The sequence below is a fragment of the Lissotriton vulgaris genome, unplaced genomic scaffold (genome assembly GCF_964263255.1).
Source record: "Lissotriton vulgaris unplaced genomic scaffold, aLisVul1.2 SCAFFOLD_462, whole genome shotgun sequence".
NCBI classification, from domain to species: Eukaryota; Metazoa; Chordata; class Amphibia; order Caudata; family Salamandridae; genus Lissotriton; species Lissotriton vulgaris.
This window is the reverse complement of record NW_028255543.1, coordinates 87169-159095: the sequence shown is the minus strand read 5'-3', so window position 1 is coordinate 159095 and position 71927 is coordinate 87169. Positions and strand designations below refer to the sequence as shown.

Below are 71927 nucleotides of genomic sequence, written 5' to 3'. Positions count from 1 at the left end.
GTCTGCTTAACGACCCGGTCCATGGCCGCCCGCGCCATCCCCAGTCCCGAAGAACCCGAATGGCCAGAGCCCCCTCCCCCGATCGTCCAAGAAGGAGCCACCCTGGAAACCAGTTCTCCGGAGCACAGCGAAGAGGGACTCGATCGGCTCCGGGACGTTCCCGAACTGTCCCAGTGGCGTCAAGAGGGTGGCCCCACTCAGGAACAATTCCGACAGGAACAGAGAACATGTCTCTCCCTCGAGGGACTCCGGCAGCAAGCCCTCGCCCAGGCCACAGGAGACACCTCGGGGGCCCACTGGATTTATTGGGACAATGACCTGCTCTACAGTGAGCAAAAGATTGCTGAGCTAGGGGCCAGCCGGGTGCTGGTGGTCCCCCTCCGCTTCAGAGACTTCCTCCTGAGCCTGGCACACGATGTGCCTCTTGCCGTACACCTGGGGCAAGACAAAACGTACAGCTGCCTGGTGACCCATTTCTACTGGCCCAAGATGCGGAATGATGTGACCAACCACTGCCAGGCCTGCCCAACCTGCCAGGCCAGCGGGAAGAGCGGCCGAAAAATCAAAGCACCCTTGCAGCCTTTCCCCATCGTCACCACCCCGCTTGAGCGGGTGGGGATAGACATTGTGGGGCCCCTGGAGCCCCGAACAGCACAAGGACACCGGTTCATCCTGGTCCTGGTGGACCATGCCACCCGCTATCCCGAGGCCATTCCTCTCCGGACCGTGACGGCGCCCGTGGTAGGCCGAGCCCTGATGGGGATCTTCTCGCGCGTGGGCTTCCCCCGGGAAGTCGTCAGCGTCGAGGGCACGAACTTTATCTCAAAATACATGAAGTCCCTCTGGCAACAGTGCGGGGTCACCTACAAATTCACGACCCCCTATCACCCGCAAGGAAATGGACTGGTCGAGCGGTTTAACCGCACCCTCAAGGGGATGATCATGGGCCTGGAAGAACCCCCACGTCGCCAATGGGATGTGCTGCTCCCGTGCCTCCTGTTCGCCTACCGAGAAGTCCCCCAGAAGTCCCTGGGCTTCAGCCCATTCGAACTCCTGTACGGGCACCCCGTCCGGGGTCCCCTCAGCCTGGTCAAAAAAGGGTGGGAGGTGGCCCCTCAGAAGACTCCTCCGGATGTATACAAGTACCTCCTGACCCTCCGCAACCAGACCCGGCGATTCAGGGAGCTCGCCAAGGCCAACCTCGAAGCCAGTCAGGAGGACATGAAGAGATAGTATGATCAGCATGCCTCCTCTATCGAGTTTGAGCCGGGACAACAGGTCTGGGTGATGTCCCCGGTTGAGCCCTGCGCCCTACAGGACAAATGGACGGGGCCCTCCAATGTGGTAGAACGCAAGGGTCCAGTCACCTACCTGATCGACATGGAGTCCCCCGGGAACCCCCTACAGGTCCTCCACGCCAACAGACTCAAACCCCACTTCGTACGTTCAGAACTCAGCCTCCTGATGGCTACCGATAGTGGGACGGAAGAAGACTCCGAGCCCCTTCCTGACCTGCTGAGGACGCTCGAGAAGGACAGCTCCGTGGAAGGGGTCAGACTCTCCGATGCCTTATCCCCAGAGCAACGCCAAGACTGTCGAGACCTTAGTTCTGCTCCAATTCGCCGACCTGTTTTCCCTCATCCCCGGGATCACCCCCTGGTGCCTTCACGATGTGGATACCGGGGATAGTCCCCCTATTCGACACAGGGCGTACCGAGTGCCGGATCGGGTGCGGGCCTGCATCCAGAACGAAGTCTCCAAAATGCTGGCTCTGGGAGTGATCGAGCCATCTGACAGCCCCTTGGCCAGCCCGGTCGTGCTGGTCCCCAAGGCTGCCGCCCCGGGCGTCGCCCCCGAGCTCCGGTTCTGTGTGGACTACAGGGGCCTGAATGCCGTTACCAGAACCGACGCTCACCCCATCCCCCGGGCGGATGAGCTGATTGACCGCATGGGGGCCGCCCGCTACCTGAGCATCTTCGATCTAACAGCGGGCTACTGGCAGATCGGCCTCACCCCCGGGGCCCAAGAGCGATCCGCCTTCTCTACCCAGGATGGCCACTACCACTTCAAGGTGATGCCATTCAGCATGAAAAACGCTCCAGCTACCTTCCAGAGACTTGTGAACCAGGTACTGGCGGACCTTGAAGAATTCAACGCCGCCTATCTGGACGACATTGCTGTATACAGTCGCCACTGGGCAGACCACCTCCACCACCTTCGGGAGGTCCTGCACGCCCTCCGGCAGGCCGGGCTCACCATCAAAGCCAGCAAATGCCAGATCGGCCAAGGGTCCGTGACCTACCTGGGACACCAAGTGGGGAGCGGTCTGGTGGCCCCTCTCCAGCTCAAGATCGCTGCCATCCAGGCCTGGCAGCCCCCCGTCACCCAAACCGAGGTCCGAGCCTTCCTGGGGCTCACCGGGTACTACCGGCGGTTTGTAAAGGACTATGGCAGCATTGTGGGGCCCCTCACAGAACTCACATCCAAGAAAAACCCCAAAACCGTCAATTGGACGCCGGACTGTCAAGCGGCCTTTGAGAAATTGAAGGCCGCCATGTGCACCGCCCCCGTGCTCCAGGCCCCCGACTACAGCGGGAATTCATAGTGCAGACGGACGCCTCAGATCATGGCGTTGGGGCAGTCCTCTCCCAACTCAACACCGAGGGAGTTGATCAGCCAGTGGCCTTCATCAGCCGACGCCTGCTGGCCCGAGAACAGCGCTGGAGCACCATCGAGCGGGAGGCCTTCGCCGTGGTGTGGGCCCTCAAGAAGCTCCGGCCCTATCTCTTCGGTACCCACTTCCGGGTGCAAACAGACCACCGACCCCTGCAATGGCTGTTGCAGATGCGGGGAGAGAACCCAAAACTGTTGCGATGGTCCATCTCCCTGCAGGGGATGGACTTCACTGTGGAGCATCGTCCAGGCCAGGACCACGCCAACGCAGACGGCCTGTCACGCTCCTTCCGCCTCGGCGAGGAGAGTACCCAAGAGGATGGGTGACTCTCCCTGCCTTCAGCTGGGGGGGACGCATGTTGGACAGGCCTCGTGGAAGGCCCGCTCCCTCCCCGCATGACGGGGCCCGGACCCCTGCTCGCCCTGTATCCCTGGCAAGAACCCTCCCGGCAACCCACCGGGGCAAACCACGACCGGTCCACAACGGAACTCCAGCTCCCGAACACCCCAGTTTCGGCTGGCCCGGGCACCCGTCAGCACCACTGCCCCGGCCCAGCCGCCATCTTGGACACTGCACCACGAGGCCGCACGGCCTCAGCTCGACCCCAACCCTGGGCCTGGCCAGGCCCCGGCATCGAGGCACCACCATCCACCCAGGAGGTGAAGAGACCACTTGGCAGGTCAATGGGAGAAGGAGTGTCAATGGCTCCCCTCCGCCAGGTGTCGATCGCCCCCGGCCTCCCCGGGCGCTGGCTCCACCCCCCTGCTGGGTGTCTGGACTCCCTCATCCCGGACCTCCCGACCTCCAAGTGCGCGGGTCTGGACATCAAAGGAGACCAGACCTATAACTGGGGCAGCTCCAGAGCAGGAAGGCAGTTGTATCCTGGAGTCGAGAGACACCGAGACAAACTCATCCTTGGAGGCCTGCTGGCGCTGCCGCGGCACTTTCTTGTGAACCATCTTCGAAGCCTGCTGGCGCTGCCGCGGCCTTCCTCGTCGTGAACCATCTTCGTAGCCTGCTGGCGCTGCCGCGGCCCTCTTCGTTGTGAAACCATCCTCGTAGCCTGCTGGCGCTGCCGCGGCCCTCGTCACCTCCATCCATCTACGTAGCCTGCTGGCGCTGCCGCGGCCCTAATCACTCCGAACCATCTTCGTAGCCTGCTGGCGCTGCCGCGGCCCATCTGTGTGGACCCCCAAGATCGAGGATTGTGAGCTTCCCTCTTGCTGCTCCCGTACCAGACTGGTACTAAGACTGTCCCGCTACCCCCGTTCCCTACAGAGACTAGAATTGGCAGGATCCTCGTGTCCTGACCCCGCTGTATCGTTTATCACTTTGCTTCAAGATCCTTATATAAAGTGTGCAGAACTCATCCTTGTGTGGTGTCCATCTGTGGGGGGGAAGTTACTTGTCTGTACGACCGCCCGAGACGGCCCTCACCGGAGGCCTCACCCCCTGTACTCGGCCGACCCTCCGGGTCCCCGTCTAACACCAGTCAATTGTTCCACCAAAGGTTTTAGACCGGCGGGCAATGGCCAGGTTCAGGATCAGCCTGACCTGAAGGGTAGGACGACTGTAACCAGTGTCCTGACCGGTTCTTCTTCCAGAGGAACTTCTCCAGTTGGGAGAGGGCAGACCTCTGGAAGGGGGTGCAGAAGGTGGGAGAGCCCACCTCTGACCCCGGTGCAACCTGAGGGGTTAAACCCTGGGTTGGAATGGTGTGCTAGGTGTACCCCTCGCAGAGGGAGGAGGAACCCTAGAAGAAGAGGTAGGGGGAGGAGAGCCTTCCCTGAGACTCCTGGTCCGCCTGAGGTTGTAGACCTTAGGCTGGAGATCCAGTGACAATCTGGCCCTGTCTTGCAGACAGGAAGAGTGGAGAGTGGCTACTATGTACCAGGGGTTACTACCCCTCACTTCGTGAGTAGGCAGGAACCAGTGGCACCTGGGTGGCCTAGGGCTTGGTCCTGGCCGCGGACAGCTGAGGAGTACCAGTGGGGTAGCCCAGTTGGTCCTTACAGTAGCTTTAGAAGGAATCCTAGGGGTTCACCGTGGCATAGAACAGGAGGGTGTCCCGACAGTGGCGGGCCTGCATCCGTGTTCTATCGCCCCAAGCAGGGAAGTCCATCACGGTGGTTATTGTTCTCCCCTGCATTTTGGCTGGAAGGGGGTTGTGTTGGACTTGGCCCTTAGGGCGGGTTCCCCCCTAATCTTTTTGCTTTTATTTGTGACCCTGTGTTAGTGATTTTTGGGTCTCTGCGCACTTTTCCCTGGGTCCCAGAGTGAAAGCGCCTGCGTGTAGTATGGCTGGCCTGCCCTCCCATAGGAATGCATGGGGAATGTGTGTGTCCCTGGTAGTTCCTGATGCGTGGGGAGTGCAGGCTCGAATTTAGTATGTGTAAACTCGTGAGAGTGAATGCTGCGAGATGGTGTATGCGGCATGTATGTGTCTAGAAGGGAAGTGCTACTTCTGGACATTGAGATATGTGTGCAGTGAGGGTGCTGGAGCGAGATTGGCTGGAGGTGGCTGGCATGCCAGGCTCCAGGAAGTCTGGATGGGTCTGCCCGGTGGTGAGTTGGAGATTAGCATGAGTGATGTGTGGGAGGAGTGTACCTGTGTCCTGGATGGGCTGGGTTTTCCCCACACAATGCTGGCTCCACCCCCCTGGGGTGTGTCTAACGACCCTAGCCTCCCCAGTGAAGGAAAGGGGTGGTTGGGCCATCAAGAGTGCTCCAGAACCAGCTGCGACTGGTTTCTTCCCCACCCTGCACCCTTAGACAAAGGATTTACAGTATAAAAATGGGGCTGTGTCCTCATGAATGTGTTCTGCTTTTGGATCCTGCCAGAGGGGGCTGTTGCTGCTGCTGGGGCCAGGAGGACCGCCACTTGGACTGTCTCCCTGCCTGGAGACCCAGTGTGCTGGCTCTGGCCCAGCCTTGCCCACCTACCTACCTCCAGCCCCTGCTGGAGCTGGTGCTGTGCCTACAGCACTAAGAGCGCTGCTCTCTGCCCTTCAGCGCTGGGGAGCGCTGAGATTCATTGCCTAGTGCTTGAGAGCGCTTTAATTGGCCCACAGCGCTGTGAGCGCTTGATCTTTTCCCCTGGCGCTTGGGAGCGCCTTTCTCTCGCTGCTAGCGCTTCGAGCGCTGTGATTTTTCTCATCGCGCTGAGAGCGCTGCTCTCCTGTCCGTGGCGCTTGAGAGCGCTTCATTTTGCCCGTTTTGAGGATTTCATTGGAAGCCGGTGCCCACCCGGCATTGCCCCGTCCTGGGATTGTAAGTGACCACGAGGGAGCCCACTCCTCGGATCATGGGACCCCGCCTGCCTATCTGAAGCGAGCCACCGCGCTGCCCACGGCGACCCGGAAGTGTTCCGGCTGGCCGGCCAATCACAGCGCGGCCCCGGGATAAGCAACCGGAAGTCCCGCCTCGCCGCCGGGAGAGAAGCGCCCAGCAGCGAGGAGAGGCGGCGAAAAGGTACAGGCGGGGCTCCATTGCGATGAGGAGAGCCCCGCCGCCCAAGAAGAGCCCCGGACCATCTCTACAGGACCCGGTGAGTGTGGCAGTGCTGGAGGGAGGGGCGCCGGGACACATTGTCGGTGTCCGCCCCCCCCCTTTCCGGTAGCACGAGATAGCGCTAAGTTGCAGAGTGAAGCCACGAGAGGCTCTTGAGGCTGTGGCCCCTGCTCTGAGTCCCCCGTGAGGGACTCCAACAAAGCCCCCGTCAGTGTTGAGGAGCCCCGAGGCTCCTGGGGGCATTCCGTTCATCGAGCCTGAGAGGCTCGAGGCCATTCTTTTGTTCTGGAGCCCAGAGACGCTCCAACCCGGCCTCATTGTTCGTCGAGCCCCGAGTGGCTCTCCAGTTGTTCTGGGGTCCCCCGAGAGGGGCCCCCCTGCCCACATTCGTGACGAGCCCCGAGAGGCTCAGGGGCACCCCTGGTCTTCGAGCCCAGAGAGGCTCTGGCCCCCACAGTCATTTTAAGAGCCCAGAGAGGCTCTGAGAGTGCCATTTGCTTTGCGAGCCCTGAGAGGCTTGGGTGCCCATTCTTGTCTGAGAGCCTGAGAGAGGCTCAGGAGGGCCAGTTCGTTGTTCTAGAGCCCAGAGAGGCTCCAACGTTGCCCTAACTTTCCCTGCAACAGTTGCCCAGCACTTTGTGGGCAACTGCCACGTTTAGGCCCCCTGACTTTGGACACAGGGCGTCCTAGCCATAGAGAGGCCAGTTGTCGTAGGGACAGTCACAGGTGGTGACTTATGGGATTCTGGCGCATTTATGAGTGATGTGCCAATGTGAGTTTTGCGCAATTGTTATTGCTACACCTCTGAATGTGTTGATACATCATGTGTTTTGCTTCTTTCCCTTTGCTATGTGTTTATGCTTAGGTGAGTGCTTTTCCTCCCATAGGTCCTGAGACTAAGGTCCTAGTTACCTGCGTGATTTGCCTAGAGTGATTAGGGTTACGTAGGAGGGGTTAACCCCCTTACCAGGAAGTCCTGGTTGTGTGCTACATGCGCTATTTTGATGCTAAAGTCATTTTATGATTTATGTGCTGAATATTGTTTTTGCTAAGTATTCTTTCTAAAGTGCTATTTCTAAAAGTGTTACTTCTAAAAGTGCTGATTCCTGACAGTGGTCCAGGTGGCCCTGTATTGTAAATATCCCCTGTAAATTCTGCCCGTGCCCCTGGCACATTGTAAAGTATGTGTTTTATCTAATGTGTTTTGGTAATACAAAGGCTATTTTTATATATAACCTTGTGTGGAGTTTCCTTTGTGGTGGGCCTTGGGTGTTGTTGCTGGGGTGCGTGCGCAAATACTTGACTCATATCGCCTCCAAGTTTAGCCTTGCTGCTCGCGCCATAGTTACCTAGAGGGTGAGTAGGGGTTATCTTGGAGTGTAACTCCCTTGCCCTGACTTAGGAGTGGTGGTCTCTGACTGACTTTGGCGAAAGCCCTGGCCAGCCAGGGATCCCATTTCTAACAGAGTGCCTCTAGCTGCATCTGTGAGGGGCCTCTAGGCCCCCCTCCAGCGCCTATGCAGAGGGCCTCGTGGTGCACACCCCTCCAGTGCCTATGCAGAGGGCCTCTAACTGCATGGCGGGGCACGGACCTCTGCTCCTCCTGGTTCCTAGACAAGAACTATCCCGGCAACCCACCGGGGCAACCCACGGCCCGTTCCCGACGGAACCCCAGCTCCTGAACACCCCGGTATCGGCTGGCCCGGACCCCTTCCAGAACCACTGTCCCCGGCCCAGCCGCCATCTTGGACACTACACGACCAGGCCACGTGGCCTCGGATCGACTTCAACCTCGGGCCTGGCCAGGCCCCGACATTGTATTGTGGCATACTTATATAGCGCAACCTGTCACCACCAAGGGCATCCTGGCGCTTTACATCGAGGCACCACCATCCGCCCAGGGGGTGAAGAGACCACTTGGCAGGTCAATGGGAGAAGGAGTGTCAATGGCTCTCCTCCACCAGGTGTCGATCGCCCCCAGCCTCCCCGGGCGTTGTCTCCACCCCCCTGCTGGGTGTCTGGACTCCCTCATCCCGGACCTCCCGACCTCCAAGTGCGAGGGTCCGGACATCAAAGGGCGCCAGACCTATAACTGGGGCAGCTCCAGAGCAGGAAGGCAGTTGTATCCTGGAGTCGAGAGACACCGAGACAAACTCATCCTTGGAGGCCTGCTGGCGCTGCCGCGGCCCCTTTTTGTGAACCATCTTCGAAGCCTGCTGGCGCTGCAGCGGCCCTCCTCATCGTGAACCATCTTCGTAGCCTGCTGGCGCTGCCGCGGCCCTCCTCATCGTGAACCATCTTCGTAGCCTGCTGGCGCTGTCGCGGCCCTCCTCATCGTGGACCATCTTCGTAGCCTGCTGGCGCTGCCGCGGCCCTCCTCCTCATGAACTATCCTCGAAGCCTGCTGGCGCTGCCGTGGCCCATCCTTGTGAACCCTCCAGCTCGAGGATTGTGAGCTCCATCTCTTGCTGCTGCTGTATCGGACCGGTACTCAGACTGTCCCGCTACCATTTTTCCCCAAAGAGACTAGAATTGACGGGATCCTCGTATCCTGGTCCTGCTGTATCGCTAATCACCTTGCCTCAAGGTATATATAAAAGTGTGCAGAACTCATCTCTGTGTGGTGTCCATCTGTGGGGGGGAAGTTACCTGTCTGTACGATTACCGGAGAGGGCCCTCACCGGAGGCCTCTCCCCCTGTTCTCGGCCGACCCTCTGGGTCGCCTTCTAACATTGGTGGCCAGCGGCGCGATCCGAGCCAACGCATAATCGTACAGAGAGTAACTCACCCCAGGACACACAGCCACCATGACGACAAAGGAGAGTGGAACAACCAAAAAATTCCTGATGGAGAAGCTAGACGCCCCTAGACTCTGGAACACCCTTCCTGCACATATCCGAGCAAGTCCCTCCCTGTTCACATTCCGCAAACAGCTAAAGACGTGGTTATTTGACCAATAGCCTTGTATATCTTCCTTACCCCAGTTGCTGATCCATCCCTTAACTAGCGCCGAGACGCCCACGGGTATTCGCCGCGCTCTACAAATGTCAATAAATAAATAAATAAATAAAAATAAATAAATAGACGAATACAGCCACAAGGAACTGAAACAATTCTGTATAGAGCTAGGCATTGCTACCACAGGACTGAGCACGAAAGATGACCTCAAACACGCCTTAGAATCTTGGGTGGAGACGTAAACACCCTTACCCCAAAATCAAAGCCTTGAGACCACCGAAACAAGTACCGCTCCCACAGAAGAAAGAAGACAGGGCCTCTCGTCCGAGGAGGCCCGAGAACGAGAAAAGAGCCAGCTCCACGAATTGGAACTGGCTCGACTTCGCTTAGATGGAGAACTCAAATTGTCAGAACAAAAAATAACACTGGAACACTTAGGGCTCCGAGAGGAGCGAGAAGAAAAAAAGAGTCAGAGGGAGCTGGAAGAGAAAAGACTAGCCAACGAGCATGAGCGCAACTTAAAGGAACTAGAAATTCGGAGGCAGAACAAAGACCTCGGAGTCTCCGGGCACCAGACCCCCCCTGCTCCTACAGACCCCAAGGTCCACATCCCCAAGGATGTCGTCAGGGAATATTACCGGAACGATTATATCCAATAGTGGTTTAAATCCTACGAAGTAGCCATGACCTCCCACAGAATACCACGGAGCGACTGGGGAGCCGGGTTATCGGGGAGGTTCGTCAACGAAGGGCGAGACGCCCTGCTGCAACTGCCCGACCATCAGATGACATCCTACGACCACATGAAGGCCGCCCTCCCTCACTCGGTATAGGCTGACGCCCGAGATGTACTGCCAGAGGTTTCGAGACTGCAAACGAATCCCGGGTACAACTTGGGTGGAGTACGTGAACTTCTTTAGCCGAGCCTTCGAGGGGTGGATCAAGGGCAGCCAGGTGACCACCTATGAGCAGTTATTCGACCTTATTGTATGGGAGCATCTCTCCAAAATTGCTTAGTCGAACTCAGGCAGCACCTCCTTGACAGTAAACTGACTGAACCTCGGAAACTCGCCCTCGAAACAGACCGATGGGAGGGCACACGAGTTCCTCGAAGCAGGCACAGTGAACAGAACAGGGCCTCCCAAGGGCCCCACCGCCCCCGGGGGGGGGGGAGGAGGCCAGGGTCGAGGCAGAGACACCGTCCCGGCGGCCACCACCAACAACACCCCGCCCCGGCCGGGAGAGGGAGCCCTCCAACGAGACCAGGGTTCCGCGCCAATGTTACCTGCCACCGATGCCAATGACCCGGGCACTACGCCAATGACCCCAACTTCCCGAAAAACCAGAGTCTCATGCCCCGCCAGGTCGCTGCCGCCACCCTGGTGGAAGAACCGGCCCAAGAAGACACCGAAGAGTACGAGCCGTACCAGCCTGAGTGGGAACCCGCCGCCATGTCCCTGGTCTGTCTAGGGGAAAGAGACATGGTTCCGCGGGCACCCCTCCCCGCCAACACTCAGAAGTACAGCCAGTGGGTCACCATTAATGGACACCGGGCTGAAGCCCTCAGTGACACAGGGGCCAGTGTGACCGCAGTCCGCTGCCATCTGGTGACCCCTGACCAGATCTTACCAAATGTACTTTGTCCAGTGCGGTCGGCCGACAACTACCAAAGCCTGTGCCAGATGGCCTGCGTCCCCTTCGAGTGGGGAGGGGTGTCCGGCATGCTAAAAGTGACTGTCCGCGACGATGCCCCAGTAGACTGCCTCCTAGGGAATGACCTCGAAAGTTCCCCCTGGTCCGCCGTTGAGCGAAGGGGGCACCTGGGGATGCTGGGCCTCCCTGAATGGGTCTGCGTAACGACCCGGTCCATGGCCGCCCGCGCCATCTCCAGCACCGAAGAACCGGAATGGCCAGAACCCCCGCCGCCGATCGTCACCGAAGAAACGACCCCGGAGCCCGGTCCCCCGGAGTCCAGTGAGGAAGAACGTGATCAGCCCCAGGACCTCCCAGAGCTAGCCCAGTGGCGTCAAGAGGGTGGCCCTACTCAAGAACATTTCAGACAGGAGCAAAGAACGTGTCCCTCCCTCGAGGGACTCCGACAGCAAGCCCTGACCCAGAGCGCCGGAGATACCTCAGGGGCCCACTGGATTTATTGGGACAATTAACTGCTCTACAGCGAGCAAAAGATTGCCGAGCTGGGAGCCAGCCGGGTGCTGGTGGTCCCCCTCCACTTCAGAGACTTCCTCTTGAACCTGGCCCATGACGTGCCTCTTGCCAGGCACCTGGAACAAGACAAAACATACAGCCGCCTGGTGACCCACTTCTACTGGCCAAAGATGCGGAACGATGTAGCAAATCACTGCCGAGCCTACCCCACCTGCCAGGCCAGCGGGAAGAGCGGCCGAAAACTCAAAGTTCCCCTGCAACCTTTTCCCATCGTCACCACCCCGTTTGAGCGGGTAGGAATAGACATTGTGGGGCCCCTGGAGCCCCGTACAGACCAAGGTCACCGGTTCATCCTAGTCCTGGTGGACCACGCCACCCGCTATCCCGAGGCCATTCCTCTTCGGACCGTGACGGCCCCGGTGGTGGGCCGAGCCCTGATGGGGATCTTCTCCCGGGTGGGCTTCCCCCGGGAAGTCGTCAGTGACAGGGGCACAAACTTTATCTCCAAGTACATGAAGTCCCTATGGCAACAGTGCGGGGTCACCTACAAATTCACAACCCCCTATCACCCGCAAGGAAACTGACTGGTAGAGCGGGTAAACCGCACCCTCAAGGGGATGATCATGGGCTTGGAGGAACCCCTACGTCGCCAATGGGACGTGCTGCTCCCGTGCCTCCTGTTCGCTTACAGGGAAGTCCCCCAGAAATCCCTGGGCTTCAGTCCGTTCGAATTATTGTATGGACACCCCGTCCGGGGCCCCCTCAGCCTGGTCAAAGAAGGGTGGGAGGTGGCCCCTCAGAAGACTCCCCCGGATGTATACAAGTACCTTTTAACTCTCCGTAACCAGACCCGGTGATTTAGGGAACTTGCCAAGGCCAACCTTGAAGCCAGCCAAGAGGACATGAAGCAATGGTATGGTCAGCATGCCTCATCCATCGAGTTCGAACCGGGACAACAGGTCTGGGTGATGTCCCCGGTTGAACCTTGCGCCCTCCAGGACAAATGGATGGGACCCTTCAGAGTAGTAGAGCGCAAGGGACCAGTCACCTACCTGATCGACATGGAGTCACCTCGGAACCCCCTACGGGTCCTCCACGCCAATAGACTCAAGCCCCACTTTGTGCGTACGGAACTTAGCCTCCTGATGGCTACTGACAGTGGGACTGAAGAAGACTCCGAGCCCCTCCCGGACCTGCTGAAAACGCTCGAGAAGGAAGGCTCCGTGGAAGGGGTCAACCTCTCCGATGCCTTGTCCCCAGAGCAACGTCAAGACTGTCAAGACCTTCTGCTCCAGTTTGCCGACCTGTTTTCCCTCATCCCAGGGGTCACCCCCTGGTGCCTTCACGACGTGGATACCGGGGATAGCCCCCCTATCCGACACAGGGGGTACCGAGTACCGGATCGAGTGCGCGCCTGCATCCAGACGGAAGTCTCCAAAATGCTGGCTCTGAGAGTGATCGAGCCTTCCGACAGCCCCTGGGCCAGCCCGGTCGTTCTGGTCCCCAAGGCCGCTGCCCGGGCGTCGCCCCCGAGCTCAGGTTCTGTGTGGACTATAGGGGTCTGAACCCCGTCACCAGGACCAACGCCCATCCCATTCCCCGGGCAGATGAGCTGATTGACCGCATGGGGGCCGCCCGCTACCTGAGCATCCTCGACTTGACAGCGGGCTATTGGCAGATCGGCCTCACCCCAGGGGCCCAGGAGCGATCCGCCTTCTCTACCCCGGATGGCCACTACCACTTCAAGGTGATGCCATTCGGCATGAAAAACGCCCCCGCCACCTTCCAGAGACTCGTGAACAAGGTACTAGCGGGGCTCGAGGAATTCAGTGCCGCCTATCTGGACGATATCGCTGTGTACAGTCGCCACTGGGCAGAACACCTCCACCACCTCCGGGAGGTCCTGAACGCCCTCCGGCAGGCCGGGCTCACCATCAAAGCCAGCAAGTGCCAGATTGGCCAAGGGTCCGTGACCCACCTGGGACACCAAGTGGGAAGCGGTCTGGTGGCCCCCCTCCAGCTCAAGATCGCTGCCATCCAGGCCTGGGAACCTCTGGTCACCCAAACAGAGGCCCGAGCCTTCTTGGGGCTCACCGGGTGCTACCGGCGTTTTGTGAAAGACTATGGCAGCATTGTGGGGCCCCCTCACAGAACTCACATCCAAAAAGAACCCCAAGACAGTCAACTGGACTCCTGAATGTCAGGTGGCCTTTGAGAAATTGAAGTCCGCCATGTGCACCGCCCCCGTACTCCAGGCCCCTGACTACAGCCAGGAATTCATAGTACAGACGGACGCCTCAGATCATGGCGTTGGGGCAGTCCTCTCCCAACTCAACACCGAGGGAGTTGATCAGCCAGTGGCCTTCATCAGCCGGCGCCTGATGGCCCGAGAACAGCGCTGGAGCACCATTGAGCGGGAGGCCTACGCCGTGGTGTGGGCCCTCAAAAAGCTCCGGCCCTATCTCTTCGGTACCTACTTCCGGGTGCAAACAGATCAGCGACCCCTACAATGGCTGATGCAGATGCGGGGAGAAAACCCGAAGCTGTTGCGTTGGTCCATCTCCCTGCAGGGGATGGTCTTTACTGCGGAGCACCGCCCCGGCCAAGACCACGCCAACGCAGACGGCCTGTCCCGCTTCTTCCGCCTAGGCGAGGAGAGTACCCAAGAGGATGGGTGACTCTCCCTGCCTTCAGCTGGGGGGGACGCATGTTGGACAGGCCTCATGAAAGGCCCGCTCTCTCCCCGCATGGCGGGGCACGGACCTCTGCTCCTCCTGGTTCCTAGACAAGAATTATCCCGGCAACCCACCGGGGCAACCCACGGCCCGTCCCCGACGGAACCCCAGCTCCTGAACACCCCGGTATCGGCTGGCCCGGACCCCTTCCAGAACCACTGTCCCCGGCCCAGCCGCCATCTTGGACACTACACGTCCAGGCCGCGTGGCCTCGGATCGACCTCAACCTCGGGCCTGGCCAGGCCCCGTCATCGAGGCACCACCATCCGCCCAGGGGGTGAAGAGACCACTTGGCAGGTCAATGGGAGAAGGAGTGTCAATGACTCTCCTCCGCCAGGTGTCGATCGCCCCCAGCCCCCCCGGGCGCTGGCTCCACCCCCCTGCTGGGTGTCTGGACTCCCTCATCCCGGACCTCCCGACCTCCAAGTGCGAGGGTCCGGACATCAAAGGGCGCCAGACCTATCACTGGGGCAGCTCCAGAGCAGGAAGGCAGTGGTATCCTGGAGTCGAGAGACACCGAGACGAACTCATCCTTGGAGGCCTGCTGGCGCTGCCGCGGCCCTTCTTTGTGAACCATCTTCGAAGCCTTCTGGCGCTGCCGAGGCCCTCCTCATCGTGAACCATCTTCGTAGCCTGCTGGCGCTGCCGCGGCCCTCCTCATCGTGAACCATCTTCGTAGCCTGCTAGCGCTGCCGCGGCCCTCCTCATCGTAGACCATCTTCGTAGCCTGCTGGCGCTGCTGCGTCCCTCCTCCTCGTGAACAATCCTCGAAGCCTGCTGGCGCTGCCGCGACTCTCTTCATCGTGAATCATCTTCGAAGCCTGCTGGCGCTGTCGCGGCCCATCCTTGCGAACCCTCCAGCTCGAGGATTGTGAGCTCCATCTCTTGCTGCTGCTGTACCGGACCGGTACTCAGACTGTCCAGCTACCCTTTTTCCCCAAAGAGACTAGAATTGACGGGATCCTCGTATCCTGGTCCTGCTGTATCGCTTATCACCTTGCCTCAAGATAAGTGTGCAGAACTCATCTCTATGTGGTGTCCATCTGTGGGGGGGAAGTTACCTGTCTGTACGATTACCGGAGAGGGCCCTCACCGGAGGCCTCTCCCCCTGTACTCGGCCGACCCTCCGGGTCGCATTCTAACACCACTCCAGCGCCTATGCAGAGCTCATCTAGCTGCATCTGTGAGGGGCCTTGAAGCACACACTCCTCCTGCACCTATGCAGAGGGCCTCGAGGCACATTCCCTCCAGTGCCTATGCACACCCCTCCAGCACCTATGCAGAGGGCCTCTAGCTGCATCTGTGAGGGGCCTCGAGGCCCCCCTCCAGTGCTTATACAGAGGGCCTCGTGACACACACACTCCAGCGTCTATGCAGAGGGCCTCGTGGCACCCCCCTCCAGCGCCTATGCAGAGGGCATCTAGCTGCATCTGTGAGGGGCCTCGAAGCACACACCCCTCCTGCACCTATGCATAGGGCCTCGAGGCACACACCCCTCCAGCGCCTATGCAGAGGGCCTCTAGCCGCATCTGTGAGGTGCCTTGAGGCACCCTTCTCCAGCGCCTATGCAGAGGACCTCTAGCTGCATCAAGTCAAGTCAAGTCAAGTCAAAGGATTTATATAGCGCACTACATACCCAGAGGGTCTCAAGGCGCTTAAGGAGGGGTGGGGAATTACTTGTCAAATATCCACGTTTTAAGTTGCTTTCTGAATGCTAGGTGGTTCTGGGTAAGGCGAAGGTAAGTGGGAAGAGAGTTCCAGGTTTTAGCTGCCAGGTAGGAGAAGGATCTACCTCCCATGGTGGTCTTGTTGATGCGAGGTACAGTGGCAAGGGCTTGGTTGGAAGATCGAAGCTGGCGGGAGGGGGTGTAGAAGGACAGTCGTGTGTTGAGGCATTCTGGTCAGATTTCGTAGAGTGCTTTGTGTGCGTGGGTTAGGAGCCGGAAAGTGATCCTCTTATTGACGGGAAGCCAGTGGAGGTTTTTCAGGTGACCAGAGATATGTTCTTTACGCGGGATGTCTAATATGAGCCTGGCTGAGGCGTTTTGGATTCGTTGGAGTTTTTTCTGGAGTTTAGCGGTAGTCCCGGCGTAGAGGGTGTTTCCATAGTCCAGTCGGCTCGTGACCAGAGCGTGGGTGACCGTTTTCCTAGTTTCGGTGGGGATCCAACGAAATGTTTTTTGAGCATGCGAAGAATGTTGAAGCAGGATGAGGAGACGGCGTTGACTTGTCTGTTCATTGAAAGTGAGGAATCCAGGATGACGCCCAGGTTCCGTGCGTGGTCTGTCAGGATGGGTGCTTTTCCAAGGGCTTCTGGCCACCAAGAGTCGTCCCAGTCGGGGGGTAGGTACCTAAGATGAGGACTTCTGTTTTATCAGAGTTCAGTTTCAGACGGCTGTGTTTCATCCATTCGGCTACTTCTTTCATTCCTTCGTGTAGGTTAGTTTTGGCGGTGCTAGGGTCATTGGTGAGTGATAGGATCAGTTGAGTGAGGGGCCTCGAGGCACACACCCCCTCCAGCACCTATGCAGAGAGCCTCCCAGCACACACCCCTCTAGCGACTATGCAGAGGGCATCTAGCTGCATCTGTGAGGGGCCTCTAAGCACACACCCCTCCTGCACCTATGCATAGGGCCTCGAGGCACACACCCCTCCAGCGCCTATGCAGAGGGCCTCTAGCCGCATCTGTGAGGGGCCTCGAGGCACCCTTCTCCAGCGCCTATGCAGAGGGCGTCTAGCTGCATCTGTGAGGGGCCTTGAGGCACACACCCCCACCGGTGCCTATGCAGAGGGCCTCTAGTTGCATCTGTGAGGGGCCTCGTGGCACCCCCCTACAGCGCCTATGCAGAGGGCATCTAGCTGCATCTGTGAGGGGCCTCAAAGCACACACCCCTCCTGTGCCTAGGCAGAGGGTTACAAGGCACACTCCCTCCAGCGCCTATGCACCCCCTCCAGTGCCTATGCAGAGGGCCCCTAGCTGCATCTGTGAGGGGAATCGAGGCCCCCCTCTAGTGCTTATGCAGAGGGCCTCACAACACACATCCCTCCAGCGCCTATGCAGAGGTCCTTGTGGCACACTCCCCTCCAGCGCCTATGCTGAGGGCCTCTAGCTGCATATGTGAGGGGCCTCGAAGCACACACCCCTCCTGCGCCTATGCAGAGGGCCTCGAGGCACACACCTCTCCAGCGCCTATGCAGAGGACCTCTAGCTGCATCTGTGAGTGGCCTCATGGCACCCCCCCTCCAGCGCCTATGTAGAGGGCCTTTAGCTGTATCTATCTGTGAGGGGCCTCGTGGAACACACCCCTCCAGTGCCTATGCAGTGGGCCTCACAGCACACACCCCTCCAGTGCCTATGCAGAGGGCATCTAGCTGCATCGGTGAGGGGCCTCGAGGCACACACCCCTCCTGCACCTAGCAGAGGGCATTGAGGCACACACCCCTCCAGCGCCTATGCAGAGGGCCTCGTGGCACACAGCCCTCCAGTGCCTATGCAGAGGGCCTCGAGGCACACACCCCTCCAGCACCTATGCAGAGGGCCACTATCTGCATCTGTGAGGGGCCTCGTGGCACACACCCCTCCAGCGCCTATGCAGAGGGCCTCTAGCTGCATTTGTGAGGGGCCTCGAGGCACACACCCCTCCTGCGCCTATGCAGAGGGCCTCTAGCTGCATCTGTGAGGGGCCTCGTGGCACCCCCCTCCAGCACCTATGCAGAGGACCTCTAGCTGCATCTGTGAGGGGCCTCGAGGCACACACCCCATCTGCACCTATGCAGAGGGCCTCGTTGCACACACCCCTCCAGCACCTATGCAGAAGGCCTCGAGGCACACACCCCTCGAGGGCCTATGCAGAGGGCCTCCAGCTGCATCTGTGAGGGTCCTCATGGCACACCCCCCTCCAGCGCCTATGCAGAGGGCCTCTAGCTGCATCTGTGAGGGGCCTAGAGGCACACACCCCTCCAGCGCCTATGCAGAGGGCCTCGTGGCACACACCCCTCCAGCGCCTATGCAGAGGGCCTCGAGGCACACACCCCTCCAGCGCCTATGCAGAGGGCCTCTAGCTGCATCTGTGAGGGGCCTCGAGGCACACACCCCTCCTGCGCCTATGCAGACGGCCTCTAGCTGTATCTATGAGGGGCCTCGTAGCACCCCCCCTCCTGCGCCTATGCAGAGGGCCTCTACCTGCATCTGTGAGGGGCCTTCTCGCACACACCCCTCAAGTGCCTATGCAGAGGGACTTGTGGCACACACGCCTCCAGTGCCTATGCAGTGGGCCTCTAGCTGCATCTGTGAGGGGCCTTGAGGCACACACCCCTCCTGTGCGTAGCAGAGGGCCTCGAGGCACACACCCCTCCCGCGCCTATGCAGAGGGCCTCGGGCATCACACCACTCCAGCGCCTATGCAGAGGGCCTCAAAGCACACACCCCTCCAGCACCTCTGCAGAGAGCCTCAGGCTGCATCTGTGAGGGGCCTCGTGGCACACACCCCTCCAACGCCTATGCAGAGGGCCTCTAGCTGCATTTGTCAGGGGCCTCGAGGCACACACCCCTCCTGCGCCTTGCAGAGGGCCTCGAGACACACACCCCTCTAGCGCCTATGCAGAGGGCCTCGTGGCACACACCACTCCAGCGCCTATGCAGAGGGCCTTGAGGCACACACCCCTCCAGCACCTATGCAGAGGGCCACTATCTGCATCTGTGAGGGGCCTCGTGGCACACACCCCTCCAGCGCCTATGCAGAGGGCTTCTAGCTGCATTTGTGAGGGGCCTTGAGGCACACACCCCTCCTGCGCCTATGCAGAGGGCCTCTAGCTGCATCTGTGAGGGGCCTCGTGGCACCCCCCCTCAAGCGCCTATGCAGAGGGCCTCTAGCTGCATCAGTGAGGGGCCTCGTGGCACAAACCCCTCCAGCGCCTATGCAGAGGGCCTCTAGCTGCATCAGTGAGGGGCCTCGTGGCACAAGCCCCCCCAAGGCCTATGCCGAGGGCCTCTAGCGGCATTTGTGAGGGGCCTCGAGGCAAACATCCCTCCAGCTCCTATGCAGAGGGCCTCTAGCTGCATCTGTGAGGGGCTTCTAGGCCCCCCTCCAGCGCCTATGCAGAGGGCTTCGTGGTGCACACCCCTCCTGCGCCTAGCAGAGTCCCTCGAGGCACACACCCCTCCAGCACCTATGCAGAGGGCCTTGTGGCACACACCCCTCCAGCGCCTATGCAGAAGGACTCGAGGCCCACACCCCTCCAGCGCCTATGCAGAGGGCCTCTAGCTTCATCTGTGAGCGGCCTCGTGGCACACACCCCTCCATCGCCTATGCAGAGGGCCTCTAGCTGCATATGTGAGGGGCCTCGAGGCATACACCCCTCCTGCGCCTATGCAGAGGGCCTCTAGCTGCATCTGCGAGGGGCCTCCAGGCCCCCCCCCTCCAGCACCTATGCAGAGGGCCTCGCAGCACACACCCATCCAGTGCCTATGCAGAGGGCCTCGTGGCACACACCCCTCCAGTGCCTATGCAGAGGGCCTCTAGCTGCATTTGTGAGGGGCCTCGAGGCCCCCCTCCAGCACTTATGCAAAGGGCCTCGTGACACACACACTCCAGCGTCTATGCAGTGGGCCTTGCGGCACACACCCCTCCAGCGCCTATGCAGAGGGCCTCTAGCTGCATCTCTGAGGGTCCTCGAAGCACACACCCCTCCTGCACCTATGCATAGGGCCTCGAGGCACCCCCCTCCAGCGCCTATGCAGAGGGCCTCCAGCTGCATCTGTGAGGGGCCTTGAGGCACAAACCCCCACCGGCGCCTATGCAGAGGGCCTCTAGCTGCATTTGTGAGGGGCCTCGAGGCAAACACCCCTCCTGCGCCTATGCAGAGTGCCTCGTGGCGCACACCCCTCCAGTGCCTATGCAGAGGGCCACTAGCTACATCTGTGAGGGGCCTCGTGGCACCCCCTCCAGCGCCTATGCAGAGGCCATCTAGCTGCATCTGTGAGGGGCCTTGAAGCACACACACCTCCTGCACCTATGCAGAGGGCCTCGAGGCACACTCCCTCCAGTGCCTATGCACCCCCCTCCAGCGCCTATGCATAGGGCCTCTAGCTGCAACTGGGAGGGGCCTCGAGGCCCCCCTCCAGTGCTTATACAGAGGGCCTTGTGACACACACACTCCAGCGTCTATGCAGAGCGCCTCGCAGCACACACCCCTCCAGCACCTATGCAGCGGGCATCTAGCTGCATCTGTGAGGGGCCTCAAAGCACACACCCCTCCTGCACTTATGCATAGGGCCTCGAGGCAAAGACCCCTCCAGCGCCTATGCAGAGGGCCTCTAGCTGCATCTGTGAGGGGCCTCGAGGCATCCCCCCCCTCCAGCACCTATGCAGATGTCCTCTAGCTGCATCTGTGAGGGGCCTCGAGGCACACACACCCACGGGCGCCTATGCAGAATGCCTCATGGCACACACCCCTCCAGCACCTATGCAGAGGGCCTCGAAGCACACACCCCTCCAGCACCTAAGCAGAGGGTCTCTAGCTGCACCTTTGAGGGGCCTCGTTGGCACACACCCCTCCAGCGCCTATGCAGGGGGCCTCTTGCACCTTTGAGGGGCTTCGAGGCACACACCCCCAGCGCCGATGCAGACGGCCTAGCGGCACACAGCCCTCCAGTGCCTATGCAGAGGGCCTCATGGCACACACCCCTGCAGGGCCTATGCAGAGGGCCTCGTGGCACACACCCCTCAAGTCCCTATGCAGAGGGCATCAAGGCACACAATCCCTCCAGCGCCTATGCAGAGGGCCTTTAGCTGCATCTGTGAGGGGTCTCGAGGCCCCCCTCTAGTGCTTATGCAGAGGGCCTCGCAACACACACCCCTCCAGCGCCTATGCAGAAGGCCTAGAGGCACACACCCCTCCAGCGCCTCTGCAGAGGGCCTCTAGCTGCATCTGTGAGGAGCCTCGTGGCACCCCCCTCCTGCGCCTATGCAGAAGGCCACTAGCTTCATCTGTGAGGGGCCTCGGGGCACACACCCCTCCAGTGCCTATACAGTGGGCCTCTACCTGCTTCTGTGAGGGGCATCGAGGCACACAACCCTCCAGCGCCTATGCAGAGGGCCTCGTGGCACACACCCCTCCAGCGCCTATGCAGAGGGCCTCGAGGCACACACCCCTCCAGTGCCTACGCAGAGGGCCTCTACTTGCATCTGTCAGGGGCCTCGTGGCACACACCCCTCCAACGCCTATGCAGAAGGCCTCTAGCTGCATTTGTGAGGGGCCTCGAGGCACACACCCCTCCTGCGCCTATGCAGAGGGCCTCTAGCTGCATCTGTGAGGGGCCTCGTGGCACCCCCCCTCCAGCACCTATTCAGAGGGACTCTAGCTGCATCTGTGAGGGGCCTAGAGGCACACACCCGTCCTGCGCCTAGCAGAGGGCCTCGAGGCACACACCCCTCCAGCGCTTATGCAGAGGGCCTCGAGGCAGACACCCTTCCAGCGCCTATGCAGAGGGCCTCTACTTGCATCTGTCAGGGGCCTCGTGGCACACACCCCTCCAACGCCTATGCAGAAGGCCTCTAGCTGCATTTGTGAGGGGCCTCGTGGCACACACCCCTCCAGCGCCTATGCAGAGGGCCTCTAGCTGCAGCTGTGAGGGGCCTCGTGGCACACACCCATCTAGCGCCTATGCAGAGGGCCTCTAGCTGCATTTGTGAGGGGCCTCGAGGCACATACCCATCCTGCGCCTATGCAGAGGGCCTCTAACTGCATCTGTGAGGGGCCTCGTGGCACCCCCTCTCCAGCGCCTATGCAGAGGGCCTCTAGCTGCATCTGTGAGGGGCCTAGAGGCACACACCCCTCCTGTGCCTAGCAGAGGCCCTCGAGGCACACACCCCTCCAGCACCTATGCAGAGGGCCTTGTGGCACACACCCCTCCATCGCCTATGCAGAAGGACTCGAGGTCCACACCCCTCCAGCGCCTATGCAGAGGGCCTCTAGTTTCATCTGTGAGCAGCCTTGTGGCACACACCCCTCCATCGCCTATGCAGAGGGCCTCCAGCTTCATTTGTGAGGGGCCTCGAGGCATACACCCCTCCTGCGCCTATGCAGAGGGCCTCTAGCTGCATCTGTGAGGGGCCTCTAGGTTCCCCCTCCATCACCTATGCAGAGGGCCTCGAGACACACACCCCTCCAGCGCCTATGCAGAGGGCCTCGTTGCACACACCCCTCCAGCGCCTATGCAGAGGGCCTCTACTTGCATCTGTCAGGGGCCTTGTGGCACACACCCCTCCAACGCCTATGCAGAAGGCCTCTAGCTGCATTTGTGAGGGGCCTGGAGGCACACACCCCTCCTGCGCCTATGCAGAGGGCCTCTAGCTGCATCTGTGAGGGGCCTCGTGGCACCCCCCCCCCTCCAGCGCCTATTCAGAGGGCCTCTAGCTGCATCTGTGAGGGGCTTAGAGGCACACACCCCTCCTGCGCCTAGCAGAGGGCCTTGAGGCACACACCCCTCCAGCACCTATGCAGAGGGCCTTGTGGCACACACCCCTCCACCGCCTTTGAAGAAGGACTCGAGGCACACACCCCTCCAGCACCTATGCAGAGGGCCTCTAGCTGCATCAGTGAGGGGCCTAGAGGCACACACCCCTCCTGCGCCTAGCAGAGGGCCTCGAGGCACACACCCCTCCAGCGCCTATGCACAGGGCCTCAAGGCACACACCCCTCCAGCACCTATGCAGAGGGCCTCTACTTGCATCTGTGAGGGGCCTCGTGGCACACACCCCTCCAACGCCTATGCAGAAGGCCTCTAGCTGCATTTGTGAGGGGCCTCGAGGCACACACCCCTCCTGCGCCTATGCAGAGGGCCTCTAGCTGCATCTGTGAGGGGCCTTGTGGCACCTCCCCCTCCAGCGCCTATTCAGAGGGCCTCTAGCTGCATCTGTGAGGGGCTTAGAGGCACACACCCCTCCTGCGCCTAGCAGAGGGCCTTGAGGCACACACCCCTCCAGCACCTATGCAGAGGGCCTTGTGGCACACACCCCTCCACCGCCTTTGAAGAAGGACTCGAGGCACACACCCCTCCAGCACCTATGCAGAGGGCCTCTAGCTGCATCAGTGAGGGGCCTCGTGGCACAAACCCCTCCAGCGCATATGCAGAGGGCCTCTAGCTACATCAGTGAGGGGCCTCGTGGCACAAACCCCTCCAGCGCCTATGCAGAGGGCCTCTAGCTGCATTTGTGAGGGGCCTCGAGGCAAACACCCCTCCTGCGCCTATGCAGAGGGCCTCGTGGCGCACACCCCTCCAGTGCCTATGCAGAGGGCCACTAGCTGCATCTGTGAGGGGCCTCGTGGCACCCCCCTCCAGCGCCTATGCAGAGGCCATCTAGCTGCATCTGTGAGGGGCCTTGAAGCACACACTCCTCCTGCACCTACGCAGAGGGCCTCAAGGCACACTCCCTCCAGTGCCTATGCACCCCCTCCAGCGCCTATGCAGAGGGCCTCTAGCTGCAACTGTGAGGGGCCTCGAGGCCCCCCTCCAGTGCCTATACAGAGGGCCTCGTGACACACACACTCCAGCGTCTATGCAGAGCGCCTCGCAGCACACACCCCTCCAGCGCCTATGCAGCGGGCATCTAGCTGCATCTGTGAGGGGCCTCGAAGCACACACCCCTCCTGCACCTATGCATAGGGCCTCGAGGCAAAGACCCCTCCAGCACCTATGCAGAGGGCCTCTAGCTGCATCTGTGAGGGGCCTCGAGGCACCCCCCCCCTCCAGCGCCTATGCAGATGTCCTCTAGCTGCATCTGTGAGGGGCCTCGAGGCACACACACCCACGGGCGCCTATGCAGAATGCCTCATGGCACACACCCCTCCAGCACCTATGCAGAGGGCCTCGAAGCACACACCCCTCCAGCGCCTAAGCAGAGGGTCTCTAGCTGCACCTTTGAGGGGCCTCGTTGGCACACACCCCTCCAGCGCCTATGCAGGGGGCCTCTAGCTGCACCTTTGAGGGGCTTCGAGGCACACACCCCCAGCGCCGATGCAGACGGCCTAGCGGCACACAGCCCTCCAGTGCCTATGCAGAGGGCCTCATGGCACACACCCCTGCAGGGCCTATGCAGAGGGCCTCGTGGCACACACCCCTCAAGTCCCTATGCAGAGGGCATCAAGGCACACAATCCCTCCAGCGCCTATGCAGAGGGCCTTTAGCTGCATCTGTGAGGGGTCTCGAGGCCCCCCTCTAGTGCTTATGCAGAGGGCCTCGCAACACACACCCCTCCAGCGCCTATGCAGAGGGCCTCATGGCACACACCCCTGCAGGGCCTATGCAGAGGGCCTCGTGGCACACACCCCTCAAGTCCCTATGCAGAAGGCATCAAGGCACACAATCCCTCCAGCGCCTCTGCAGAGGGCCTCTAGCTGCATCTGTGAGGAGCCTCGTGGCACCCCCCCTCCTGCGCCTATGCAGAGGGCCACTAGCTTCATCTGTGAGGGGCCTCGTGGCACACACCCCTCCAGCGCCTATGCAGAGGGCCTTGCGGGACACACCCCTCCAGTGCCTATACAGTGGGCCTCTAGCTGCTTCTGTGAGGGGCATCGAGGCACACAACCCTCCTGCACCTAGCAGAGGGCCTCGAGACACACACCCCTCCAGCGCCTATGCAGAGGGCCTCGTGGCACACACCCCTCCAGCGCCTATGCAGAGGGCCTCGAGGCACACACCCCTCCAGTGCCTATGCAGAGGGCCTCTACTTGCATCTGTCAGGGGCCTCGTGGCACACACCCCTCCAACGCCTATGCAGAAGGCCTCTAGCTGCATTTGTGAGGGGCCTCGAGGCACACACCCCTCCTGCGCCTATGCAGAGGGCCTCTAGCTGCATCTGTGAGGCGGCTCGTGGCACCCCCCCCTCCATCACCTATTCAGAGGGACTCTAGCTGCATCTGTGAGGGGCCTAGAGGCACACACCCCTCCTGCGCCTAGCAGAGGGCCTCGAGGCACACACCCCTCCAGCGCTTATGCAGAGGGCCTCAAGGCAGACACCCTCCCAGCGCCTATGCAGAAGGCCTCTAGCTGCATCTGTGAGGGGCCTCGTGGCACACACCCATCTAGCGCCTATGCAGAGGGCCTCTAGCTGCATTTGTGAGGGGCCTCGAGGCACCCCCTGTCCAGCGCCTATGCAGAGGGCCTCTAGCTGCATCTGTGAGGGGCCTAGAGGCACACACCCCTCCTGTGCCTAGCAGAGGCCCTCGAGGCACACACCCCTCCAGCACCTATGCAGAGGGCCTTGTGGCACACACCCCTCCAGCGCCTATGCAGAAGGACTCGAGGTCCACACCCCTCCAGCGCCTATGCAGAGGGCCTCTAGTTTCATCTGTGAGCGGCCTTGTGGCACACACCCCTCCATCGCCTATGCAGAGGGCCTCTAGCTGCATTTGTGAGGGGCCTCGAGGCATACACCCCTCCTTGGAGTGCTGGACTTTTTGGTTCCGTCCAGAGGTGTCAGGGAACAACACCCAAAGACCCCGGAGTTCCACCTGCCTTGGTGCGCAAATGAACAGAAACACGGGCTTCTCGATGGTGGCGTCAAAGACCAAAGGTTTATTACTGCAGGGACACAGAAGTCACAGAATCTACACACGGGCAGAGACTAGGAGCCTGTTCCATTTGTACATTGAGGGTTGCTCCTTATATACCAAAAATTGTGCTTCAGGCAAATATTTCACATGTCAGTACATTCCCAAACCTTTGTGTCTTAAACAATAAATATTTGGCGTTACACAGGAACTGTCGATAATATCTGATGCCAAACATCACGAAGAGGGGTTCCCACTAGTCCATCACAATCCCTTGTCAATATTGCATTCAAGAGCCGGACCGCCTCATCGTAAAGTTTGTTACCTCCCCCTAATAAAGGCCCAGAAGGAAAGGAGCAGAGCCAGGTGCAGGAGATAGAAAAGCGGGATAAGAGATGTTTGTGGGTTGTAAATGGGCAAGGCTACCAGCTTCGGCCGCCTAATCATGATCAGGACAATGGACAGGAAAACCAGTTCAGGTGGGCTGGCCTCGGGCAGAGGAGGCAGCCTTTGTCGAGTCATGCAGCTTCAGCGTGATCTGGTTTAAGGTGTACGTGTCATGAAAGAGGTGAATCTCCGGCTAAGGCTACGTGTCCTTAATCGAAATGAAGTGATCAGAGGTTATTGCATATGTGAGGGCAAGAAACACAAAATGGCTGCCATGATCTAAGATGGATGCCATGGGTAGATCAGAAATGTGTTCATAACAGGAGTGCTCTTGCTCGTATCGTAGCGAAAACACCAGGATATGCTAAATGGATCATTTGCGGTTCGCTGATACTAATATTATGTATTTCCGGCAAACTTGAAAACACGGGTTCAAATCGTCACGGAACCTCAGACCCTCCTTTTGCCCTTACATAGGCAATTACTCAGTCTATATCAGAGTCTAGTTCTATACTCATCAGGTCAGTGACATGTTGTTGTATCATCATCCTTTCTCGTGCCTTTTCTCCAAACGCAGGTGGTTTTCTGAGACAAGTTGCAGCGCAAAGACTACACAGAGCAGGACCACACTGGATAATCAGGCAGCATGAAAACAGGAATACTAAGATGACACCGATGACCATTAGAACCTTCCATCCCCACGCTGAGATCATAGTCCAAAACCACTCCATAAAGGACCAGTTTCCCTTCTCTATGTGTATAGAGTCGGAAATCTTGTGTAGCTTAGAGATCGCCTCATAGACTGTTGGAGCATTATTAGGAATAAAGACACAGAAGCTCGATTGGATCATTCTGCATACCCCACCTCGGTCTGCAAGGATAACGTCTAAAACCATACGGTTTTGCAACGTCATGAGTCTGTCCGCTTGAAGCTCAGCTGTCAGATTGCTAAGGGCACCAGCAGTTTCGGTAATAGTAGATTCAACTACCCGTGTTAGCTGACGTATGTTTCTACTATTGGCCATAGGCCCCCAGAACGGAAGGAAGCCTTTGAAGAAGTCTCCAGCTTCCTGACCAGCAGTATCTTCCTTGCTGAAGACACCTCTCGCTACTCTGGTTCTGTGGTAATTAGATGAAGCAGTGTATGTTGGAGGCAACAGTCGAGCAATATAGCATGAACCTGCAAAGTCAGCAGGCAACCATGTATGAGCTCGGTCTCGACAAATGAAATAGGTACCCCTAGCAGTAAGGAAGGCAGGGGCAGAGTTAGCCGGAAACACATAAGTCTCAACGCACTCACTCCTCCCTAGCTGAGCTCTCGGATTTCTCCCATTACCTTGCAAACAGACCTGACCTCGGTGAGGTACGACCCAGATTGGAGTTGATCTTTTACGCTTGCTTTCTCCTAAACTAAGGCGATACTCTGAAGTATTCCAACTCAAATACACTTGTAGTTCGTCTCTAGGGTATGATGGAGTATTATTGACATCCTTGATCATGTCAATAATTCCCTGGACTAAAGCTTTGTTGGCAGAGTTATATCTAGTGGAACGTGGTGGACGCGGAGGATAGGTCTCAAGGGCATAAGCAAAGATGGTTTGAAGGGCCTGAAATGATCCATTGTAGCTGAAAGGCAAAACCAGATAAGGAATACCTTTATCCATAGTGTGGGGTATCAAGCCACACACCCAGCAGTCTGTAGTGTTAACTACCAGTTGGTGTTGGTGCAAGAGCTGTACAAAAGTGTTGTTAATGAACTCTGTACGTCGGGCTTGCTCATGTTCAGGAAACGAGTGAAAAGAGTGTATAGAAGAAACAGTAGAAGTAGCAGGATCAAGGGGAGGTACTGTAGTAACTGGCACAAAAATCAGATTTATACTAAAGACGATTCCACCCACCAGTGTTGCTAAAATAATCAAAAAATGTAACGGCACATTGCATCAAAAAGCATTTGCTACGAAGAATTCTGTACAGTCTGTTTCTGCGAACATACATCACATTTTCTCGTTGCAGCGCAGGAAGCTCCATCTTCTACAATCCGCTCGCGACCACTGATGATGTGTACGTAGATGAAAATGCCTCTGTCAGCCCTGGGAGTTCCCAGAACCAACAGAAAGATCGACCTTGTGTCAGACCCCTGCAAATTCAAACTAGGCACACAGCCACGACCCTACGGCTACCCAGACGGCAAGGCAATTAAAAAAACAAACAATAGCAAACTTCCTGGCTGAAGGCAAATGTTCAATATCAAATGTTCAATATATCAAAAATCACAATATGCAGTTGCCTGCTTTATTTGTCCGTTTTACGTTTTCTCAAATTGTATTTCTGTTTCGCAAGTATCGTCTGATCGGAAAATAGTGTATCATTAGCAGCTGTTGTAGTGTTTAAGTTCGCAGATAGCAAAGTGTCTTCTGATGCTGGAGACAAATGTTCAGTGTTCAAAAGAGTCTTTTCAGGAGGAGAGTCAGATTTTGGAGTATCAGTAATCAATTCGGCATCGCTGAAAGGAATAAACTTTGGTGTGCTGTCAGTTTCGGAGGCACCAATTCTCTTTTTCACCCAGTCGTCGTAAGGTAGCGGCAAGGGTACACGCTTTACATGTGACGCGTGTACCCAGTGTTTGCGGCCAGCTACACGGACTGCTGTCCTCGTTGTCAGTAGGACCTGGAAGGGGCCGACGTAGCGGGGCTGAAGATTCTTTGTCCTCGCAAAATTTCTGACCACCACTTGGTCGCCGGGTTTCAGTTGATGCCCTGGACTCTCCGGAGGCTTTGGTAGTGCATCGAAAACCTGTTGATGAATAAGACTCAATTTAGCAGTCAAGTCGTAAAGGTAGTCTATCAACATAGGATATTCCAGCTGTCTGAACTCCCTTGGTCTTGGCACCCCCCAAATATTAGCAGGACGACCAAATACAATCTCGTAAGGGCTAAGCCCCACTCGAGAATGTACAGTCGCTCTTGTGGATAACAGAGCCAAAGGAAGTGCGTCTGGCCAAGCCAAACCTGTGGATGCTTGTATCTTAGCTATCTTCAGCTTGAGGGTGCCATTATAACCCTCCACTAAACCAGCTGACTGGGGATGGTTCGCACTATGAAATTTTTGTTTCAAACCTAGGCCTGCACATACACTCTGCATAACTTTCCCTATAAACTCACTTCCGTTATCTGACCATACAATCCGTGGCATACCGAATCTAGGGAAATATTCTTTGAGAAGAATTTTGGCAGTTGATAAGGCAGTATTGTCCTTCAGTGGGTATGCTTCTATCCACCTGGAAAAAGCACAAACCACCACCAAGACGTATTTCAAATTATTACAGCGTTCCATGTGAATGAAATCTAACTGAATCACTTCAAAGGGACAGGAAGGAGGAGCGAAATGACCAGCTGGAGTTGGAGTTCCCTTGCCAGGGTTATGCATCAAGCACACCATACAATTTTTCACCACTCTCTCTGCACACTTACTGATCCCATCATTCTTCCAGACCGGAGCCAACATCTTACAGATACCTTTAGAACTTATATGCGCTACTCCGTGCGCCATTGTCACTACTGCAAGCACATACGCATCCGGCAACATCCAACGTTGCTGCTCTGTCAAATCAATCCAACATCCATTCGAGTCCAACTTGCCCGTACTCTCTCTCCATACACGTTTCTCTTCCTCAGTTGCTTCTCTCTGAATCTCCTTCACACTTTCCATTGTATCTTCACACATCCCAGACTCAGCGATCCATCTTGCAGACGTTGCAACATACATTCTACTCATCACGTCTCTAGCTGTCTGTTTAGCAATTTCATCAGCAAAAGCATTCCCACGTCCAACATCATCCGTGATTGCTTTATGAGCACTGCACTTTACAATTGCAACTTCAGTTGGCAAGGTTAGAGATTCCAACAAGTCGTTAACTAGCTGACCATGTTGAATCTTAGTCCCATGGGACGTAATGAAACCTCTTTCTCTCCACAACCGGCCAAAACTATGGGCCACGCCAAATGCGTACTGACTATCTGTGAACACATTCACTCTCTTTCCCTCAGCTAAAACACATGCTCTCGTTAGAGCTATTAATTCTGCAGCTTGGGCAGAATTCTGACTCACTCTTGCAGTCTCCACAATCGTCTTCAAAGTCGTTACTGCATAAGCAGCAGTCACATCACCATTCTCCAATTTAAAACATGACCCGTCCACATACAGCGTACCATCCGGATCAGGTAACGGAGTATCTTTCAAATCGATGCGTCCTTTTGTCTCTTCCTCCGTTTTAAAACAGCAGTCATGTGGCTCAGAATCACTCGACTCTTGATCAGTCGGCAACAGCGTTGCTGGATTCAATACATTACACCTTTTGATCTGAATATGACTCGCTAGTAGTGTCAGTTCGTAACCAGATAATCTCGCACTGGTAAGGTGTTGTGTCTTCGTTCGGTTCATGAGTGTATCCACTGCATGAGGAACCATGACCACTAGCATGTTGTTCATCACCAAACCAGCAGATTGCCGAATGGAAGCCGCAGCTGCCGCTGTAGCCCTCAAACAACTAGGCAACGCTCTAGCTACCGGATCTAATGTTGATGAGAAATACGCACAAGGGCGTTGTTTATCACCAAACTTCTGTGTCAGGACACTCAACGCGCAACCTTCTCTCTCGTGAACGTAGAGCGTGAATGGTTTACTGTAATCAGGTGTACCCAATACAGGAGCTGAACACAAGGCTTTTCGTAATTCGGTAAAACTCTCTTGACATTCATCAGACCATGGCACCGGACTCGGAACATTTTTCCCAGTCAAAGCTACCAATGGTTTCGCTAAAAGAGAAAAATTTGGAATCCACTGCCTACAGTAGGAGGTAATACCTAAAAAGGCACGTACTTCTCTCTGTGTGCGTGGAACACTCATTTGCGTAATTGCTTTTATTCTTTCTGGGGTCAACTTCCTTCCCTCCTTTGACAAGAGATGACCTAAGTAGGTCACTTCTTGGCAGCAGTATTGCATCTTGGAAGGTGACACCTTGTGATTCAAATCAGACAAATGATGCAACAACAATACTGTAGCTGCTTTGCAAGTTTCCTTGTCATCGGCAGCCACTAAAAGATCATCTACGTACTGTACTAGGGCCGAACTTGGAGGAAGGACAAAAGAATCTAACTGACTTTTTAATGCTTGACTGTAAATAGATGGACTCTCACAGTAGCCTTGTGGAGCGCGTTTAAATCTAAAGCTTCGACCTCCTAGACAGAAGCCAAAAATATCCCTGCTTTCCTCGGCTATCGGAATGCTGAAAAAGGCATTCTTCAAGTCGATGACTGAGAACCAATTGGCTGTAGCAGGAATCAATGTTAACAAGGCAGTAATGTCTGGAACCACAGGAAACTGCGGAACCACAATCTTATTAACTTCTCTAAGGTCTATGACAAACCTATATACTGGAGGCTTCGTAGGATCAGTTCGTTTCAGAATTGGCAATACAGGACTATTACAAACATTTCCTCGAGTTTCTTCAACCACACCTTTCTTAATCAAATCTTGCACAATCAATAAAAGTGCACGTTCTCCTTCACTCGATATTTTATATTGAGGAATTCTGGGAAATTTTACATTTGCTTTCAAAGTTACTACATACGGTGGTATTTCTAAAAGGCCTACATCATTAGGACCAGTCGCCCAAAGAGAATCAGGGAGTGAGCGCAGCTCTGGCGGGAGTGCGTCCATTGACAAGTACATCGGAGAAGTGAGTCTTTTACCCAAAGTAAGCTGTACCCCTTCCGGAGAACAGTACAATGTCGCATATAGTCGTTTTAACAAATCTAAACCAAGCAGATTTTCATTACAACCTGTCGTCAAAATCAAGGGTGCTTTCAATTGGCATGGTCCAACAGAAATAGACAAAGGATTAGATATCGGGTTGTAAACAGGGGCGCCTGAAAAACCTACGGAAACATTTGTTGAGCCAGACAAAGGTGCGCCAGGGAGTTTCGCATGAATTATAGAACTTTTTGCGGCACCAGTATCCAACAGAAACGGTTCGACTACACCTGATGTTGCTACTGCGACATAAGGCCCACTCTGATCCACTGGAACTGATACTACTCCCTCTCTCTGTCCATGGCTGTCCTAGTACCCATTTTGCTGAAATCCCTCATCAACTTCACAATAATCCTCAACAAGATATTGCTGAGATCTATTCTGTTGAGCTGACTGTACGTTTCGTTGATCAAAGTGATTAGAGGGACGATCATTCGTTTGCGGAGGCATAGCACCTCGCCCTCGACCTCTAGAATTCTGCGCAAAACCACCACGACCTCTCTGAGCTGCTGCTGCATTATTTTGCGCTAAGATCGAACATTCATTCTTGTAGTGACCCTCTTTCTTACAGTACGCACACTGATTCCACTGATATTGAGGCCTGGTTGAACTATAATCTGTCCTTTGATACGAATTCTGTTGCATATTAGTCTGGTTCGTGCGAGGCGGATACGCCTGCTGTAAAAGAACTTTAGTCTTTAAATCTTTCGTTTTCTTCTCTGATTTCTCCTTTTCCTCTTTATCCCTATTTTCGTAGTACTGCGCAGTCGCAAGTATTTGCGCAGTTGTGGAAACAGCCCACGCACTCTCTGAATCCTTTAATTTATTGCATAATTCAGGTAACAAATTATGCACAAATTTATCGACAAACAATCTCTGTCCTCCTTCAGTGCTCATATCCTGACCACTATGGTCTACAAAAGTCTCTTCGAACCTCGTGAAGAAGTCGGAGACACTTTCATCTTTCTTTTGCTTGCATGCGGATAATTTATCCCAATTAACACGCAACGCAGGCATCAGAGTCTTCATTAAGTCAATTATTCTACCTGGAAGATTAGCAATTAGGGGTTCGGGTTTTGCACCACCCGTTTGCTGACCATCAGCTGCAGTGATAGCTGCCCAATCACCACCTAAGGCTGCTTGATGATCTTCTCTACGAATTTTAGCCCACACTGGTTGTGGAACTACATTGCCAAATAACATGTCGATGTCTGCTAAGTTCATTATACAAGCTTCAACTGTCTGTGTCAATTCCTTGTAATATCCGGCAGGATTCTTACGCGGATCTGGCAAGGCCTGTTTCACTGCTAGCACTTCAGCTCGCTTCCATGGAATGTGTATCCACACTCGTTGGAACTGTGCTGGAGCAGCTGCAATACCTGCATTATCATCACGTTGTATTGCTTCGCGCCAGATTGGAGGAACCTCCCTCATAGGATATTGGCGACTTAGCTTCATTTTACCTTTCTCTAAATCTCTCGGCGAACGAAGAGATGGATCATTCCTAAAACTCAAAATAAGTTCCATCGCTTCTTTTATATTATCACCCACTATCATTCCTGCAGCAAACTCTTTTTGCACCTTAATTAAATCTTCCAAGTCTGATTCAACATCATCTTCTTCTATTTCCTCACGTAACAACGAGCACATCTCATCAAAGACGTATCGTTGCGTTGGTTCCTTCCACTGCATAAACGTATCTAATACATCTCTCGTATTATATCTTCTAACTTTCGTAATCCATCTGAGAGCCGTGGAATCTAAAACTCCCCGTTCTTCTGTACTTGGTAGCTGACTACGTCTCTGAACTGAATCAGAAGTAGGAGTCTTAATTAAGGATTTATATAAAGGAGACAGAATATTAGCAACAGAATCAGTTATTTTTCGACGTACAGAAAGTGGAGTTAATACACTTGCAGACGTAGAGAACACAGTAGAGGTAGGAACAGATTGCGAAGCAGTAGGAGTATCGATGAAAATAGTTTGTGAAGTAGTAGGTGTAAGCGAGACAGATACAGGTATAGAAGTCGGCAACCCAGGAAGAGGAGGAGCCGTAGGAATATTCACATTAACCACAGGAGGTACAGGAACTAGATTCTGAGGAACAAGAACACCAGGTTGTCCAGCAACCGGCAATTGAACATTCGGTACAAGTTGAGCCGTAGCACCTTGTGCGTACGGTGGAGGTGAACGTAACAGATAAGACAACAGAGGATCGTTTTCGGGATCCTCCAGTATCTTAGCTGTTTTCGATGGCAAGGCAGGGTAGCACTTGTCAATCGCTAAATTATGCTCTCTAATTGCTACATCTATAGCCTTTTCGCACTCATTATCTTGCAGTTGTTTAGTTGCTTGCTCTAGAGTTAACTCTTCTTTCTCTTTTTGTTCTTTCTTCAATCTTTTCATTTCTCTCTGTTTAGATTCTTTTCGCCAATAACGGAAAGAATCAAACATTGCCGGCCGGGCTTTCTTACTAAACAATTTCGCTTCTAAATTATCAAGGATCTCGGGTTCAAAACTACCATGTAGTGGCCAACTAAGGACACCATCCTTCTTACAGTAACGGACCCACACCTCGTTATAGGATATAGGACCCACTCCAAATTTGCAATATAGGTCATAAAGGGGAGTCCCAATTGGAGGAACCAGACAAGAATCCTCCAATCGTGAGTCATGGTTGCAACCAAAACAAGACAACATTTTCCGACTTACCATTTTCAGTCTGGAACACAAAACAAACAAAACACGAAACAGATATGTGCACTTGAACCAAGAACTTAGGCCTACCAAAACCAAACTAATGTATCGATACCCAAACTGAACCAAATAGATTATCGTAACCAGAACAACTAGTGATAATCTTACGAAACCAAACCAAACCAAGAACCGATCAAGGATTTTTAACAATCCTCACAAAGTAACCAGCTAGCTATCACTAAATACTTAACTGAGGCACTGAAGACGTCACCAAGGCGAAACCCGTCACGTTTCGCTGTACTAAGGCTGCACCTCGGGTCCAAGACAGGGCGACGGTCAAGGCAACGGCCCACTGCAGCCGTCCTGAACGGGAACCCTCGTGGAAGAGAACTTCAGGGCCACTTTTGCGATATGCCGGGATCGATGAAGTGGGGCGCCTCCCTCAGGAATCTTCACACGAAGCTTCTCGAACTCTTCAGGCTTTTGGACCGGTACCGAATGACGTCGCCCCACGTTGGGCGCCAATTGGAGTTCTGGACTTTTTGGTTCCGTCCAGAGGTGTCAGGGAACAACACCCAAAGACCCCGGAGTTCCACCTGCCTTGGTGCGCAAATGAACAGAAACACGGGCTTCTCGATGGTGGCGTCAAAGACCAAAGGTTTATTACTGCAGGGACACAGAAGTCACAGAATCTACACACGGGCAGAGACTAGGAGCCTGTTCCATTTGTACATTGAGGGTTGCTCCTGATATACCAAAAATTGTGCTTCAGGCAAATATTTCACATGTCAGTACATTCCCAAACCTTTGTGTCTTAAACAATAAATATTTGGCGTTACACAGGAACTGTCGATAATATCTGATGCCAAACATCATGAAGAGGGGTTCCCACTAGTCCATCACAATCCCTTGTCAATATGGCATTCAAGAGCCGGACCGCCTCATCGTAAAGTTTGTTACCTCCCCCTAATAAAGGCCCAGAAGGAAAGGAGCAGAGCCAGGTGCAGGAGATAGAAAAGCGGGATAAGAGATGTTTGTGGGTTGTAAATGGGCAAGGCTACCAGCTTCGGCCGCCTAATCATGATCAGGACAATGGACAGGAAAACCAGTTCAGGTGGGCTGGCCTCGGGCAGAGGAGGCAGCCTTTGTCGAGTCATGCAGCTTCAGCGTGATCTGGTTTAAGGTGTACGTGTCATGAAAGAGGTGAATCTCCGGCTAAGGCTACGTGTCCTTAATCGAAATGAAGTGATCAGAGGTTATTGCATATGTGAGGGCAAGAAACACAAAATGGCTGCCATGATCTAAGATGGATGCCATGGGTAGATCAGAAATGTGTTCATAACAGGAGTGCTCTTGCTCGTATCGTAGCGAAAACACCAGGATATGCTAAATGGATCATTTGCGGTTCGCTGATACTAATATTATGTATTTCCGACAAACTTGAAAACACGGGTTCAAATCGTCACGGAACCTCATCCTGTGCCTATGCAAAGGGCCTCTAGCTGCATCTGTGAGGGGCCTCTAGGTTCCCCCTCCAGCACCTATGCAGAGGGCCTCGCAGCACACACCCCTCCAGTGCCTATACAGTGGGCCTCTAGCTGCTTCTGTGAGGGGCATCGAGGCACACAACCCTCCTGCGCCTAGCAGAGGGCCTCGAGACACACACCCCTCCAGCGCCTATGCAGAGGGCCTCGTGGCACACACCCCTCCAGCACCTATGCAGAAGGCCTCGAGGCACACACCCCTCCAGTGCCTATGCAGAGGGCCTCTACTTGCATCTGTCAGGGGCCTCGTGGCACACACCCCTCCAACGCCTATGCAGAAGGCCTCTAGCTGCATTTGTGAGGGGCCTCGAGGCACACACCCCTCCTGCGCCTATGCAGAGGGCCTCTAGCTGCATCTGTGAGGGGCCTTGTGGCACCCCCCCTCCAGCACCTATTCAGAGGGACTCTAGCTGCATCTGTGAGGGGCCTAGAGGCACACACCGCTCCTGCGCCTAGCAGAGGGCCTCGAGGCACACACCCCTCCAGCGCTCATGCAGAGGGCCTCGAGGCAGACACCCTTCCAGCGCCTATGCAGAGGGCCTCTAGCTGCATCTGTGAGGGGCCTAGTGGCACACACCCATCTAGCGCCTATGCAGAGGGCCTCTAGCTGCATTTGTGAGGGGCCTAGAGGCATACCCATCCTGCGCCTATGCAGAGGGCCTCTAACTGTATCTGTGAGGGGCCTCGTGGCACCCCCTCTCCAGCGCCTATGCAGAGGGCCTCTAGCTGCATCTGTGAGGGGCATAGAGGCACACACCCCTCCTGCGCCGAGCAGAGGCCCTCGAGGCACATACCCCTCCAGCACCTATGCAGAGGGCCTTGTGGCACACACCCCTCCAGCGCCTATGCAGAAGGACTCGAGGTCCACACCCCTCCAGCGCCTATGCAGAGGGCCTCTAGTTTCATCTGTGAGCAGCCTCGTGGCACACACCCCTCCATCGCCTATGCAGAGGGCCTCTAGCTGCATTTGTGAGGGGCCTCGAGGCATACACCCCTCCTGCGCCTATGCAGAGGGCCTCTACTTGCATCTGTCAGGGGCCTCGTGGCACACACCCCTCCAACGCCTATGCAGAAGGCCTCTAGCTGCATTTGTGAGGGGCCTCGAGGCACACACCCCTCCTGCGCCTATGCAGAGGGCCTCTAGCTGCATCTGTGAGGGGCCTCGTGGCACCCCCCCTCCAGCACCTATTCAGAGGGACTCTAGCTGCATCTGTGAGGGGCCTAGAGGCACACACCCCTCCTGCGCCTAGCAGAGGGCCTCGAGGCACACACCCCTCCAGCGCTCATGCAGAGGGCCTCGAGGCAGACACCCTTCCAGCGCCTATGCAGAGGGCCTCTAGCTGCATCTGTGAGGGGCCTCGTGGCACACACCCATCTAGCGCCTATGCAGAGGGCCTCTAGCTGCATTTGTGAGGGGCCTCGAGGCACATACCCATCCTGCGCCTATGCAGAGGGCCTCTAACTGTATCTGTGAGGGGCCTCGTGGCACCCCCTCTCCAGCGCCTATGCAGAGGGCCTCTAGCTGCATCTGTGAGGGACCTAGAGGCACACACCCCTCCTGTGCCTAGCAGAGGGCCTTGTGGCACACACCCCTCCAGCGCCTATGCAGAAGGACTCTAGGTCCACACCCCTCCAGCGCCTATGCAGAGGGCCTCTGGTTTCATCTGTGAGCGGCCTCGTGGCACACACCCCTCCATCGCCTATGCAGAGGGCCTCTAGCTGCATTTGTGAGGGGCCTCGAGGCATACACCCCTCCTGCGCCTATGCAGAGGGCCTCTAGCTGCATCTGTGAGGAGCCTCTAGGTTCCCCCTCCAGCACCTATGCAGAGGGCCTCGAAGCACACACCCCTCCAGTGCCTATGCAGAGGGCCTCGTGGCACACACCCCTCCAGTGCCTATGCAGAGGGCCTCTAGCTGCATTTGTGAGGGGCCTCGAGGCCCCCCTCCAGCACTTATCCAAAAGGCATCGTGACACACACACTCCAGCGTCTATGCAGTGGGCCTCGAGGCACACACCCCTCCAGCGCCTATGCAGAGGGCCTCTAGCTGCATCTCTGAGGGGCCTCATGGCACCCCCCCTCCAGCGCCTATGCAGAGGGCCTCGCAGCACACCCCCCTCCAGCGCCTATGCAGAGGGCCTCCAGCTGCATCTGTAAGGGGCCTTGAGGCACAAACCCCCACCGGCGCCTATGCAGAGGGCCTCTAGCTGCATCTGTGAGGGGCCTCGCGGCCCCCCTCTAGCGCTTATGCAGAGGGCCTCGCAACACACACCCCTCCAGTGCCTATGCAGGGGGCCTCGAGGCACACACCCCTCCAGCACCTCTGCAGAGGACCTCTAGCTGCATCTGTGAGGGGCCTCGTGGCACCCCCCCTCCTGCACCTATGCTAAGGGCCACTAGCTTCATCTGTGAGGGGCCTCGTGTCACACACCCCTCCAGCACCTATGCAGAGGGCCTTGCGGGACACACCCCTCCAGTGCCTATGCAGAGGGCCTCTAGCTGCATCTGTGAGGGGCCTCAAGGCACACACCCCTCCTGCGCCTATGCAGAGGGCCTCTAGCTTCATCTGTGAGGGGCCTCGTGGCACCTCCCTCCAGCACCTATGCAGAGGGCCTCTAGCTGCATCTGTGAGGGGCCTAGAGGCACACACCCCTCCTGCGCCTAGCAGAGGGCCTCGAGGCACACACCCCTCCAGCACCTATGCAGAGGGTCTCGTGGCACACACCCCTCCAGCACCTTTGCAGAAGGACTCGAGGCACACACCCCTCCAGCACCTATGCAGAGGGCCTCTAACTGCATTTGTGAGGGGCCTCGAGGCAAACACCCCTCCTGCGCCTATGCAGAGGGCCTCTAGCTGCATCTGTGAGGGGCCTCTAGGCCCCCCTCCAGCGCCTATGCAGAGGCCATCTAGCTGCATCTTTGAGGGGCCTTGAAGCACACACTCCTCCTGCACCTATGCAGAGGGCCTCGAGACACACTCCCTCCAGTGCCTATGCACCCCCCTCCAGCGCCTATGCAGAGGGCCTCTAGCTGCATCTGTGAGGGGCCTCGAGGCCCCCCTCCAGTGCTTATACAGAGGGCCTCGTGACACACACACTCCAGCATCTATGCAGAGGGCCTTGCGGCAGACACCCCTCCTGCGCCTATGCAGCGGGCATCTAGCTGCATCTCTGAGGGTCCTCATGGCACCCCCTCCAGCACCTATGCAGAGAGCCTCGCAGGACACACCCCTCCTGCACCTATGCATACGGCCTAGAGGCACATGTCCCTCCAGCGCCTATGCAGAGGGCATCTAGCTGCATCTGTGAGGGGTCTCTAAGCACATACCCCTCCTGCACCTATGCATAGGGCCTCGAGGCACACACTTCTCCAGCGCCTATTCAGAGGGCCTCTAGCCGCATCTGTGAGAGCCTCGAGGCACCCTTCTCCAGCGCCTATGCAGAGGGCGTCTAGCTGCATCTGTGAGGGGCCTTGAGGCACACATCCCCACCGGCGCCTATGCAGAGGGCCTTTAGCTACATCTGTGAGGGGCCTTGAGGCACCCCCCCTCCAGCACCTATGCAGATGTCCTCTAGCTGCATCTGTGAGGGGCCTCGTGGCACACACCCCTCCAGCGCCTATGCAGAGGGCCTTGCGGGACACACCCCTCCAGTGCCTATGCAGAGGGCCTCTAGCTGCATCTGTGAGAGGCCTCGAGGCACACACCCCTCCAGCACCTATGCAGGGGGCCTCTAGCTGCACCTTTGAGGGGTTTCGAGGCACACACCCCCAGCGCTTATGCAGAGAGCCTAGCAGGACACACCCCTCCAGTGCCTATGCAGAGGGCCTTGTGGCACACCCCTGCAGGGCCTATGCAGAGGGCCTCGTGGCACACACCCCTCCAGTGCCTATGCAGAGGGCCTCGTGGCACACACCTCTCCAAGGCCTGTGAAGAGGGCCTTGTGGCACACACCCCTCCAGTCCCTATTCAGTGGGCCTCAAGGCACACACTCCCTCCAGCGCATATGCACCCCCTCCAGTGCCTATGCAGAGGGCCTCTAGCTGCATCTGTGAGGGGTCTTGAGGCCCCCCTCTAGCGCTTATGCAGAGGGCCTCACAACACACACCCCACCAGCGCCTATGCAGAAGGCCTCGAGGCACACAACCCTCCAGCACCTCTGCAGAGGGCCTCTAGCTGGATCTGTGAGTGGAATCGTGGCACCCCCCCCTCCTGCACCTATGCAGAGGGCCACTAGCTTCATCTGTGAGGGGCCTCATGGCACACACACCTCCAGCGCCTATGCAGAAGGCCTTGCGGAACACACCCCTCCAGTGCCTATGCAGAGGGCCTCTAGCTGCATCTGTGAGGGGCATTGTGGAACACATCCCTCCTGCGCCTAGCAGAGGGCCTCCAGGCACACACTCCTCCAGCGCCTATGCAGAGGGCCTCTACCTGCATCTGTGAGGGGCCTCGTGGCACCCCCCTTCCAACGCCTATGCAGAGGGCCTCTAGCTGCATCTGTGAGGGGCCTAGAGGCACACACCCCTCCTGCGCCTAGCAGAGGGCCTCGAGGCACACACCCCTCCAGCACCTATGCAGAGGGCCTCGAGGCACACACCCCTCTAGCGCCTATGCAGGAGGACTCGAGGCACACACCCCTCCAGCGCCTATGCAGAGGGCCTCTAGCTGCATCATTGAGGGGCCTCGCGGCACAAACCCCTCCAGCGCCTATGCAGAGGGCCTCTAGCTGCATTTATGAGGGGCCTCGAGGCACCCACCCCTCCAGCGCCTATGCAGAGGGCCTCTAGCTGCATCTGTGATGTGCCTCTAGGCCCCCCTCCAGCGCCTATGCAGAGGGCCTCGCAGCCCACACCCCTCCAGTGCCTATGCAGAGGGCCTCGTGCCGCACAGCCCTCCAGTGCCTATGCAGAGGGCCTCTAGTTGCATCTGTGAGGGGCCTCGTGGCACCCCCCTCCAGCGCCTATGCAGAGGGCATCTAGCTGCATCTGTGAGGGGCCTCGAAGCACACACCCCTCCTGCGCCTAGGCAGAGGGCCGCGAGGCACACTCCCTCCAGCGCCTATGCACCCCCCTCCAGCGCCTATGCAGAGGGCCTCTAGCTGCATCTGTGAGGGGCATCGAGGCCCCCCACCAGTACTTATGCAGAGGGCCTCACAACACACATCCCTCCAGCGCCTATGCAGAGGTCCTCGCGGCATACTCCCCTCCAGCACCTATGCAGAGTGCCTCTAGCTGCATCTGTGAGGGGCCTCATGGCACCCCCCCTCCAGCGCCTATGCAGATGGCCTCTCGCTGCATATGTGAGGGGCCTCGAAGCACACACCCCTCCTGCGCCTATGCAGAGGGCCTTGAGGCACACACCCCTCCCGCGCCTATGCAGAGGGCCTCTAGCTGCATCTGTGAGGGGCCTCATGGCACCCCCCCTCCAGCGCCTATGTAGAGGGCCTTTAGCTGTTTGGATACCATCAATGTTTGTTACCTGGTATGTGGCACCAGGTAAAAGTTGATTAGAGGGGACTATACAGTCAGCCACCATGGTGATGCTAGCCCATGTGTCTCTAAAGGCTTCAACTTTCAAACCATTGATGATGGGTTCTTGTCTATATTTGCTCAAGGTATTTGGGCAATCAGAGAAGTTGGCAAGCCCCATGCCAGTCTCATAAACAAGATCATTTGGTGATGGGGACCTGGATAGGCCAGGGTCCACCTGTGCTCCAAAAGTAAACCCACCCAGATTCCTGGGTGTGCTCCCACTTCCTGGGGAATAACTGCTGACAGTAACAGGAGGTGCTGGAGCTGGCTTTGGAGGTATATTCTCTTTATTGCCATTCTTGGGACAACAGCTGTCTGTTTTGTAATGCCCAACCTGTTTACAGGCATGACAATAAGGCTTTTTCTGAGTTGATGAAGTGTCTTGGGACCCACCCCCATTCTTGGAGTTTTGGGGCCCTGGGGAAGTCTTTTCTTTACTTTTATCCCCACCCTTATCTTGAGGCTTGGTAGACTCCTTCTGGTTACTGTCCTGATTCTTAGGCCTAATCCTGGTTCTGACCCATTTATCTGCCCTCTTTCCCAATTCTTGGGGAGAGGTCAAATCAGAGTCCACCAGGTGCTGGTGTAAAAGCTGGTTCTGACAATTACTTAGGATCTGCTCCCTCATAATCAAATTATACAATCCCGTGAAGTCATGTACTTTGCTGCCATGTAGCCAACCCTCCAGAGCCTTAGTTGTACAATCTACAAAATCAGTCCAGTCCTGAATCATTGTCTTCTGGGTGTCTCTGAACTTCAACCTGTACCGTTCAGTGGTTAAGCCAAACCCATCTATTAGAGCACTCTTCAGGACTTTGTAGTTTGTAGCATCCTCTTGTCTGACAGTGAGGAGCTTATCTCTCCCTTTCTCTGAAAAGGAGTACCATAAGATTGCTGCCCATTGTTCCGCAGGAACCTGTTGTACCATGCAGGCTCTCTCAAGAGCAGTTATCCACTTGTGGATGTCATCCCCTTCTGTGTAGGGGGGCACAATCTTTGTCAGGTTTCTAGTATTATAGGGCCTGTCTTTCTCTCTAGGAATATTATTGCTGCCACCAGTGGCATCTAAGCCACACATTTTCTGTTCCCTTGCTAAAGCAAGTTTAGCTTGGGCCAGGGCTAACTCTTCCTTCTCTATCTGGAGTTCTACAGCTCTCATCCTGGCCTCATGCTCTCTTCTCTGGGGGGAAGTCATTCCCCTTTGAGAGTTTCTGGAGACACTAGAAATGTGAGAATCCCCCGAGGGAGTTCTTACCCTTCTATTGCATGGGGCAGTTCTGCTTTGTACTCTGGGGAGGTGCTGGCCCTCTCCATTTCCAAGTAGGTCTAAGTTGGCTTGGTTAAGCCTGCCAACTACAACCTGGTTACCCTGCTGATCCTGATAAGGCTCATCTACTTCTGAGCCATCTTCCTCTTCTTCTTCCTCTTCTGGAGTTGTCTCATTCTCAGGGGTGTTCACTCCATCTCCTAAATCTAAGGGAGCTGCACTCGCCTTATCTAAGTCATCCTTTTCCAGGATGGCTATCAGGGAAGGAATGGTGGGGGTTCTGCCCCTTTTTAGCCCTCTTGCAGTGCACAAGGCACTCAAGTCTTTGTGGCTAAGTTTGTCATAGCTGGAAGTTGCCTTGGTAAGGTCAACTGTCACAGGGGCAGAGCCTGAAGCTCTTCCTGTGTCAGACATGACTGCTAGTGAGGTGCAAGTGGTGCACTTACCTACACTAAGTGTTTACCTACTGTACCTTGCTAGTGAGTTGTAGTCAGGGTGTGCTAATCCCTTTACTCTACAACTACTAAGTTCGGTAGAACTTAAATATGCTAAGCTTTTGATTTATATGTACCTAAGGTACTTGATGTGATCTTTCAATTTGATAAAAAGATTGCAATGGTAAAACAACAGCAAGCTCAAATCTGCACCGCTGCACACCAATGCGAGAAGTTGGCCTGATATATGATGTTTCCAATTCTGGAACCACTTTGTATCAGTCCAAACAATGCCATATGGTGTCTGGTTGTAAGTCAACCTTATAGACAAGCTTTCTTAATGGTAGCATAGACTAAGCAGCCTTAAAGGCTAAACTCAAGAGGTCGTGTTAAGCGAGCTGTTTTACCAATCACAATCCTGTAATACCAAATGAAAGGACACCACACAAGTTTATATTATAAAAATATATGGGTTTATTTCTAAAATAATCCCCAGTACTCTTTATGAGCAAAGGGGCACAAGCGTTAAATCAAAAGCACAGTATAACATGAAAGTTGCACAATTATGGATGAGGGCGGGTGGCCACTCAAACCATATATTAAGAAAGTGGTATAAGAGATACCAATCGAACAGTGGTTAGGCCTAGGGCCTGGGGAATTGCTGGGAGCAGTCGGGACAAGCAATGCTGAAGTCGGGAAAAGCCCGCGGGATTCGGGTGCAGCGCTTAAAGAACACGCATGCACCAATGCAAAGTCAATGGTGCGTAAAAGTTACACAAAGAGAGTTTAAGGATACTTCCGCTGAACCTAGATGGACAAAACTTTAGACACAGACCCTAGAGGTGTGTACCAGTGTGGGAACACCGACGTTGCAATTTTACCTCACCCATAGGGTCGAAGTGGCGTCGGGTTTCGTCACGCAGGTTCTTGGTGCTTGAAGCTGAAGATGCTGCAGGCGATGTGAAGGAGAAGTGTCCGGTGTGATCCAAGGGTGGATCAGAGTAGAAAAGTACCTGAAAGCAGAGGGGACAGAGTCTGGGTCACTCAGCAGTGACCAGGGTGGAACCAGGACGGAACCAGGCAATGTCGGGTGCAATCAGGTGGTTGTCGAGGAGCTTCTCTCCACTGCCACGTGGGCTCTGGGGCATCTGCAATGTCCAGGAGCGGGTCACGAGCTGTCCCACGCAGGCTCTCACCGTCGGCACTGTCGGCTTCAAGATCGGAGCAAACAACACTTGGCAAAAGCAATCCACGCAGGACTGGAAGATTGCTTCTCACTCGGACCAGGAGGGTCAGAGTGGGTGCTCCTTTTCAGAGGAGCTGGTGCACTTCTAGAGCAACGAGAATCACAAGTCGGTTTTAGGTTTTCGCCGGCACAGGGGCCACAAGACAGCTGGCAAGTGACAGGACCAACGCATTGAGCCAAAGAAAGCAGAAGGGCCCCACGCAGCACTCGTCGAGTGTAGAGGGGTGAGCTTCGGTGCAAAAGTGGCTCAGGGTTGGGGCTTCTCAGCTTTGAGGGTCACTCGTGGGCTGCACAGTCAGCGTCTTGTGGTCTTTTCAAGATGGTGTGCCCCACGCTTCCGGTCGCCTCCACGGGTCTCAGCTCGGCAGGGACTGTGGATCGGGCTGTAAGAAGGCAGGCAAGCTTGATCTCGTCGATCTCTGTTGCTCGAGTTCCGGCGGGAACTGCAACAAAGCAGACGTCGAGGTGCTGGATGGTGCCTGTTTGCACAGGGTGGTCACTCCTTGACCACAAGGGAGATTCTTCAGTCTTCTACATTGAGTAGGATGTCGAAGGGTCCAGAGTTTTGTTTCAAATGTTTTATCAGGATAATCTGAGTGCGTTGGCACTGCTCCCATTCTTATACCAATCTAGGGGGCTGGATTACCTGCTAGGTCCCCTCCTATGGGTGGGACCCCGGAAGGGGGTGGATACACCCCTTTCCCTTTGATCCAGGCCGCGCTGGGACAGGGGCTGGTGTGCCCCAGAACCGGTTTGGCCAGATTATGCAAGGGGCAGCCTTGTGCGCCCCAGGCAGTGTCTGGTTTCTTTCAAACCTCCCTGCTACAATCCACTATCTCCTGTCTGGGGTGGTGTAACACCGCCCTGCGACAGGAAACCCTTTGTCCAGGCCCCCATCTGCTGATTTTCGTTCAGCAGCAGGAGGTCAGACCCGTGTCTGTGGCAGAGGCATCCATTTTGTGGATCTGAGGATCTTTTAAAATCAACCGCGTTTTAGCAAAGTAACATGTTGTCTCCCTCTAGACGGGTGGAATGCTACCCCCGTCACCAGGACTGGCGAGGGGGTAGTATTCCAAATCGTAGGACACCTTACACGACATGTTTTAATAAAGCCAAACCAAAGTTAACATATAACCGCGAGGATTATAATGCACTTAATAGTATATGGTATGGCATTATCCCAGAACAGCTTAGGGAATTGGTCCCGACAGCTGCAGACAGGCTCAGCTCATGCTAGAGCACCATCTCACATAAAACCAAGAGCTCTGACTCCAGGATTGTTAAGGCCTGCCATAGGAGTGACTGATAGGTACATATGTGTCCAGATAGGTTTAGATGTAGGCATACTATATCTAAGCAAGGGGTGATTACACCACCTTGCTCCAGGTGAGTGATCAGCCAGTTGTGTCAATTTTAGATAGCCAGCCAGGGGTGGCAAAAGATATGCTGCAGCCCCTGGTAGGCCTTGGATGCACCTATGCCCTGGGCACCTATGGTGCTCTGTACAGGGGCTGATAAGGTGACCCAAGCCAATCTAATTATGCACCTAGGGTACATGGAATGCATTTTACAGAGAGAGCAGATAGCCTGGGACCCTGATTAGCAGGGAACCAGGCCAACTAAGTCGAAAACCAGCTAAGCACAAGCCAAAAAATCAGGGGTAACCATAGTCAGGTAGCCACCTTCCTACATTGTCAGAACCAGTTATTGCATCAGCACTTGGTTGAATCTGATTCGACCTCTCCCCAAGAATTGGGTAAGAAGGCAGACAAATGGGTCAGAACCGGGGTGAAGCAGAAGCCAAGGTGGTGATCAGAAGAAGCAAGACCAAAAGGGTGGGGAGAAAGCAAAAGACAAGAAGTCTTCTCAAGGTCCCCAAAAAGCTTCTAATGGAGGGGGGGGTGGGTTCCAACAATCCATAATGAAAGAAGGTCCAAAGAAACCTTGGTGCAAGATTTGTACAGTAAATACTCACTGGACCATTGATTGTGGCAAGGAGACAGCTCCAGCCACCATTGCCCCTAAGGCAACTGTTCCCCCTAGTTCAGCTCCAAGTGGTGGTTCTCAACAGAAGGGTGTTGTAGGGTTAACCCTGGGAACTGCGATGGATTCTGGCCTAGTCAGAATACCAACTCAAGCTGTTTTGATCTGTGATGGGGACATAGCAATGTCCTCTACTATGAGTCCCAAACACTTGGGCAAGTAAAGACAAACTCCTTTAATCAATGATAAAGTGGCTCAGGCCTACAGGGACACATGTGTCAGTGTCACCATGTGGACGCCTGGCTTTGTGGACCCTGGACAGATCATACTAGGTGAGAATTACCTAGTGACCAATGCTAGCAATGTCACTACCACACACAGTATGTGTTGGACAGGCCTCATGAAAGGCCCGCTCCCTCCCCGCATGGCGGGTCACAGACCCCTGCTCCTCTTGTGTCCCGGACAAGAATAACCCCTGCAACCCGCCGGGGCAACCCACGGCCCTTCCCCAACGGAACTCCAGCTCCTGAACATCCCAGTATCGGCTGGCCCGGGCCCCTTCCAGAACCACTATCCCTGGCCCAGCCGCCATTTTGGACACTACATGACCAGGCCGCGTGGCCTCGGGTCGACTTCGGCCTCGGGCCCGGCCAGGCCCCGACATCGAGGCACCACCATCCACCCAGGGGGTGCAGAGACCATTCGGCAATTCAATGGGAGAAGGAGTGTCGATGGCTCCCCTCCGCCATGTGTCGATCGCCCCCAGCCTCCCCGGGCGCTGGCTCCACCCCCCTGCTGGGTGTCTGGACTCCCTCATCCCGGACCTCCCGACCTCCAAGTGCGGGGGTCCGGACATCAAAGGGCGCCAGACCTATAACTGGGGCAGCTCCAGAGCAGGAAGGGAGTTGTATCCTGGAGTCGAGAGACACCGAGACAAACTCATCCTTGGAGGCCTGCTGGCGTTGCCACGGCTCCTCTTCGTGAACCACCTTCAAGGCCTGCTGGCGCTGCCGCGGCCCTCCTCGTCGTAAACCATCCTCAAGGCCTGCTGGCGCTGCCGCGGCCCTCCTCGTCGTAAACCATATTTGAAGCCCGCTGGCGCTGCCGCGGCCCTCCTCTTAGTGAACCATCTTCAAGGCCTGCTGGGGCTGCTGCGGCCCTCCTCGTCGGAAACCATCTTCAAGGCCTGCTGGCGCTGACGCGGCCCTCCTCGTCGTAAACCATCTTCGAAGCCTGCTGGCGCTGCCGCGTCCCTCTTCATCGTGAACCATCTACCAGGCCTGCTGGCGCTGCCGCGGCCCATCCTTGCGATCCCTCCAGCTCGAGGATTGTGAGCTCCACCTTTTGCTGCTTCTGCACCAGACTGGTATTCAGACTGTCCCGCTACCCTTTTCCCCAAAAGAGACTAGAATTGACGGGATCCTCGTATCCTGGTCCCACTGTACCACTCATCACCTTGCCTAAAGATTTATATAAAAGTGTACAGAACTTATCCTTGTGTGGTGTCCATCTGTGGGGGGGAAGTTACTTGTCTGTATGATTACTGGAGAGGGTCCACGTCGGAGGCCTCTCCCCCTGTACTCGGCCGACCCTCCGGGTCCTCGTCTAACAGTATGGCAGTTGTAAATTTCTCCTGGGGAGGGGTAACTGACCTAAAGAAAGTTGTTGTTAGCTCAGACCTCCCTGAAGAATGTTTGCTTGGCAATGACCTAGAGACTTCAGCCTGGTCAGAAGTGGAGTTTAGGACACATGCAGAAATGTTAGGCATCTCAGCACATGTGCTTGCTGTGACTAGGTCACAGGTCAGAAATTGCAACACTGAACTGGCACTGGATTCTGGAATAATGGACCAGTAGCCTACCAGGACAAGGAGCAGTAGAGTTAAGGCCTTGCCTTCCCCCTTGCCTCAAGATGAGGATCAGCCTTCTGAGGAAGCTGATTGTGAGCCTGAAGAAGGAACTGTCCTAGAAGAGCTTGAACCTGATCAGGTTGAGTTTCCTGGGACAGGGGGACCTTCCAGGGCAGATCTGAGGCAGGCGCAGTTGGACTGCCCTTCTCTTGAACCCCTCCGACAGCTAGCTGCTGCTGAGGCTGCAGGAAATGCTAGTGGAACCCATAAAGTTTATTGGAATGAAGGGCTCCTGTATTCAGAGGCTAGAGACCCCAAGCCTGGAGCTTCCAGGAGGTTGGTCATACCTTTGGCATTCAGGGGCTTCCTTATAATACTAGCCCATGATATTCCCCTTGCAGGACATCTTGGCCAGTACAAGACTTGGGACAGACTTGTCCCTCACTTTCACTGGCCTCACATGTCAGAAGACAGCAAGGAGTTTTGTCGCTCCTGTGTCACCTGCCAAGCCAGTGGCAAATCAGGTGGCACTACAAAGGCCCCCCTTATACCACTACCTGTGGTGGGGGTTCCCTTTGAACGTGTAGGGATTGACATTGTTGGACCAATGGATCCCCAAACAGCCTCTGGGCACAGGTTTATTCTGGTGGTAGAGGATCATGCCACCATAAGCTTCATGGGCTGGTAGTAGACTGGCTCACGACAGCCAGTGACATCTTTGCCCCTCTAACTAAGTTTCCTCAATCCAGGCACAGTAATTCCCACAAATGGTTTACCCCTCATCTCAAATCCCTTCACCTGGAACTTCGCCAACTCGAGCGTAAGTGGAGGAGAGACTACCACCCCTCAAGTAGAGACGCCTATGTGGTCGCCCGCAACAGGTATAAATTTGCCATTCTTACAGCAAAAAAAGCCTATGCCTCAGGAAAAATTTTATCTGCCCCCTGTCAATCGAAAGAAATTTTTAAAATCCTAAATGAATTTACTTCCGACCCCAGGACGCTCCCTACCCAGACCCCCACACAGGAAGCATGTAACACTCTTAGTACCTATTTTATTGAAAAAATTGTATTAATTAAGGACACCATTCCAGTCACTCTTCCTGGCGCTGGTTCTGTTCCTCCCCCTCACAACACCTCTTCGTTCACTCAATTCCCCCCCCTAGACCCCACTTCTCTGGCCACTCTTGCCACCCGTATCAAATCCGGTTCCCCTGACGACTGCTGCCCCCCGTCCATACTCCGGGACATCTGCCACTCCCTACCCGACTGCATCCTCCCCCTGCTAAACTCTTCTCTTTTTTCCGGTACGGTGCCCGGCTCCTTCAAGGAGGCCGTGCTGGTGCCCCTCTTGAAGAAGCCGGGGGCCGATCCCGCGGTTCCAGCAAATTACCGTCCTATCTCTCTTTTACCTTTCTTCTCTAAAATCCTGGAGGCCCACGTCACTACCTGTCTCTCACAGTTTATCGAGAGTTCCAACTTTCTCGAGGCCAACCAGGCCGGCTTCAGACCCGGCCACTCTACGGAGACAGTAATCTTGGCCGTGCTGGATGCCTTGAGAGACGGGGTTGACAAGGGTACCCCCCAGGCCCTGGTATTATTAGATCTGTCGGCCGCCTTCGACACGGTGGATCATAACATCCTTTTCCGCCGTGTCGAGCAGGCTGGCATCCAGGGCCTGGCGCTGGCCTGGGTCAAATCCTTCCTGGCCGGCAGGTCTCAGACCCTCAGTCTGGGCACTTTCAGGGCTCCAAGGGAGCACTCGCCATGCGGGGTCCCCCAGGGCTCTTCTCTATCCCCTCTTCTTTTCAATCTCTATCTTCGCCCCCTTCTTCTTTCTCTGAGGCAGTGGGACGTCATCGTGTTTAATTACGCGGACGACCTGCAACTCATCTTTCCTCTTACCTCCTCTTCTGCTATCCCCAACTTCCAGGCAGTCATGTCCCACATTCTCCAGTGGATGGGCCACAACCAGTTAAAATTGAACCCCGGCAAGACGGAGCTCCTCCTTCCCGGTAGGAGCGCCACCTCCTGGGGGCCACAATTTTGGCCGGCGGAACTTGGTCCCCCTCCCACCCCTGCGACCTCGGTGAAGAGTCTAGGGGTCACAATTGACTCCGGCTTATCCCTTGGGCCACAGGTAGGGACAGTGGTCTCGTCCTGTATTTACCAGCTGCGCAGGATCAGGAAAGTGGCATCCCTCTTTACACCTGATGCCCTCCTGCAGGTCATCATGGCCCTTGTCCTCTCCCGCTTAGATTTCTCCAATGCGATTTATCACGGTTTGCCCAAAACATCGGTGGCCAGACTGCAAGTGATTCAAAATCAAGCGGCGAGATTGGCCCTAGGGATCCCGAAGTGGCAATCTGCCAGGCCCCTTCTTGCCAAACTCCACTGGCTCCCGGTCACCGCAAGGGCGGCTTTTAAGGTCGGCTGCCTTACTTTTAAATCGTTGACCGGGCCTTGTCCCGCCTTTGTGAAATCTCTTATTAGACCCTATTGCCCATCCCGGAATCTGAGATCCACTCATCTTCACCTCTTGACTGTCCCCCCCTACAAGCTTTGCAGATCTGGAGGCCGGAGATTCGCACACCTGGCCCCCAAACTTTGGAACTCTCTTCCTCTGTCTCTCAAAACTTCTAACTCCCTGATACTTTTTCGCAAGTCCTTAAAAACTTGGCTTTTCCCTCATTCCGGTTAGTCCCTCTGTCCTCTCTCTGTCCAACCAGCGCCAGGAAACCCATGGTGTCAGTGCGCTCTATAAGCACCCCTTACAATACAATACAATACAATATACTCAGAAGCTATTCCCCCTAGGACCACAACAGCACCTGTTGTGGCAAGAGCCCTTTTGGGGGTTTTCTCAAGAGTGGGTTTCCCTAAGGAGGCTGTATCAGACAGAGGTGCAAACTTTGTCTAGTTACCTGACTGCAATGTGGAAGGAGTGTGGAGTGAACTATAAGTTCACCACACCCGATCACCCACAATGCAATGGTCTAGTTGAAAGGTTCAACAAGACCTTAAAGGGCATGATTAAGGGTCTCCCTGAAAAGCTCAGGTGGAGAGGGGACATCCTACTGCCCTGTCTTGTGTTTGCTTATAGAGAAGTCCCACAGAAGGGGGTTGGCTACAGCCCTTTTGAACTTTTGTTTGGGCATCCTCTAAGAGGACCCCTGTGTCTGGTGAAGGAGGGATTGGAGTTACCTCTCAAACTTCCCAAGCAAGACATTGTGGACTCACAAAAGGCCTGGCATGACCAAAAGGCTGTGCTGGCTGTTTACCAGCCAGGGCAGAAAGTGTGGGTGTTGGAGCTACTGGCCCCAGCAGCTCTCCAAGACAAATGGAGTGGACCCCACACTATTGTTGAACAGAAGGGAGAAGTCACCTATCTGTTTGACCTTGGAACTCCCAGGAGCCCCCACGGGGTGATTCATGTCAACAGACTGAAACCATATGTTGACAGGGCAGGCATGGGCTTGCTTATGGCTACTGGCGAAGGACAGGAGAAGAGTGACCCTCTCCCAGACCTGCTCTCTCAGAACCCTGATGATTGGTCAGTTGATGGTGTAGCCTTGGCAGGCAGCCTCACTGATCAGCAGCAGAGGGACTGCAGACCAGTTCTGCAGGCATGCAGACATATGTTTTCACTGACTCCAAGTCAGACTACCTGGTGCACTCATGAAGTGGACACTGGGGACAGTCTGCCTGTTAAAAGTAAGATTTACAGCCAACCTGATCATGTCAGGGACTGTATCAGGACAGAGGTCCAAAAGATGTTGGAGCTGGGAGTCATTAAGCCCTCAGAGAGCCCTTGGGCCAGTCCAGTAGTCCTTGTGCCTAAACCTCACACCCAAGATGGTAAGACCGAGATGAGGTTTTGGGTAGATTACAGAGGCCTAAATGCTGTCACTAGGAGAGATGCCCATCCAATACCCAGGGCAGATGAGCTCATTGACAGATTGGCATCTGCCAAGTTTTTGAGCAAATTTGACCTGACAGCTGGCTACTGGCAGATCAGACTAGTTGATGATGCAAAGCCAAAGACAGCCTTTTCAACCCCTGGTGGACACTATTAATTTGTGGTAATGCCCTTTGGTCTGAAAAATGCACCTGCCACATTTCAAAGGTTGGTGAACCAAGTTCTCTCAGGCCTGGATGACTACCGTGCAGCTTATCTTGATGATATCGCTGTCTTTAGTTTCACCTGGGAGGATCACCTGATCCACCTGAGAAATGTTTTGGAGGCTCTGCAAAAGGCAGGCCTAACTATCAAGGGTACCAAGTGCCAGATAGGGCAGAGTCAGGTTGTATACCTGGGCCGCCTTGTAGGTGGAGGCCAGGTTCAACCATTGCAGAGCATAATGGACTGCACTTCTCCAACCACCCAGACTCAGGTCAGAGCTTTCTTGGGCCTGGATGGGTATTACAGGAATTTTTTCAAGGGATATGGTTCCATTCCAAGCGCTTGGAGACCCCTGGGTGATAATGCGCTATATAAATTGAAAGAAATAAATAAATTGTGAACCCCCTTTAATGACTTAACTTCCAAGAAAATGCCTATGAAAGTTCAGTGGACAGTTAGCTGTCAAAAGGCATTGGATGACCTGAAGCAGGCCATGTGCACTGCACCAATTCTGCAATGTCCAGACTATTCCAAATAATTTATTGTTCAAACAGATGCTTCTGAGTTGGGGGTAGGGGCTGTGCTATCACAATTGAATAAAGATGGTCAAGACCAGCCAATAGCTTTTATTAGCAGAAGGCGGACTTCTAGAGAGAAACGTTGGTCAGCTATTGAGAGGGAGGCCTTTGCTGTGGTTTGGGCACTGAAGAAGCTGAGGCCACACTTGTTTGGTACTCACTTCAAGGTTCAGACAGACCATAAGCCAACTTAGGTTGGGCCAAGGTCAGCGCTCTAGGCATTTTCACCACCACCCTTGAAAGCAGGGATGGCGCGACCGCGCAGCGGGCATACCGGCGGCACGCCAAAGGCGTGACAAAGGCAAGCCCGTCTGCGCCCGTCCGCGCCGGTCCCACGCCTAATGGCATGACCCTTTGGCTGTGAGCCCCCAGGCAGTTCGCCATGCAAAGTGTATGGGCGTACTACCCTATTGAGCCTTAATGAGGAGAAAAGAATGACCTACCTCCCTCCTTTGGCCGGCCGGTTAGGTCGGCGGAACACCACACGAAGAACAACTACCAGTAAAACGAAGGTGCCGCTGCAGATAAATAGAGAATTAAGGCAATCTTATCCCCCTTCGAAACTGCTGCGCAATGGGCCACCGTGTTGGTTATGAAAATACCTCTGTTTTCTAAAGGAATGCCAGAGACAAATGTATTAATTGATTGGCCGGTGTTCATGGAAAAGGATAGACGTGATCTTTTTTGAGCCCTACGACCCAGAAAAAATTTTTCTGGCTTAAGTGCGATATACTAGCACGCGCCCCCATATCATCCCCTGAAAGGGAGAAGAATATTAAAACGACACGCTGGGTACCGACCAAATGCGAATCTAAATAGGTAGAAGCCTGGCTTTTTATACCATCCTCGGTTTCAACGACCGTCTACGTGTGAAGGAGTCGTCTGACGCCTGAAACCCTTTGAGCAAAGAAAGTGAAAACCAGAATCTTATTATTGTGTCCGCCCCAGTAAACTGCCCCTTGCCCTGACGAAGGTGCTGCCGCTTTGGCTTGTCACCGAAACGCGCGTCGGCGTATGTCTCCAGAAACACAGCTACGGTCCATTTTACATCAGGACCTATAGCCAAAACCATCTATCTGGAATAACATCTTGACATTTTCAGCACAGGAACCATCGTTGTGTTGTACTTGCAAGGAGTAGAAAAACTGAATGATAGAATGAATGGTGTATGATACTCGTTTAGTTAGAGTGGGGAGTGAGTGTGAATGAGACGGTGTCTATAAATTATTGGCCTTTACTGGGTGGGACAAATTTCCCTTATGTCTATTGTCTGTAGAAAATTGTCTGTTTTATTTATGGTATATATGCACTACTGACATACTAAAATAATGAAAAAATCTTTTTTATCTATGTGATCAGAAAACAAAAAATAATAAAAATATATATTTTTCATCATGAATTGTATAGCCTATTTAATTTGACCATCTAATTGTGATGTTTGGTGTCAAACTCTAGGTGAATCACCCCTTCATGTATATCTTTTGGACCCTTTAACTAGGGCCTATTTATCCTGAGGCAGGGTATTCTCCTTTTCTTTTCATTGAGGAGAAAAGAATGACAGGCTGCAAGTCTTTGAGGTTGGACGATAGGCTGCACGGAGGTCCATATGTCTGTCATGTCTGCCAAGAACATACCCTGGACATTCTGATGAGTCAAATTAAGGCTTTAATCCCGATAGGGAGGAATAGGGAGGAAATAAGGAGGATAGATTTTGACTGCCTGTTGATCAATGCCAGATCATTGGTCAAGCATAGTTTAGAGCTAGCTGAACTAATTAAGGATCACAAAACTAAAATAGCATTTGTTACTGAAACCTGGACGGATGCGGCGTCAGGCCCGGACCTAGTATAGGCATTCCCAGCCGACTACCTCAGTTATATACTGGATCGGCCGAAGAAAAGAGTAGGAGGCCTTGCGGTCATATATCACCCCTCCATTAAAGGCAGCTTCCTCCCCATAGCGTCCGATACTTGTGAGGCCCTGGCATTCAATCTAATCCTATCGGACCACCCATCCTTTAAGGGCTGTCTCATATATAGACCACCGGGCACCAAAACTGGGTTTTTGGGGGAAGTAGGTAACTTTTTAGAGGAAGCACTGTGCACAAAGGCCTATACTGTCCTTGGGGATCTTAATTTCCATCTGGAGTCTAGTCAGGACAGTGATACATTGGCACTAAAAGAACTAACGGAAGGGTTGGGGCTAATGCAGGTGGTCATTGGGCCTACTCATAAATCAGGCTATACCTTGGACAGGATTTTTACGAGTCACCCAGACTTGCAATTCTCCGGGACAGAGCCCGTAGCCTGGTCAGACCATGCAGTGGTATGGTTTAGTATTCAAGGCAGAACATTATATAGGGCAAGACGGAATAAGAAGGAAATTAAGGTTAGCAGAGCCTGGACTAAAACAGATGGGCCTGCCTTGGAGGAACTGCTGGCAACCTCCAAGGTGCCACTGCCTGCAGGAACAGAGGAAGCCGCCACAATTATGCCAACTGGATCAACCAGGCTTGCACTATACTGGCTCCACCAAAAAGCTGGCTTCCCACCTGCACGGTTCCCTCTGCTCCCTGGTTCACAGATGAACTCAGGGAGCTAAAGTGCGAGTGTAAAAAGCTTGAACGAGTCTGGCGCAAAAACTATAACGAAGCTGAAAAGAAGACATACAGAGCTAGTCAGGGAAAATATAAAGAGAGAACAAGACAACTTAAGGAAGCCTTCTTTACAGATCGCATCCTTGGGGCTAAAAACTTGTCCAAGGAACTCTTTCACACAGTAGCAAGCCTGGCCACACCTAAACTAGTAGCTACGCCTCCAAGCCAGGAACTCTGCGAGAATTTAGCCCAGTTTTTTACAAGCAAGGTGGAAAAGATTTTTGCATCTCTGGAAGCCCCGATGGCACAGAGCCTGCAGGCATCCAGATCTAGGAGCCGGACGGCAGAGATCCAGGGAACTAAACTGCTGGTGTTGGACAGGCCTCATGAAAGGCCCGATCCCTCCCCGCATGGCAGGTCGCGGACCCCTGCTCCTCGTGTGTCCCGGACAAGAACAACCCCTGCAACCCGCCGGGGCAACCCACGGCCCTTTCCCGACGGAACACCAGCTCCTGAACACCCCAGTATCGGCTGGCCCGGACCCCTTCCAGAACCACTGTCCCTGGCCCAGCCGCCATTTTGGACACTACACGACCAGGCCGCGTGGCCTCGGGTCGACCTCGGCCTCGGGCCTGGCCACGCCCCGACATCGAGGCACCACCATCCACCCAGGGATAGCCCCCCTATCCGACACAGGGCGTACCGGGTGCCTGATCGAGTATGCTCCTGCATCCAGTCGGAAGTCTCCAAAATGCTAGCTCTGGGAGTGATCGAGCCGTCCGACAGCCCCTGGGCCAGCCCGGTCGTGCTGGTCCCTAAGGCCGCCGCCCCGGGCGTCGCCCCCGAGCTCAGGTTCTGTGTAGACTATCGAGGGCTGAACGCCGTCACCAGGACCGACGCTCATCCCATTCCCCGGGCAGATGAGCTGATTGACCGCATGGGGTCCGCCCGCTACCTGAGCATCTTCGACTTGACAGCGGGCTATTGGCAGATCGCCTCACCCCAGGGGCCCTGGAGCGATCCGCCTTCTCTACCCCGGATGGCCACTACCACTTCAAGGTGATGCCATTTGGAATGAAAAACGCCCCCGCCACCTTCCAGAGACTCGTGAACAAGGTGCTGGCGGGGCTCGAGGAATTCAGCGCCGCCTATCTGGACGATATTGCGGTGTACAGCCGCCACTGGGCAGAACACCTCCACCACCTCTGGGAGGTCCTGAACGCCCTCCAGCAGGCCAGACTCACCATCAAGGCCAGCAAGTGCCAGATCGGCCAAGGGTCCGTGACCTACCTGGGGCACCAAGTGGGAAGTGGCCTGATGGCCCCCCTCCAGCTCAAGATTGCCGCCATCCAGGCCTGGGAGCCCCCGGTCACCCAGACAGAGGTCCGAGCATTCCTGGGGCTCACTGGGTACTACCGGCGGTTCATAAAAGACTATGGCAGCATTGTGGGGCCCCTCACAGAACTCACGTCCAAAAAGAACCCCAAGAAAGTCAACTGGACTCCTGAATGTCAGGCGGCCTTTGAAAACTTGAAGTCCGCCATGTGCACCGCCCCGTGCTCCAGGCCCCCGACTACAGCCGGGAATTCATTGTACAAACAGACGCCTCAGATCATGGCGTTGGGGCCGTCCTCTCCCAACTCAACACCGAGGGAGTCGATCAGCCAGTGGCCTTCATCAGCCGACGTCTGCTGGCCCGAGAACAGCGCTGGAGAACCATCGAGTGGGAGGCCTTCGCCGTAGTGTGGGCCCTCAAGAAGCTCCGGCCCTATCTCTTCGGTACCCACTTCTGGGTGCAAACAGATCACCGACCCCTGCAATGGCTGATGCAGATGCGGGGAGAAAACCCGAAGCTGTTGCGTTGGTCCATCTCCCTGCAGTGGATGGATTTCACTGTGGAGCATCGCCCCAGCCAGGACCACACCAACGCAGACGGCCTGTCCCGCTTTTTCCGCCTCGGCGAGGATAGTACCCAAGAGGATGGGTGACTCTCCCTGCCTTCAGCTGGGGGGGACGCATGTTGGACAGGCCTCATGAAAGGCCCGATCCCTCCCCGCATGGCGGGTCGCGGACCCCTGCTCCTCGTGTGTCCCGGACAAGAACAACCCCTGCAACCCGCCGGGGCAACCCACGGCCCTTTCCCGACGGAACACCAGCTCCTGAACACCCCAGTATCGGCTGGCCCGGACCCCTTCCAGAACCACTGTCCCTGGCCCAGCCGCCATTTTGGACACTACACGACCAGGCCGCGTGGCCTCGGGTCGACCTCGGCCTCAGGCCTGGCCAGGCCCCGACATCGAGGCACCACCATCCACCCAGGGGGTGAAGAGACCACTTGGCAGTTCAATGGGAGAAAGAGTGTTGATGGCTCCCCTCAGCCAGGTGTCGATCGCCCCCAGCCTCCCCGGGCGCTGGCTCCACCCCCCTACTGGGTGTCTGGACTCCCTCATCCCGGACCTCCCGACCTCCAAGTGCGAGGGTCCGGACATCAAAGGGCGCCAGACCTATAACTGGGGCAGCTCCAGAGCAGGGAGGCAGTTGTATCCTGGAGTCGAGAGACACCGAGACGAACTCATCCTTGGAGGCCTGCTGGAGCTGCCGCAGCTCCTCTTTGTGAACTATCTTCAAGGCCTGCTGGCGCTGCCGCAGCCCTCCTCGTCGTAAACCATCTTCGAAGCCTGCTGGCGCTGCCGCGGCCCTCCTCTTCGTGAACCATCTTCAAGGCCTGCTGGCGCTGCCGCGGCCCTCCTCGTCGTAAACCATCTTCAAGGCCTGCTGGCGCTGCCGCGGCCCTCCTCGTCGTAAACCATCTTCGAAGCCTGCTGGCGCTGCCGCGGCCCTCCTCGTCGTAAACCATCTTCGAAGCCTGCTGGCGCTGCCGCGGCCCTCCTCTTCGTGAACCATCTACCAGGCCTGCTGGCGCTGGCGCGGCCCATCCTTGCGAACCCTCCAGCTCGAGGATTGTGAGCTCCGCCTTTTGCTGCTTCCGTACCAGACTGGTATTCAGACTCTCCCGCTACCCTTTTCCCCAAAGAGACTAGAATTGACGGGATCCTCCTATCCTGGTCCCCCTGTACCGCTCATCACCTTGCCTAACGATTTATATAAAAGTGTACAGAACTTATCCTTGTGTGTGGTGTCCATCTGTGGGGGGGAAGTTACTTGTCTGTACGATTACCGTAGAGGGCCCTCGTCGGAGGCCTCTCCCCCTGTACTCGGCCGACCCTCCAGGTCCCCGTCTAACAGCTGGGCTTCGTCCCAGTGTAAGGGGACGAGATTAAAAGACACTTCCTGAGCTTAAAATCGGGCTCACCTTATGACCCATGCCCAGTAACAGTTGCAAAGTTGGCAGTAACTCCCATAGCCAATGCTATAGCAGAATTATCCAATCAGTTATTTGAGAGGGGGGACTTCCCATCGAGCTGGAAGCGGGCGTCCATCAAGCCGCTATTAAAAAAGCCCAATTTGGACATCTAGAACCCCAACAATATCGGCCAATCTCATGACTTCCTATGCCGGCCAAGATCATAGAAAGGATTATGAACATCCAGCTCAGTGCACACCTAGGAACCACTCAGGGGCTAGACATCTCACAGCATGGGTTTAGACCAGGCCACAGTACGGAGTCTGCCCTGATCAAGTCAACAGAAGAGGTCAGGAAGGTGATGGACTCCGGAAGTCGTGCGGCTCTGGTCAGGCTGGATTTGTCTGCGGCCTTTGATACGGTCCACCATACCATCTTGGTGGACCGGCTGGAGGAATGTGGGGTTCAAGGGAAGGCTTTAGACATTTTGAGATCATTTCTGACCAATAGGGTCCAGGTAGTCACGCTGGGGGACTTTGAGTCGAAACCCTTTAAACCACCTTGTGGGGTTCCTCAGGGTTCCTCACTTAGCCCTACCTTGTTTAATGTCTACGTCTCTACCCTGGCCCCAGTTATCCGCTCCCATGGGTTTGAACTCACACCGTACGCAGATGACACACAGATTGTGATGTCACTGCTACCAGGGAGGGAGAACGATGTGGCCAGCAAGTTCAAGGAATGCACGAAAGCGGTGAGCAAATGGATGGCCGGAAATTGTCTAAAACTCAATTCGGCTAAAACCGAAGTGATACTGTTTGGCTCTACGGCCAATTTTTGGGGCCCGAGCTGGTTAATCCTGTTAATAAGGTAAAGAACTTGGGGGTCATTGTAGATGACAGACTCTCCTATAGACCTCAGGTAAACGCCTTGGCCTCATCCATCCACTGGACATTGAAAATCCTTCGGAAGGTTCTTCCGTTTCTTCCAGGGGAATGTAAAAAAACAGTGGTGACGGCCTTGGTACTCTCACGATTGGATTACTGTAACAGTTTGCTCCTTGAAGCCCAGCAAGGAGTACTCGACAAGTTACAGATACTGCAGAATGCAGCAGCGTGCCTGCTTACAGGCTTGCCCTAATTTGCGTCCATCTCCCATGAACTAGTGAAATTACATTGGTTGCCAGTAAGGAAGCGGATCCTATTTAAAAGCCTGTGCATTGTTTTTAAGGCGATCCATGTGATAGGGCCAGCATTCCTGGGGCAATACTTTTACTGGTACAAACCAGGTAGACTCTTGAGATCAGCTACTCTGGGACTGATCAAGACCCCACGTATCAGGAAAGTGTGTTGGGGAGGCAGGAGTTTTAGCCGAGGGGCAGCGGTGGCCTGGAATGCCCTTCCAGCTGGGCTCCGATTGTCCCCTGAACTGATGACCTTTCGGCGAAAGCTAAAAACATGGCTTTTTGTAAATTAACCTGGGGATTTAGTTTCAGGAGTTATCAAGAGAGCGACCACTGTGCCCTCGGCCTGGTTGCCCCCACGCTCCCCGCCTGCTGCCTGCCTCGTACCTGCTGCCTGCTGACACCGATCCAGTCCGGAGCCCCAGCCGCCGCAGGGCCGCCCGCCTGGTTTTTCACGCCGGTTTTGCCGCGATCCCACCCCCCCGCCTGCCGATTGGACCACGCGCTCCCCGCCTCCCTGCTGACCCGCCCTCCCGGATCCCTTCTTATGACGCCCCCTCAGCGACCGTGCAGCGGACGCTCGCAGCGGGAGCGCCGACTGAGCGCCGAAGGTGCGCCAAAGGTAAGCCCGTCTGCGCCCGTCCGTGCCTGGACCGCGCCCAGTGCCAGGACCCCTGACCCCCGCAGATCCCAGCCCACCCGCCGGACGTACCACGCCGCCACCCTCAACGCACTCAACGACGGACGAGTCCCGGGATGCTACCGTGCCACCCCGAGACGCTCCCACGGACCCTTCTGCTGCACCGCCTGCAAGTTCACCTTCATCCGGACCTGCCTCGCACCAGCACCCGCCAAGCCGACCAACAGCAGCAACCACCTCAAGTGCATCCTGCTCAACACCCACTCCGTCCACAGACACGCCATCGAACTCTGGAACCTCCTCGACACCACATCTCCAGACGTCGCCTTCCTCACGGAAACTTGGATGAACGCCTCTTCAGCGCCTGACATCGCCATCGCCATCGCCATCCCAGAGGGCTACCAGATCACCCGGAGGGACCGCACCGCCAACCAGATAGGAGGAGGCATCGCCATCATCCACAGGGACACCATCCGCATCACGACCAACACCGACGACATCCTGACCACCGCCGAACACCTACACTTCCAGATCCACACCGACCCGAAGACCACCCTCAGAGGCACCCTGATCTACCGACCCCCGGGACCACGCACACAATTCAGCGAGGACATCGCCGACTTCGTCAGCCCGCATGCCCTCTCCTCCGCTGACTACATCCTCCTGGGGGACATCAACTTCCACCTGGAGAACAACAACGACCGCAACACCACCACCCTGCTCGCCAACCTCGGACTCAAGCAGCTGGTGTCCACCCCCACCCACCTCGCCGGACACACACTCGACGCCGTCTTCTCATCCAGCAAAGACATCGCCTTCAGCCACGCCACTGGACTCCACTGGATGGACCACAGCTGCGTCCACTTCACCTTCAAAAGAACGACGATCCACCAGCAACAGGTTGCCCGCAGAAGCTGGAGCAAGATCACAGCCGACCAGCTCGCCGCTTCCCTGAGCCAGCACCCTCCCGCCAGCTCTGCGAAACCCAGCCAGGCCGCCGACAACCTCACGAAATGGATCAGCAACTGGGCGGACGAACTCGCCCCACTGAGGACCCCGCCCAGCAGACCCGGCAGCAAGAAGGCCCCATGGTTCACCGACGAACTCAAGAGCTCCAAGAAGAACTGCCGAGCCCTCGAGAAAGCCTGGAGAAGGGAGCCAACACCGGACAACATAACCACCCTCAAGCTTGCCACCCGGAAGCACCACCAACTGATCCGCGCCACCAAGAAAACTGCATTCAAGGACCGGCTGGACAACAACGCACACAACAGCAAGGAACTCTTCAACATCGTGAAAGAGCTCTCCAACCCCAACGCCGGAAACAACAACATCACCCCATCGCAAGAACTCTGCAACTCCCTCGCCTCCTACTTCCACAACAAGATCGCGGACATACACAACAGCTTCAACACCCAACCAACGAACGCCACGTCCGACACGACCGAACCAACGCCCCCCACCACCACCCTCCGCGCCTGGACCCCGATCAGCACCGAAGACACATTCCGCATGATGAACTCCATCCACTCCGGATCTCCGACCGACCCCTGCCCTCACCACGTCTTCAACAAGGCCGACGCTGTCATCGCACCCCACCTGCGGGACATCATCAACACCTCCTTCACCACCGCCACCTTCCCTGAGAGCTGGAAGCACGCCGAACTCAGCGCTCTACTCAAGAAACCAACAGCGGACCCCACCGAACTCAAGAATTACCGCCCCATCTCGCTGCTCCCGTTTCCGGCCAAAGTCATCGAGAAGACCGTCAACAAGCAACTGGCCGCCTTCCTCGAGACGAACGGATCCCTCGACCCCTCACAGTCTGGCTTCCGAGCCAACCACAGCACCGACACCGCCCTCATCGCTGCCACCGATGACATCCGAACCCTGATGGACAACGGAGAAACAGCGGCCCTCATCCTCCAAGACCTCTCCGCGGCCTTCGACACCATCTGCCACCGCACCCTAGTGCAGCGCCTCTACAACGTCGGAATCCAGGAGAAGGCACTGGAATGGATCATCTCCTTCCTTGACGGAAGGACCCAGAGAGTCCGCCTACCACCGTACAAATCGAAGGCCACCGAAGTCATCTGCGGCATACCCCAAGGATCCTCGCTGAGCCCAACCCTCTTCAACGTCTACATGAGCCCCCTCGCGGCCATCGCACGCCAACACAACCTGAACATCCTCTCCTACGCCGACGATACCCAGCTGATCCTCTCCCTGACCAACGACCCCGCCGCCGCCAGAGCCAACCTTCACAAAGGAATGAAAGAGGTAGCCGAGTGGATGTCGACCAGCCGCCTGAAGCTGAACTCGGACAAGACGGAAGTCCTCATCCTGGGATCCTCGCCCTCCACCTGGGACGACTCCTGGTGGCCCCCCGCCCTGGGAACCGCACCCAAACCGACAGACCACGCACGCAACCTGGGCTTCATCCTGTACTCCTCCCTCTCCATGACCAGGCAAGTCAACGCCGTCTCCTCGTCATTCTTCAACATCCTGCGCATTCTACGGAAGATCTTCCGGTGGATCCCCACCGAGACCAGGAAGACTGTCACCCAGGCACTCGTCACCAGCCGACTGGACTACGGCAACGCCCTCTACGCCGGAGTAAGCAGACACCTGCGCAACCACAAAGTAATACAGAACTGTAATGAGTTCTTTGGTCTTGATTTACAGCAATAACAGGGCTCAGTTGGTGAATGTAGCAATATTATTTATTGCGCCAGCCGACACGTGTTTCATTGGAGTGTGCTACACTCCAAATCTTCAGGGCTGGAAAAACAACAGAAATACAATACAATTACTAGTGGTATAAGTCACCACCACTGAAACTCCTAACACCGTTTGATTTATAAAAGAAGGCTCAAGCAATTCATGTGAATCTTACACAAACTATGACCATACCTGAATGAGTCTAAGTGAGACATGTATAGACAAACCGATTTTGAGTAGTTGATCTTACATTGGGATAATAGCAGTAAAATTAGCACAGTAATCAGCTTCCATAACCTCAATAGACATAGTGTCTATGTGCAAATAGGTGACAGTCATAAGGCAAAGCCATAACCCAAGTGGCAAATACCATGCGTGAAAACTAGGCTAGCACAGCAATCCAAATTGGCAATCGAAAATGCACATAATAGTCACCAAGTGCTCCCCAAAGAGAAAACTAGGTATAAGGGTGTGTCAAGATAGAGGCGACTAGTGATTAGAGCGAAATACTCAGAAAGTGTCCGGAATGAAAAGAACAAGGGGCATGAGACATACCCCAATCCAAATGGACAAAGGCAGAATGAACCCTGTAAATAATGATAAAAATAATAAAAAAGATAGAAAAGAAGATCAAAAGGAGGGGTTAGGAAATGGCAACATAAATGCTAATCACAGAGCTCTAATTAGCTACCCTAAGTGTCATAAGAAATATATGGCTTACCCCACGACTGGTGATAATTCCAACCCAGTCCGGGAATTAGGATCTTCAGGTCAGATGCACCGGTAGCGTGTGGAATATGCTATTTGGAGAAAATGTCACAATTTCAGCTATCAATCAGTGGGGAGTGAGCAGGATGAACCATGGTATCACTCAAAAAAGTCATCGATGTATACTGGTATAGTAACCAGGAAGAGAGTCTATATTAAATGGCAGCAATAATAAGTGAAGTAGTGTGGCTCACTGGTTAGAGGCGGCAGACCCGAGAGCAGAGGACGGCCCGTGACCAGGGTTCGATTCCCGGCGCGGCAGGTTTCTGGACCAGGGTCAGCGGACTCGATAATTCTCTCGCCTCGGTGCCCACTCTGATCAGCGATCACACTCGGCAACTCTGGGCATTAGCTTGCCTCATCTTCACTAACGGCCCCACCAGACCGCCGGGGATGCCTGGTCTCACCCTGGAGATACCCATTAAGGGACCATCTCTCAGGGAAGCCAGGAAGGGTTTCGCAGCGGTCGAAGCGCCTTGGGACCCTACGGGTAAGTAGTGCGCTATATAAATGCCAATACATTTACATTTACATTTACATAAGAAGCATGAAAATAGTAACGGAAGAGTATGCTGCACATCCATTTCAGAAAAGCTACCTGTTTGCATATATATCTAGATTACAGTAAATAGGAATAAGTCAAAGTAGCTATACAGAAGATGAATGGCAGGACTCTAACCTCTCCACCAAGGTGCCTTTACAAAATTGTAACACTCTCTATTTTCTTGGCTTATTGAGTAGACATCAGAGTACTATATACAAAATTTAATTTAAAATGCACACACCTTGTCTATTGGTTCGTAAAAAGTAAGGGATGATTTGAGTAGATATCGGCCTCGAGGACGGTGATACTGTAATCACTGCAACAAACAATAAAGATATACCAAAAACGTCATTAGAGGTATGGTGTACGACATATTTGAATCAGCTCTCCTTAATTGGTACCCAAACTGTTTTGACTTGAGAACATATCATTACATGGTTTGAAAGGCCTATGTTGGGATTATGTTTAAAGTATACAAAAGCGATTATTCAACGATTATTCTCATTAGAAAGAACCCCCACAGTGCATGGGTATCGTGAATATAATATAGCGAAATGGGCACTTACGAGGCTGTTCGGTTAATAGCGACCATATGGAAAGCCTCGATGGGCAAAAGAAGTCGGCTCCGCCCTGACGAAAAAAAGTAAAGAAAACCCAAATGAGTCGATAGTTCACATAGGGAAATTCATAGCAGGAGAGATACTCGCTCTAGGTCGGGGATTGCTCGCTGTCTAAAATTGAGCTGCATACCTCTCCGAAGATCCGTTTCGCCTTCCCTGGTGTGCTGCAGTCTCCGAGTCAGGATAACGACCGGAAGTGCAGCAACACCGCTTATCGAGATCGAAAGAACGCGCCAAATCACGATAGAAGCACTAGCCCGACAAGTACACTTCCGGTGTTACTGGAATATGGAACCGGAAGTGAGTGGAATAAAAAGCAGCAAAGACGAAAAATTAGCGTTTTAAAAGTTCCCGGAATAAAGTTGTTTAATTCCTCAGAACGTCAAGAATTCGGTAACTGTGGTTAATCGACAGAACATCGCCTTGGTGGATATGTGAAATTGTAAAAATTCGAACACATTGAAACAGTATAAGTTCTCATAACGTCGTGAATTCACTGAAAAATGATTTACCGACGTCACCATAGTAGATGTTTCGAAATAAGGGCATAATAAACTGTGCGACAGAATCGGGCATAATCCGAATATACACTAGTCCATAGTTAAAAAGTCAAACTAGAGTGTAAGTAATATTGTACACTTGGGAACGGGTGTCCCAAAACAGCTGTCTCAAGAACTCAGTGATTAGTATTGGTCAGAAGAAAGAAGGTAGCAGAATCAGGTTTCTGGAGAATAACCTCAATATTATTAGTGGAAAGTCATTGTATACGACCTGAGAGAGCCCCACTGTGATGGTGGAAGGTGATGTAGGAGAAAGTAAGTTTTGACAGTTCAATGCTACATCTATACATATTTCTTTGAGGCCCATCGGTTGCAGGCGATCGGATACATTGTTATAATCGACATTGTAAGGAAAAACATGGTTATATCTACACAAGGCTAATACTCCTGTGAATTTGAAACACATTGTTATATACATATGCCCGTGTATCAAAATTCCTGTAAACATATGTCATATACGTTGTCCGCTCAAGTTTGTATATGTGAGAGTGTTCCCAACGTAACTCCTATACGGTCTGTTATATTTACAAAACATTTCATACACATTATTGTAAAAGATCCCTTATGGCCTGTGTATCTGACAAGTACATGTAATTTTATCCCAAGAAGAATTGCATCTCCGGGTCACAGTTTAACCCGTATTTCACTGCATCTAGACGCATTATCCATAAAGCCTCTGTTCTACGAAGTTGTAGTTCTCTGTTTCCTCCCCTTGGGTGAGGAGCAACATGGTCAATACCGAAGAATGTGATTTGTTTATGTATCCCTTGAGCTGGGCACATTCTGGCATGGATAGCCACTGGGTATTTGGGGTCTCCAAGTTTCACTGCTCTCACATGTTCCATGATTCTGTCCTTCAGAGGTCTTATTGTGCTTCCAACATATTGTTTTTGACATTTGCAGGTGATTATGTACACAATGAATTTGGAAGTGCAATTGATATGTGCTTTGATGGTGTGTGTTACGTTGTCTGGACCAGTGAACGTTTTAGTCTTGTGTTGTGCCCATTGGCACATGCTACAGAAGCCACACTTGTGAAAGCCCACTGATCGTTCATTTAACCATATACTGTTCTTTGGTTCTCTTGGTAGGGACGGGCTCAGTCTGGATCGTAGCGTCCTACCTCTTCTGAAAGAAATCAGTGGTCGTGTTGGAATATTTGCTGCCAAGATGTTGTCTGTTTTGAGTATTTCCCAATGCTTATTTAAGCTCTTCCTCAAGGTGGTATTGAGCCCATTGTAATCCGTTAACAAACGTACTGCACCATCTTCCTTAGAGGACCATGATTTTGTTTTCAGACTATCCTCTCTTTTTGTCTTGTTGATCTTATATGTCGCTTTTTTTAGAGTGTTTTGATCATATCCTCTATTGATAAAACGCTGTTCCATGTTCTTTTTGCACTTTTCAAATTCATCATCCTTGCTACAGTTGCGTCTTGCTCTTAGATATTCACCAAAAGGAATCCCTTTGATTTGACACAGGGGGTGATTGCTGTTGGCGTGTAAGATTGAGTTGCAGGAGGTTTCTTTCCTGAAAAGGCGACTCTGGAGTTGATGATTTTCAATGTATAATTCGATATCCCAGAAACTGATTTTCTCTTTGCTGTGTTCCAAAGTAAAGGACATACCATATTCATTGTTGTTCATGTGACTCTTGAAACTCTCCAATTCTTCGATGTTACCTGACCAGATTAGAAGACAATCGTCTATGTAACGACCCCAGTATAGGATTTGATTAATCCAAGGGGAGCCTTTCTCGCCCCAAATATAATCCATTTCTAGGCATCCCATACAAAGATTGGCGAAGGAAGGTGAAAATTTGGAGCCCATTGCAACGCCCTTCTTTTGTCTGTACCATTTGTGATTGAACAAAAAGAAATTATTGTCCAGGATGATTTTCATCATTGAGATCAACATATCATTGTGTACCAACTGAGAGGCCGGCCTGTTGTTCAGAAGACGTGTCAGTGATTTTAAGCCTAATACTGGATCGATGTTGGTGTAGAGTGAAACCACGTCCATAGTGACTAGTGTCAGGTCCCGTTGCCATTCCAAGTCAGAAAGGATACTCATGATGTGTTTCGAGTCTTAAATATAACTTGCCATAGTTGTCACCAAAGGACCAATGAAGACGTCAACATATTCAGATAACCTTTCGGTCGGACCGCCAATACCCGAAACAATAGGTCTTCCGGGTGGGAATGCATGTCGCTTGTGGATTTTCGGTAGTGTGTACAGGATGGGATATGTAGGTCGATTCACTTTTAGGTATGCTAGTTCATCATCGTCTAGAATCCCCGCACTGTGCCAGACAAGAAGTTGTTTGTTGATGTCGATTGTTAGGGGACCCATTGGATTGTATCCCACCTCTTCATAGCATGTGAAATCGTCCAATTGTGACTGAATTTCATTGTTGTAGTCTCCCAGATCCATGACTACCACATTACCACCTTTGTCCGCCTCTCGGATTATGATGGTCTTGTCATTGCACAGATCTCTTAATGCAAATCTTTCACCAGCCGTCAAGTTGGGTTTGCGGTTGTACTTGGTCCTCGTTTTGCTGAATTTGAAAGTTTCAAGATCTTCAAGGATTCTTTTATGAAAATTGTCAATGGCATTGCCACCTGGTAAGGTCGGTGTCCATTTAGATTTGTTTCTCAGGCCGCTAGACAATGAGTAGTCTATATCAATATCAAGGTCTACTAGTAATTGGGACATGGTGTGAGGGGAATCTTCTCTTTCACTAATAGACAACAGGAGATTCGTGGCTTGTACATCCTGGATAGATGGAACATTATCCACACATTAATCAAGTTATTATTGCAAATTGTTTTATTGTCACTTTTAGAAGGGTTTCACAAAAAATGTTTTTTTAATTTCAAAGTGCAAATGAATTTGAATAGGTCAATTTTCAACATACAAAGATCTCCCATTTCAGAGGGATTGAAGCTCAGCCCCTTACTCAAGAGACTGATCATATCTAAAGTCAGTGTTTTGGAAGAAAGATTAATGACCTGTAATTCATCAGTTTGTTCTGTCAGTTCCCTGACCCCTTGCCTGACCTTAGTTTTTGTTTGTATGTGCTTGCCTCCGCCCCTTTTGCCTCTTCTGGTTTTGCCTGTTCTGTTGTGTTTGGGCCTCTTCGCCGATTGCCTCTCCGTGCTGTCCTTACCTCTTGAAAAAACTGGATTGATTATTAGTACTCCTAGTGCTGTTATCAGTATCACTATCACTAGTGGCTGGTTGATTAAGTGAGGTGGAGCTCGCAGAGGAAACGAAGGCTGTCTCCACTCTTACTGATCCTTTGGGTTTGGGGTTAGTGGACACTATGGTGTCATATTTCTTCGCATAAGTGAAAACCCTCCCGGTTCTATAATCTGTCTCGTCCCGTTTCAATTGTCGTAATTTACGTTCTTTAATTTCTCTTTAATGTATAGCTAGCATGTCCTTGAGAATGACATAGTTTTTCTCAGTGGCTTCCGGCAAGTTAAGATCTTTGATCTCACTTTCCAGAGTACTAATCTCTGTTTGTAATTTTGTTACCTTCCTGTCTGAACTCTCAATAAGAATGTCCATCAATGTAAAGGAATTAGTATTTAATGAGTCCTCCCATTTATTGAGGAGGTCCTCGTCAAGTTCATCGTAGGTGGGTAAAATGTCAGCCCTCAGCCCTCTTGGTATTCTCTTTAGTCGAAGGTACTGTTTAAGGGTGGTGCCATCCCACCAACGTGCATTTTCGGTCTTTTTTAGACGTTCTAGCTTGAGAAACTTGTCTCTTAAGCCTTCTTTTCGTCCACTAGCTCCTCCAGATGTGGGGTTGCTATTGGAGGCACCATATGTTAGGTTGCCAAAAAGCTCATTGGCTTCTCTATCCCTGTCCATTATCAAATACAAGGAGCGGAAAGTATTCTTCCACTGTTTTAGTGATAAATTAACAAACTTTCCTTACTGAGTAGGTTAAGTGAATGTCCAATGTGGGCTGCAACCCTTCCTCACTATAATTGTTCAAAACAAGGAACAGATACTAAGCTGAAGGGATACTATGCGCACCACTGGGTAATTGGAATGGTCTATACAATGATTGTGTTGGGGTGGTGCAGCTAGGAAAAGGGGTGACCTGTACAACCCCTAAACAATGTAAAGTGCAAACATTTACATATAAATTGAGTAAGCAGACACCTGCGCAACCACAAAGTAATACAGAACTGTAATGAGTTCTTTGGTCTTGATTTACAGCAATAACAGGGCTCAGTTGGTGAATGTAGCAATATTATTTATTGCGCCAGCCGACACGTGTTTCCTTGGAGTGTGCTACACTCCAAATCTTCAGGGCTGGAAAAACAACAGAAATACAATACAATTACTAGTGGTATAAGTCACCACCACTGAAACTCCTAACACCGTTTGATTTATAAAAGAAGGCTCAAGCAATTCATGTGAATCTTACACAAACTATGACCATACGTGAATGAGTCTAAGTGAGACATGTATAGACAAACCGATTTTGAGTAGTTGATCTTACATTGGGATAATAGCAGTAAAATTAGCACAGTAATCAGCTTCCATAACCTCAATAGACAAGCTGCACCACCCCAACACAATCATTGTATAGACCATTTCAATTACCCAGTGGTGCGCATAGTATCCCTTCAGCTTAGTACCTGTTCCTTGTTTTGCCCTCTACGCCGGAACCACCGCCAAGCTCCAGAAGAGACTCCAACGGATCCAGAACGCCTCAGCCAGACTCATCCTCGACGTCCCACGACTACAGCCACATCTCCGGACACCTAAGAGACCTGCACTGGCTCCCAGTCAACAAGAGAATCACCTTCCGTCTCCTCACCCACGCACACAAAGCCCTTCACGATCAAGGCCCGAGCTACCTCAACAACCGCATCAACTTCTACGCTCCCAAACGACACCTCCGATCAGCCAGTCACGCCCTCGCCGCCGTCCCCCGCATCCGAAGAGCAACAACAGGAGGAAGGTCCTTCTCCTACCTGGCCGGCAAGACCTGGAACTCCCTCCCGACCGACCTGCGCCTGACCCAAGACCACCTCGCCTTCAGGAAGAAGCTCGTGACCTGGCTGTTCGGGTAGTAGCAGCACCCCCCCCCCCCTAGCGCCTTGAGACCCTCCGGGTAAGTAGAGCGCTCTACAAATGTCTATGATTGATTGATTGATTGCCAGGACACCGTACGGTAACAGTGCGCTTTACAAGTGTCAAAAATAAATAAATAAACAAATAAGCCCCTTTTGTGGCTAAAACAGATGAAGGGTGAAAATCTCAATCTGCTCAGGTGGTCCATTTCCCTACAGGGTATGGACTTTACAGTGGAACATAGACCTGGGAGTAACCATGCCAATGTAGATGGACTCTCCAGATATTTCCACTAAGAACATGAAGACTCAACTGGGCAAGGTTAGTTTAATGTCCCTGCATTGGTGGGGGGGGGGGGGTGTAGGAGAGTAGGGTCTGCTTCTTATAGTTACCCCCACTTTTTGCTGTAATTCTCTGGTTTTTCGACTTTAGTCTGGTTGTGGCCCTGCTAATCAGGCCCACAGCCTAGCTTTTCTCTCTAAATTGATACCATGTACTTTAGGTACATACCAGATTGGTTACTGGGTCACCCTTGTGAGCCCCTGTATAGTGTACTCTAGGTACCCAGGTCATAGGTGATCAGCAAAACAGAAAGGTCCATAGATTCCCAAGTTTGAACAACGCTTAGATAAGCTCCTTTTATAGATGGTTGGAGACACACTCGAAGCTCTGGACCTCTTGAGCTTCATAAAGGGAGACAGGTTTGAGAAAAGGAGAGTGTGTACTCCAAAAGAAATCAACAAATACTTGTTTGGATTAATATCCGTTCTTTGAAATCGTCATACAAGACCAGAGCTACTTTAGATTGCAGTGAGACATCTTTATTGTTTGATAATGAAACATGGACAGC

General features: G+C 54.2%; 1 long non-coding RNA gene across 1 annotated transcript; it reads right to left on the bottom strand.

The window, feature by feature from the left end:
- Window positions 1-25596: 25596 nt before the first annotated feature.
- LOC147659088 (uncharacterized) lies at window positions 25597-65680 on the bottom strand. Its single transcript, XR_015307323.1, has 4 exons — window positions 65549-65680; window positions 65365-65428; window positions 65040-65114; window positions 25597-28776 (listed from the first exon to the last, which is right to left on the bottom strand). It is a non-coding gene; the product is annotated as an uncharacterized LOC147659088 (long non-coding RNA).
- Between the last annotated feature and the right edge of the window lie 6247 nt (window positions 65681-71927).